Source organism: Silene latifolia, chromosome 7, assembly GCF_048544455.1.
Source record: "Silene latifolia isolate original U9 population chromosome 7, ASM4854445v1, whole genome shotgun sequence".
Taxonomy (NCBI): domain Eukaryota; kingdom Viridiplantae; phylum Streptophyta; class Magnoliopsida; order Caryophyllales; family Caryophyllaceae; genus Silene; species Silene latifolia.
This window is the reverse complement of record NC_133532.1, coordinates 48,172,433-48,244,521: the sequence shown is the minus strand read 5'-3', so window position 1 is coordinate 48,244,521 and position 72,089 is coordinate 48,172,433. Positions and strand designations below refer to the sequence as shown.

General features: G+C 39.4%; 2 non-coding genes across 2 annotated transcripts; both read left to right on the top strand.

Moving 5' to 3' along the window:
- Positions 1 to 21,751: 21,751 nt before the first annotated feature.
- On the top strand, positions 21,752 to 21,858 carry LOC141593578 (small nucleolar RNA R71). The gene has a single exon (XR_012521652.1). It is a non-coding gene; the product is annotated as a small nucleolar RNA R71 (small nucleolar RNA).
- Positions 21,859 to 31,050: 9,192 nt separating this feature from the next.
- Positions 31,051 to 31,157, top strand: LOC141593577 (small nucleolar RNA R71). Its single transcript, XR_012521651.1, has one exon. It is a non-coding gene; the product is annotated as a small nucleolar RNA R71 (small nucleolar RNA).
- The last annotated feature ends 40,932 nt before the right edge of the window (positions 31,158 to 72,089 follow it).

The window sequence follows — 72,089 nt, the reverse complement described above, 5'->3', positions numbered from 1 at the left end:
CAGCCCTCCAACAAATAGCTGAGTTGGAACGCTTGAAAGAAAAAGTAGCCCAAACCGAGGCTGAAATCCTTCAGTTAAGAGAATCTGAGTCAGCTCTGAAAGAAAAATTAGAGAAAACCCAGGGAGCAGGCTCCAGATTCCAGCCAGGAACACCATTTTCATCAATTATCAAAAACATTGATTTTTCCAGTTTTGGGAGCCCAAGTGGTTCTAAGTTCGTCAATGCTGATGACAATGGTGAGCCAAACAATGACAAAGAAAAACCTGATGAATCTGCAGCAGCCATCATGATGGCAGTGGTGCAGGAAATCAAGAAGCTAAATGAAAAATTCGAGAAGATACCTGGAGTACCTGCCAGTTTAGAAGAGGCTTCCCCTGACAGCTATGCTGATTCGCCTTTCATAGACGAAATAGCAAAAGTGGAATTGCCCAAAAAGTTTGTGGTCCCGTCTATGAAAATCTATGATAAAACTACGGATCCACAGAATCATGTGGCCCTCTACAAACAGAAAATGTTAGCTGCATCCATCCCCGGCGAGTTCAGGCAAGTTTGCATGTGTAAGGGATTTGGAACAACCCTGACCGGACCTGCTCTACAATGGTACATCAACCTACCAACTGGGAGCATCCACTCATTTGCCAACCTGATCAACAACTTCTGCCAGCAGTTTGCAAGCACTAGTGTTGAACCATATAGTTTATATGTTTGTGTTTTGATGATGTCAAGGTGTTTTATATTTTATATACTTATTGCGTGTAATCGTTTGTCTAAGTGCTTCAGAATCAACTTATTACAAGCGAGCAACAAAGAAGATTGTGATGATAGTATGAAATGTTCGAGCCTCTATTCAAGATCAAACGATATAAAGATTCATTCAAGATTTATATGAAGACGAAGTCCGTTTAAAGATTAATCAAGCTTGGATGATGAAGTAGCCTATACTCCAAGATCTCCTTGAATATTAGAATAGTATAGGTGATTATCTCGTAATGATAATCAAGAATGAGTTTCTTGAATTGGTAAAGTTATAGCTTTGCAGCAATAACATTACTAGTAAAAGAGCTCAATGTTATAACTCTCCTACTATAACATTGAGATGCTGAGTTTATTATACACGACTTATAATGTTTCAAAAATTGTTTTGAAAATTGTTTAAAGTTTATTTTAAATGTTTTGATAAAAGTATTTATTTAATTAAGCGCGGTTTAGTGCGGAGTTTGGTTTTATGTTGGACGTTGATTAGTAGTCGTGTTGGGTCAACTTATGAGTTGGACCATGCTACTAATTAGGGTTTCAACAAAGCTTCTCCTAAAACCTAAATTCTAACCCATATATTGAGCTAGGGTTTGCACGAGTCACGAGGCTTATGAGCCGTGACATCTCGTGTTACCTAGGGTATATTTGGTAAAGATTTTATTCTGTAATAATATCTTTACATATCTTATATATCTTACTTAATATATTTGTTTATGATAAAAGATATTCTTGTTTTAAGAAATCTTATCATATCTTAGAATTTATAGTAAAGATAATATTTGAATAGATTATATTCTATCTTTTGGAATCTTCTTTATTATCTTTTAAGGCTTTTAGGAAAGAGATAATAGAAGATATGATTTTTTAACATATCTCTTTTATTCGGCCAATTAGGGTTTCTATAAACCGAATTGCCTTGCTCTTTCTTTCCTATAAATACTTTGCTCTTTACAACATTTAAAGTAGAGACCTTAAGCATAAAAATTGATTTTAATTTTATAAAGCAAACCGTGTGTTTTCAAGCAGAAAAACGATTTGTTATTATTGAAAGGTCGTGTGTTTTAAACTCGTATACTCGTTCTTATTATTATCATTATAAGATAATAGTGCTTAGTTGATTTCTTACTTTTTCATTAACGTGAACCTTTGCAAGAATCATTAATGCTTTCTTATTAGCGTAAGTTAGTCACTTGAGTATTTAACGGTACTCATTGAGTTACAGCTAGAGTTAGTTGTACGAGTTGAGTTAGTAAATTTGTAATCCGTAGAAAGCTACTAAATTTATTAATCGAGAATAGTGGGCGTAGGTTTCGACTTGTGAAACTGAACCACTTCAAAAACCGTATGTCTCCTCTCTTTCATTCGTTCGTTTACTTTGTTTTAATCGTTCATTAGTTGATTAGTTAAAGTTTAATCAATAAACTTTAAATAATCAATTATATACACATGATCGAAAAAGCTTTCAAAAGTTTTAAATCCTCAATTCACCCCCCCTCTTGAGTATTTCGGATCAATAGACTCTTCAATTGGTATCAGAGCCTCGTGCTCTTGATTGCCTAACCGCAAAGAGGCTGATCTATCTTGTTTTTCATTTATCTTATCGTTTTATATTCCGCTGCCTATCACGTGATAAATGGATTCCAAATATCTCAAGTGTCCCATCTTTGATGAGAAATATTATGGATTGTGGAAAAACATGATGACTCATTATGTGAAGAGTCACGATTGGGAGTGCTGGTGGATTATCCAAAACGGACCGCACAAAATTCATGTGGCATCCGACGAAGGCACTACCTATGAAAAGAAAGAAGAGGACTATGTCGAGGCCGACTACAAGAAGGCCGAAAAGAACTTCAAAGCAATAAGTCTCCTGCAAAACGGAATGACTTCTACAGAGTTTGATCGGTTTTCTTCATGCTCTACGGCCAAGGAGATATGGGATGGGCTTGAACTAGCTTATGAAGGTACTTCCATTGTTAGGAAGCACCGAATAGATTTGCTTATGCAAAAATATGAGCTATTCATTATGGAGCCTAATGAGTCCTTAGATAGTATGTCCGCAAGGTTTTCAAGCATCATAAACGAACTGAAAAACCTAGGAAGGAAATTCAGTACTGAGGACATTGCTAGAAAGGTTCTTAGGAGCCTGACTACGAAGTGGCCTGCTAAAGTCACTGCAATGGAGGAATCACGAGATCTTGAAAATCAATCCTATCAAGAACTCATCGGTGCTCTTATGGCCCATGAAATTACTCTTAACAAGGATGACGCTGAACCAAGCCGTAATAAGAGTATGGCCTTAAAGAGCGAAGAAGTTGACTCTGAACTAGAGGATGAAACTGTTCTGTTTGCACGCCGTTTCAAAAATAAGATATTTCGAAACAAACAAACAAAATCATCCTACAACAACAACAACAAGTCATCCAAGAAAAAGGTTACTGAATCAAAGTCGTCCTTCGCAAATAGAGGTTGCTTCAAGTGTGGAAAATATGGTCATATGATCAAGGATTGCCCAACATGGGAGAAGATTAAGGACAAGACAAAACGTGAGAAGACAAAGAGAGAATTCAAACAAGTTATGATGGCTTCGTGTTGGGGAGACCTTGACTCAGAAGATGACGAGGAATCTGAAGACGACGAAGTTGCCAACCTCTGTCTCAGCAGCGTTAGTCTTGACCTAATCTCCGAAAGCGACGATGAAAGCACAAACTCTCAATCAAATTATTGCTTTCTCGGAGAATCAGACGAAGATGATGATGAAGAGGTAAGTTATCTTGAGCTTAAAAAATGTGTTAAGAAATTATCTAAAAGTGCTTTAATTGAATTCTTTGAACAATCTCTTGATAAGTGTCACGAACAGGACTTGGAGCTAAAAAATCTAAAGGAACAGATTCTTGAAATTGCAGAAGAGAATCATACTCTGAAGGCCAAAGCTAAGAAGTTAAAATCTAAGGTTATAGCTGAGAAAGCAACAACGTTAGATTCAACTATGGCTGAAAAGAAGGAATTAGAGTCCAAAGTTATAGCTAATGAAGCTATAACTTCAGACCTAAAGCTTAACATCAAGCACCTTCAAGCCAAAGTTATAGCTAATGAAGCTATAACTTTAGAACTTAGAAAAGCCAAAGAACATTTGGAAAGTAAGGTCACATCTGATGAAGCAGTGATCTTAGACCAAAAGAAAGAGATAGATTCCCTCTCAAAGCAATTAAAGGAATCTAAGGCCGACATGATCAATGTTAAGAAACAACATTTCGATGTTGTATTCCTTCTTAACAAACGATTCCCAGACTTTCGTGATAACTTTAAGAAAGATAATGATGTAGATCACACGAAATGTCAAGAGGAAATTAAAACCCTAAAAGACCTACTTCTTCATGCTATAAAGGTCCATGTTAAGTGGAAAGGTAGCACAAAAGTCCTAAACTTCCTAACCGAACAATCTGACAATAATATGAAGATGGGGTTAGGACATGAGTGCTACAGCCGTAGAGATCACTCTAAATGCAAATCAACACCTTCGGATTTTGATTTCAGAAAAAGGAAGTATGCTGATCTTCCTGAATACCTGATTTGCAATTACTGTGGTCATACGGGTCACATCCAAATCAATTGTGTCGAAAAGGCTCATGATATACGAAAAAATGCCGACCATGCTAAAACTGTTGACACAGTTGATGAGAATGATGAAACCCCCATTAAGGAACCTAACAAAGAAAGGAACAATAAATTTTGTTGGTTCTATGACATGGCCTTTGACTACAGCAAGAAACCTAGAACCTCACAAAACCCTTGTCGATCTCAACCTAGTAAACCTATTCACAAGGGAAATAGTCATGAAAGACCTAGAGAAATTCCTAGACCAAGAGAAAACCTGTTTTGTGTGGATTTTGCGCAAGGCGAAATCAGGTCAGGGTAGAGTTGTGTAAGGTTAACTAACTCTAGATGGTCTATTGGTCAAGTCGTCAGGGTCAAATATAAAGCTGTAAATATAATAATAATAACAATAACGAGACAAAGAGTTTTGTACGTGGAAAACCCTTGAATGGGAAAAAAGCCACGGGAACCAAGCCAGGAGAGGATTTCACTATGTAATTGGGAGAATTAAGTGTATGATAATGACAATGTCTAATATCTTTCTAACTATATGTGGACGTATGCTTTTTCTTGTGCAAGGATGAGATGATCCCAATGTCTTCAAAAGTGTTCCTTATATAAGCTCTAATCTTGAACGGCTGCCTGATACTGTATTGAATGCGGATTATTCTCCATTATTGCCTGTAATAATTGCTAATATTCCTCCCTTAATTACTGCATTTACTGCGAGATCTTCTCATTCAATGCTGCGTATATAGTCCTTTTATAATACGCGTTTATGGGCTAATATCGTCCTGATATTTTGACCGTTGTCCTGTCCATGGCCTGGCGCCTGTCTTCATGTGTACTGATAGCCTGACATCCCGACGGATACTGGCAGGTGTTTAGACGAGATATCGATCGGGAGGAGCATGGATTTCAGTGCCTAACAATTGCCCCTTATCTCCTTATTTTCAGTGTGCCAGGACGAAAAAATGAGGAGATAACTTTATTTTTAGGAAGATTACCCAACGGTTAAATTATGTCCAGTCAGTTTCCTATAACGGCTATTTTACTGCAGTTTACGACGCGTGTAAGATTTACTGCAACTTCCTTAATGATTATCCACTTCCTTTGCGGTTGAAACCCTAATCTTCTCCACTATAAATACCTGTGTGCTTCATTATGTTGAACTCCACCAAAATAATTCTTCTTATTTCTCTTTTATTAATCTTTCTCTCTAGTTCCCTTAATTACCAGTTTCTTCAATCTTCGATCAATTCTTCATAATTTTTCAACAATGGCTGCAAAAAGGAAGTCTACCAGGGCAGCAACTCCTTCAACCCCTCCTTCCCAGAATCCCGAAGGGACTTCTTCTGAGAATTTACCTTCTTCTTCTGCTGCTCAACCTTCCACGATCAGTAAGCCGAGTGATTCTCCATTGGAGATGATCTCAATATTCCATGGTGACTTTCAATTCAAGCCTACGAAGGCTTTAAATGAGGATTAGTGTCTTGCAAACCGGTTGAAGCCTGAGTTTGAGAAGGTGATGAAGGATAAGGGAATCATCCCTGCTGATACTGAAGTCTGGATCCCTGAGAGCTCTCCTATCAGGGCCGACTGGGCTTGTCCTGGTTGGTTCTGTATTCATGACTGGGCTTTCAGGGCAGGTTGTAAGCTTCCCTTTTCCCCTCTTATGGTTGAGGTTATCAAGGAGATTGGTGTTCCATCTTATCAGTTGATGCCTATGGTGTGGAAGGCTGTGTGTTCCATTGAGAATCTCTGTAAAAAGCACAATATTTCTTTTTCTCTTGATGATTTGAAGGCTTGTTATGCCGTTAAAACCAATAGTCTTGGCCGTATAAGTTTTAAGGTCAGGGCTTCTACTACTGCTCTTTTGAGCAACCTGGACGATGGCCATGACAAAAAGGTCTGCTGGGTACATGTTTGTCAGGACCAATTTTGTGAGTCCTGACCTGGCGTATTTAAATCATGAGGCTTGCGTTGCTGGTGAGTCTTTTAGTTTTTCTCTTTGCCCTGCATGTTTTACTTGTTAGTAAAAATAAAATGAAGTTTATTATAAGTCATACCTCTCACGTGTGTAGTTGATGATTGGGTTACTGAAACTGAGTATCCCACTGCCAATATTTCTGCTTTCCTTGCTATTCCTCCTTTGGAGAGGTCTTGGCCTCTCTGTTGTGGGGTTGGTCACCTTCCTCGCTGCTTGAAGGTCGACGGTCTTTGCGCTGGGCGGCTAAACCTTCTGGGGTTGTTAGTGCCACTACCTCAGGCAGTAAGTCTATCTTAGTCTATCTTTTCTTTTTACTTTGGCTTCCTGACAATGTTTGGTTTATATTGCTAATATAGTATTTCATGTTGTAGCCACCAGGTCATCTACCCGCCTTGCCAGGTTTGGCATGGCTGACCTTTTAGCCAGGCTGGCTGCGATCAAGGAGGAAGGTTCCCAGGGAAGTGGAGGTGCTAAACCTGTTATAGATTTGACTGAACAATCTGATGCTGCCAAGGTCACTGATGTACCTGCTGCCCCTGCTGAAACAAGTTCAGCAGCCCAAAAAAAGGAAAATTGAAGATGTTGACATTTCTGCCCCGGTCAGGGAAGTGAAAGTCAGGGTGGACAATATGGAGGCTGCTAGGGTGAAGATCTGGGATTATGCTGCTTCTAGATTGATAGAGTGATGTCGTCGGGTCACATCCAATCAAACACATTTATAATACTCAACATACAACTAGTTAGTGGTAAGTCGAGGTCGATCCATGGGACGGTGTGCTTTGGGTTCTAAGTCTATCTATCTCAATTTATGCTAGTGTCACAATTTGTTTGGGTTTGTAGTTGTGTCTAGGCTAATGCAAGCAATAAAGTAAAGTAAACAATGAAAGGAAGGATGTAAACAAATGATTAAAGGTGCTAGGATGTCATGGGGTCAAAGGGGATTCATGGTGTTGATCATACAAACATGTTCACAAAGTTGCAAGCAATTAATGTTGTGGAGAAACCGAGTTGGTTTATATCTTACGGTTCTTAGGAAGAGTTGGGTCCCGGAGCCGAATCGATTAGATTGTACAACACCTACAAGTCAACTTACTTTCCTCCTAATCAACTTCTATGCATGGTCTAACAAGACTCGAGTTGGTTTATATCTTACAAGTCAAGTTGATTAAATAATAGATGGTTGTAAATGCAAGGATTCATAGGCTTAGCATTTCATCAAACATAACATGTGCATAAAGTTGACATCACAACAAGCAAGCAATTTAATCATGTGAACATATTAGATTAAGCATGAATCAATCCCATGTTTATTTCCCTTAATTACCCACTAATCCTAGCTAAGTAAGTACTCACTCATTATCATGGGAAACATGTCAATAATGGTGTCAAACATCACAACAAGTATAAACATGATAATAGAATGAAGAAATGAACAATAAAGATTAAAGAGTAAATGAATTGTACCAAACTTGAGATGATCCAAATAATAAAGCAAAGAATAATAGAAGAAACTTGATTGATTGATGAAGGGTTGTCAATCCTCCAATAATAACCCAATAATCTTCAATTACCCAATAATAAACTTGAATAATAAACTTGAACAATAATTAAGGAGAGATTAATGTGAGATTTGTGGAAAGATTAAAGAGTAATCTATTCTAATCTACTCCTAATCTAATCCAAGAAAGCTTGATTTAATCTAAGGAAATTTTCTACTCTAAAAACTTGATGATTTGATTATTACAAATGGGGTATATATAGTAGGGATTCACTAGGTTAACTAAGGCTAAATTAGTAATTACACTTTTTAGATTTGAGCAGGGAAACGCCGATATTATTCGAAGGATGGGCATCTTTCATTGAGGCTTGAAGAAGACGAAATTGTGCTGCCTTGGAATCCGGGCGTCTTTAGCACGGGACGGGCGGATTCTGTGGTCTGGGCCCGGGCGTCTTCGAGAGAAGACGGGCGGATTCTGGAGATTCTGCCCGGGCGTCTTTGGGGGAAGACGGGCGTCTTCTGAGAAGACGGGCGGATTCCTGAGAAGACGGGCGGAATCTCTTCCAGTGAATTTTCTTGTTTTTCCCAGCCAAAAGACGGGCGTCTTGAGGGGAAGACGGGCGTCTTGGCGAACAACTTCTTTGTTTGAGCTCGGATTGTAAAACGGACGTCATTTTCTCATCCGGACTGCTATTGGAGTGATTCAAAAGCCTAGATCACTTGTTTTTTCGACGCCGTTCCATCTAGCATATTTTCAGAGCCAAAGGAGCAACCCTTGGTTCGGTTTTCGAGCAATTTCTTCTTGTAATGCCTTCCCTCTCGTCATTCTTACTTTTAACCCTTTGATCCTTCTATATACACTTTATTCCTACATCTTTGGTCATCATTCTTGCCTCCTCTTCATACTAGTCCATCTAATATCATCAATATGCTTCCAAATATGCACGAAAGACGGGAATTTCCGCCTTATTATCTCCTTTTCTACAAAACATATGAAATGCGATAGAAAAGCAAATAGAAAGGTTTTGACGGATAAAATGGCCATGAAATATTATAATAGTATGCAAAATAGGCTCAATTAGGGGACTAAATGTGCGCAAATAATGGTCACATCAAATATCTCCAAACCGAACCTTTACTCGTCCCGAGTAAAGAGGTGACTAAAACTAGACCTTTATTTAAACTATCCTACTAATATAACCGATATGAGACAATTAGCGGGGCTCACTCCGCCCCTTCAACTCACAACAAGACAACCATGAGGTAGGATGCTTTCTTGCAAGGCAAGGTGGGTCTTGCCAAAATGGCGACACATCCAAACATTAAGCACACAAAATCAAGTAATGGATGCATCTACAAAAGAATAGCCACTTTCCTCATCTAAGTGGCGGAAATTATCTACAAGGGAAGCAATTCAAGGGTACACACTCCTTCATAGATGCAATTTCTTCAAACTACTAAGCCTAGAAGGATACCAATAAATCACCTCCAAGTTGTGTCAAGCTAGGGTACCTTTGTCCTCAATCGTTAAATGCTTTTGTCAAGAACAGACTCCCTATGGTGTTAGAAACACTGGAGGATCGCGGAATTCCCCCTCTTGCCTAGACAAGAAGAAGGGTCGTCCCCTCTCTACCATGCACAAAAATGGATACGATGGATAAAGGGATCAATAGATATTTGAGTTTCACTTTGGGAGTTTGCCTTTGTTTTTTGTTTTTTCCCCCCAATTTCTTGTGGCATTTGACATTTGAGAACACTTTCTTGCCATTTCTTTTTTATTTTTGGCATTTCAACACTTGACAACTTTTCAACTTTTCTTTGCATTTCTTTTGAACATTTTCAAAGTCACCCCATATGTAGTGAGGGTGCCTTATATTTGAAGCTTTAGGAGTTTATTTTTGCTCCTCTTTTCATTTGATGCATTTTTGCAAACTTTCTTTCACTTTTCATTTCATTGAACTCAAATCAATTTCTTTTTGTGCCCATTCCCTTTGATGACAAAAATGTATGGTAGAACATGGATGAATGATGGTTGCATGGTTTCAAGGGTCACCTTGGAATAAACGGTAGCCAAGGAGTTATCACACCACAAGGTACTCTTGACTAGGCCTTAATCCATGGGTCAAAGGATACTAGCATGACACATCCTAGGGTGTTTTACAAGTATTCTAACAAGCAAAGTCTTAAGAAGAAAAAGCATCTACTAGGGCCTATATACATTTGTCAAGCTTCCCAAGTAGACGGTTTCGCAAAATTTTTCTAACATGCAAACTACATGCCATGATGCAACTAACATATAAACATCCTAATGCAAGTGATTCTACCAACTAATATGACATATAAACTAAATACAAGTCCTAAATTCACATTGTTTATACGCATCAATCAAAATAAAGCCACATAGTCATTAACATAAAGAGGAAAAAGGAGATTGGAAAGATCATACCATGCGGTCTTCAATATCCTCATGTCTCGGATGTGGCGTAGTCGATCAATGTGAACGAGGATGAACAAACACAATATATACAAAACAATATATACATGACTACACTACAAAGGAAATGAACATGTTTTTGGATTTTTCAATTTTTCAAATTTTTATGGGTTTTGTTTTTATGAAATTAAAAGACATATTTTTGTATTTTTGAAAAAATTTTCAATTTTTATGCATTTTGGAATATAAATTCCCATCTCCCACTTTATTTTGGACATTGTCCTCAATGTACATGTAGGAGTAGGAATGAAAAAGAAATACATGTTTTTGAATTTTTTTTTTTTGATTTTTTGAAATAAAGTACAAATACAATATGATATGAATGCATGCATGCTCTAACTAAATGCAATTCTATATGACATATATAACAAATGAATGCAATCTAAACTATATGATGCATGTTTTCTAGTAGACTATGGTCACCTATGATCAAACCTCCCCAAACCGATTTAAACACTATCTCTAGTGTAGAAAAGAATAGGATTGGTCATTAGTGACTATGCATGAATTCTAATCTATATGCAACTATCTACATGAATTATGTTAGATATATTACAATGCAACTATACTATGTGAACTAACTAATGTAAATGCAATATGAAATATAATACAAATGCAAGCTTAATGTATATGTAAATAACTAAATGCAAGTGGAAATGTAATGCAAAGTCAAAGGAAAGGATATCTTACAGATGGTGGTTTGAAGGAGGACTGCACCAAACTCATTCCTTGTTGAAATTCTTGTCCATAGAGCTCAAGGCTCTTAAAAGAAGATCAAAAGATTGTGAACAAGCTCCAAATAAGCACAAGTATGGTTTGCTTAACTTCAAGACGAAGCTTGGCCAAAAGAATTTGTCATTCATTGTTGTTTTCTTCCTCTTATTGGCACTTGGATATTCACGATGTTTCAAACCAATTAGCCCATGATTCCTTTCATCACTAGGTATGAAGTATGGTTTATTTTCGTCCGGAGACTTCCACTTACCACCTTCTCTTTCACTTTCGGTGATGATGATAGCATTTGAATTTATCAATCCTTCATGAGTAGAAGGAGAATCCTTATGACCTTGATGACCGAGTACCTTAGGAGTTGAGATTGTGGGTGCCAAACCTCCACAAGCACGTTCATTTGCAATTTTGTTCTTGAGCTTCTCCACCAAGTACCCTTTATATGATGTTTTGACCTTTTGGAGAAGGTCCACCCTATCATCTCCAACAATCATAGGTTCCATGGTGGGTGCGAAAAGGTCTTCATGGTCAATAGAAAAGAGGAATTCATCTTCTTCATGGAAGCATACCTCAAATTTCTCAAGGATGGGCTCCTCAAGTAAGGCAATCTCACAACTCCATTCCTCTTCTTCAATGCAAGACATATATTCGGCACAAGCTTCTTCCATAGGCTTGTCATCGTCGCTATCTCCATAAGAATCATAAATGGGGGCTTCACTCCTCTTCACCAACTCTTTCTCCAACACCTTAATGTTCACATGAAAAGTCACACCCTCATACTCACAAAGGCTAAGAGTATTTGGCTTACTCAACCTCATGTCTTCATCATCAAATACCACACTTTCATACTCACAAGAGCTCAAGGAAGTTGACTCTTTCCACTTCACATCTTCTTCATCAAAGGTCATTGCCTCAAATTCACATTCATGTTCAATGCTCAAGGATTGGTGGGGAGTGTTTATTATGGTTGCTTTCATTTGGGCAATTTTAATTGCCAACTCCTCACCATGGGTAACAATGCTTTGGAGAACATTGTTCCTATTTTGGCTCTCCTCTAGAATTTATGTGAAGAAATTTTGTTGGTCTCCCATCATTTGGAGAACCATATCTTGAATGTCAAAGTTGGGCTCATCTTTTTGTTGTGGGTGGGTGTGAAAGTGCTCATATTGTGACATTTGGAATTGGTTGCAAAGTGAGTTTTGGGTGGGTGGTTGTTGTTGATATTGGATGTGGTGATTTTGGTGGGAAAAGTTGGGGTAGTGGTTAGGATTTTCATTGTACAAATAGTAAGGTAGGTTTGTGTTGACTTGCTCCTCAAACTCCCCATACCCATAGTCATACTCAAAAGATCCAACATATACTCCATGTGTCAAGTCTTGAGCCATCATAGCTAAGACAAGGAAACAACTACAAGCATGGAAACTACACAAAAACGGTAAGAACAATCCTTGAGGAACAAGTTCCTCAAGGTGAAAGCAAAATCAAAATAGACAAACAAGTAAGAACTTAATCACATAGCACCATCCCCGGCAACGGCGCCATTTTGATAGAGTGATGTCGTCGGGTCACATCCAATCAAACACATTTATAATACTCAACATACAACTAGTTAGTGGTAAGTCGAGGTCGATCCATGGGACGGTGTGCTTTGGGTTCTAAGTCTATCTATCTCAATTTATGCTAGTGTCACAATTTGTTTGGGTTTGTAGTTGTGTCTAGGCTAATGCAAGCAATAAAGTAAAGTAAACAATGAAAGGAAGGATGTAAACAAATGATTAAAGGTGCTAGGATGTCATGGGGTCAAAGGGAATTCATGGTGTTGATCATACAAACATGTTCACAAAGTTGCAAGCAATTAATGTTGTGGAGAAACCGAGTTGGTTTATATCTTACGGTTCTTAGGAAGAGTTGGGTCCCGGAGCCGAATCGATTAGATTGTACAACACCTACAAGTCGACTTACTTTCCTCCTAATCAACTTCTATGCATGGTCTAACAAGACTCGAGTTGGTTTATATCTTACAAGTCAAGTTGATTAAATAATAGATGGTTGTAAATGCAAGGATTCATAGGCTTAGCATTTCATCAAACATAACATGTGCATAAAGTTGACATCACAACAAGCAAGCAATTCAATCATGTGAACATATTAGATTAAGCATGAATCAATCCCATGTTTATTTCCCTTAATTACCCACTAATCCTAGCTAAGTAACGACTGATCGAGGCCATTTCGTGTTCACAATTAAGTATATGTGGTCGTTGGTCAATGGTCGATACAAAACACAATTTATACTTCACAAACAACTCTACAATTAGTAAAGAGGCAAGTAAAGGTCGGATCCCAAGGGACGAGTATTGAAATGAGAATTCTATTGTAACTAGTGGTGTCTAGGGGTGTCACAAATTGGGTTGATGCAGAAGGTTACTAAACTAGAATAACAATGAAAATAAACTAGCAAGATGAATAAAATAAGGGGTGTAAACAATTGATTAAAAGCACTAGGGTGTCATGGGATCATAGGGGAATCATGGGATATGATCATACAAACATGTTCTCAAATTATAAGCAAGCAATTATTGTTGTGATGGATTGAGTTGGGTTATATCTTACAATCCTAGGAAATTTTGGGTCCCGGAGCCGAATCGATTAGATTGTACAACACCTACAAGTCGACTTAATCTTTCCTACTCAACACATTCATGGTCTAACAAGACTCGAGTTGGGTTATGTCTTACAAGTCTCATTGAAAAGATAGAAGATGATAGTAAATGCAAGGATTCATAGGCTTAGCATTTCATCAAATATAACATGTGCATGTATTAAGATCAAAACAAGCAAGCAAATAAGATATGAAAGCATATTGATTTAAGCATGAATCATTCCCCATGTTGGTTTCCCTAATCACCCATTAAACCCTAGCTAAGAGACTACTCACTCATTATCATGTTGATCATGCTAGCAAGGTTGTCAATCATACCAACAATATGAAACATGATGAATAAATGAAAGTAATTAACAATAATTAAAAAGGGATTAAGAGATTATACCTACTAATGATTCCAATAATAAAGCAAGAATAATAGAAGTACTTGAATCCTAGATTGAGAGGTTGTCAATCTCCCAATAATAACCCAAATAATCTTCAATTACCCAAAATAAAGGAAGAACAAGAGAGAGATTAAAGAACTAAAACTTGGATTAAAACTTGATTAATACTTGATTACAATATTGAAGAGAGATTTGATTGATATTAACTACACTAATTATTGATAAAAAGAACATGCTCCTCTAATTAGCCTAATGGGGTATTTATAGTGAAAATTAGGGAGGATGCATTAGGGTTAACTAAGGGCTAAACTAGTAATTACACTTTTTAAGTTGAGCAAGGAGGACCCGGTATTTTCTGAGAGAAGGGCTTCTCTTTTCGTAGCTTGAAGAATGAAATCCGTGCTGTGCAAGAATCCGTGCGGATTAGAGTCGGGACGGCCGGATTTGGGCTGTGCAATCCGAGCGGATTCAGGAGAGGGACGCTCGGATTGTTGAGGGGGAATCCGAGCGGATTCCAAGGAGGGACGCTCGGATTGTGCTGGCTGGATGGGCGGATTGTCTGCAATCCGTTCGGATTGTTGGTCAGCGTCAATTCTTCTTCTTTTCTTCCCTTTTCTTCATAAATTCTTTGTGGATTTCCTTGGGGACGCAAGGATCCTTTCTCAACATTGTTCTTCTACTATGATATGTACAAAGGCCTTCTAGTCTTGTCTCTTCTTGATGCTTGGTCATTGAATACGATCAATTTAGCCTCGTTTTGCCATGAAAATGCAAGATTCTTACTCCTTTCCTACCAAGGGATCAAAATCTCAAAGGATATGCAAAACAAAGAACTAAAGATAAGAAATGACCCAAATAGGCACTAAAAAGCATGGAAACAATGGTAATTCGGGGGCTAAATATGCGCCAATTATGGTCACATCAAATATCCCCAAACCGAACCTTTGCTCGTCCCGAGTAAAGAGGTGACAAAGACTAGGACCAAAACTAACCTATCCTAATAATAATAGCCGATATGAGACAATTAGCGGGTCTCACTCCGCCCCTTCAACTCACAACAAGACAACCATGAGGTAGGATGCCTTCTTGCAAGGCAAGGTGGGTCTTGCCAAAATGGCGACACATCCAAACATTAAGCACATAAAAAAATCACATAATGGATGCATCTACAAAAAGAATAGCCACTTTCCTCATCTAAGTGGCGGAAATTATCTACAAGGGAAGCAATTCAAGGGTACACAATCCTTCATAGATGCAATTTGTTCAAACTACTAAGCCTAGAAGGATACCAATAAATCACCTCCAAGTTGTGTCAAGCTAGGGTACCTTTGTCCTCAATCGTTAAATGCTTTCGTCAAGAATAGACTCCCTATGGCGTTAGAAACACTGGAGGATCGCGGAATTCCCCCTCTTGCCTAGACAAGAAGAAGGGTCGTCCCCTCTCTACCATGCACAAAAATGGATAAGATGGAAAAGGGATCGATAGTATTTGAGTTTCATTTTGGGAGTTTGCTTTCATTGTTGTTTTTCCCCCCAATTTCTTGTGGCATATAACATTTGAGAACACTTTCTTTTTGGCATTTCTTTTCATTTTTGGCTTTTCAATACTTGACAACTTTTTTGCATTTCTTTTTGAACATTTTCAAAGTCACCCCAATTAGTAACGAGGGTGCCTTGTATTTGAAGCTTTAGGAGTCTATTTTTGCTCCTCTTTTCATTTGATGCAATTTTGCAAACTTTCTTTCACTTTTCATTTCTTTGAACTCAAATTGATTTCTTTTTTTTTTTGTGCCCATTCCCTTTTGTTGACAAAAATATGGTAGAACATGGATGAATGATGGAGGTATGCATGGTTTCAAGGGTCACCTTGGAATAAACGGTAGCCAAGGAGTTATCACACCACAAGGTACTCTTGACTAGGCCTTAAACCATGGGTCAAAGGATACTAGCATGACACATCCTAGGGTGTTTTACAAGTATTCTAACAAGCAAAGTCTTAAGAATAAAAAGCATCTACTAGGGCCTATATACACTTGTCAAGCTTCCCAAATAGACGGTTTCGCAAAATTTTTCTAACATGCAACTACATGCCATGATGCAACTAACATATACACATCCTAATGCGAATGATTCTACCAACTAATATGCCATATAAACTAAATGCAACTCCTAAATTCACATTGTTATACCGCATCAATCAAAATAAAGCCACATAGTCATTAACATAAAGAGGAAAAAGGAGATTGGAAAGATCATACCATGCGGTCTTCAATATCCTCATGTCTCGGATGTGGCGTAGTCAATCAAAGTGAACAAGGATAAAACAAACACAATATATACAAGACAATATATACAAAGGAAATGAACTTGTTTTTGGGTTTTCAAATTTCAAATTTTTATGATTTTTAAAATTTTTCAATTTTTATGGGTTTTTGAATAAAAGTTAAGTGTTAGAATTCCCATCCCCACACTAATATGGGCATTGTCCTCAATGGCCAAAATGATGGAAATTATGCAAAGATGATGCATGATTTCTATACTAAATGCAATTCTACACTAAGTTATACTACATGATGCATGGTTTTTGTTATGACGGAGAGGATAATTTAGATTACCTCCCGTTGTGTATGCATCAACTTCCCCAAACCAAATAAGACACTATTGCTAATGTCAAAGCATTGGGGTAGTTCATGCACACACTATGCTATGCATGAGACTAGTTTTGTCATTTTGGATTTTACAAATGGGAACAATAAAGAACACCTCAATGGTACCGAGGTGTGAGTCCTTTGATGTTGCTAGGACTAAACCAACAATGATCAAAATGAAATAAAATACAAAGAGATATAGACAAACCATGGGAGTGTAGGAGTCTCCAAGGCTTGCTAGTCCTCCATCATGCTATCATCATCACCACTTCCCTCATGAGAAGTGGTCACATTGCCACTTTCCTTGGCACTTTATTCTTCACTTTCTTCCTCATCTTGTTCATCATCATCTTCACCATCTCTTTCTCCATCTCCACTTGCTTCTTCCTCAATATTATCATCAATTTCTTCATCATTTCCAACAACCTCATTGTCTTCCACCACGTCCCTAGATGCACCCGGAAACAAGGCTTCTTTATCCGCCCAACTAGGCAAAGGACAAGATGGATCAAGGAGTCCTTGCCTAGCTAAATGTAGGAGGGGAGGATATTGAGCCAAATATGCATTCTTCCGATCTTCATAAGCTTGCTTGTGCATGGCTTGCATAAGAAGAGTGACATAGTCTTTCCCAATTTCAACTCCTTCCGGTTTGAACTCTTCATACACAAAGGGGTAAGGCGGTATAACAATGGAAGAGGAGGGGGTTTCATGATCACCCTTTTGTTGTTGAATGATGTACTCGGCTTCTTCGGATAGGGGAAGTAGATAGTTGGTCCGGTGGACACTTAGACGACAAATCTTCGCGGGTAAAGTGAATGATCGAGCCTCACTAGTAAGCCATCCACACTTAGTGTCAAGGGGGTTTTGAGCAACCCACTTGAACTTGTTAATCATGATAGGCATATCAATAAGATGGCCACCTTCCTTTGCCTTGTACTTGCTATCCTTATTGAAATTAGGATCAAAGTGCTTGGCTAGGACCGTGACTAGGCCGCCATTAACAATAACGGTTGTACCCTTCTTCCCACTATCAACATGGAGCCATCTATCAACCAATAGCCTCAAAGAATTGAAAGGCTTGGTATGGATTCTTCCGACATTCAAAGCCGATTCAAGGAGAATAAAATCAAGTCTTGTGAAATGATTGGTGTCTTTCCTAGCAATTATGGTATTTCCCACAACTTTGTGCCATACTCTTATGCCCGGATGATGGACCAAAAGAGCACGACAAGCATGAAAATCATCAAATTTCTTCCCGGAGATTGCCTCCCAAAGAGGCTCGGGGTCATACTTTCCATAATGCTTAAGATATCTCGATTCATCGCTAAGACACAAAATTTCACCTAATTCCTTAAAGGTAATGCGTCTACTAATGTTAGCTAGACGAAACTCAAGATTTTCCCTATCCTCAACTTTTGTGACTTTTAAAGAACTTAAGAATTCCAAGACAAGGGAAGGGTATGTCAATTCCTTTGTTTCAAACAATTTCTTCAAACCCATGGCATTGAAAAAGGCTTTTGTTTGTTCAAGAACACCCAATTTCTCCAAAGCATCTTTACATATGAATTTGGTGGATTGAATTGATTTCATAGCAAACTTGGCAAATGTCTTTCTATGGGTATCGGAAATAAAAGTTACCTCCGGATAATGCAAGAGTTGATCGACACGGAGTAGAAGGTGATGCTCCCATAGAAGTTTGTTGTTGTTGTTGCACTTCCAAGTTTGGTGTTGATACCACCATTGCCAAAGCTTTCTTTGTTTGGAGAGCTTTTTGCCTTTGAGAGAGAGCCTTTGCCTTTGGTGCCTTTGTTGCACCCTTTGTCCTTGCCATTTGATGAACTAACCAAGAAAAGAATCAAAAATCTTCAATTTGTAGAATGCCCAAATCGATTTGAAGGTGAAAGGCTTTGCCTTTATGAAAACAAAAATCGACTCAAAGGTTGAATATTTTGTTCTTGGTTTTGATTTTTATTGAAGATGGAGTGATTGATTTGTTGTTTGAAGGATGGTTTGATTTGATTTTGGTGGATTTTGTTGAGGGTTTTTGTTTTTGTGATGGGGAGGATGAGGGTTTTGATGTTTAGGGTAGTGTTTATGAATGAATGAATGAAGGAATGAAGGTGGGAGGGTAATTAAAGAAGTCGAAATTTTCGAAAACGCAGGGGCAATCCGTGCGGATTAGGCCCAATCCGTGCGGATTCTCGCAGCCTTCAAAATTTTTTAAGCTCGCCTAAAGACGGGCGGATTTTGGGGAATCCGCTCGGATTCTTCTGTGATGGGACGGGCGGATTTGCTTCAGACGGACGGATTTTCCCCGCAGAAATTTCTTTGTTTTCTTCACCGCAAAGACGGGCGTCTTCTTCACAAGACGGACGGATTTCATGAGACAGGCGTCTTCCCAAATCCGCTCGGATTCTTCAACGATCAAGAAATTTTCAATTTCAGCCAGCCAGACGGGCGTCTTTTGGTCGACGCTCGGATTGTTGAAGACGGGCGGATTTTGTACAATCCGCTCGGATTCTGGTCCTTTGTACCCGGATTCATTCCATTCGTGCACAATGCATTTCTCTTTACCATTCTTCCATTCTTCTTCATTTCTTGTGTTCTTCATTGTGGGGGTACTACTAAGGCATGAATAGCCTAGGCAATTCCCATCCCCACACTAAGGTAAGGCACTACACATCAATTGAAATCGTTAGTCCCTCCCTCACTTCTCTCTTACATGACAATTATTTTGATCAAAGTAAATAAAAATCCAAAAATGACAAAAAATGCAATACAAGAATTGAAATGTAAGTTAGGGAGTTAGAAATATTTACAAGTGGTGGTTTAGGGAGGACTCCACCAAACTCTCATTCTTGATGAGATGTCAAGGGGGCATGTTCAAGGTGTTGTTGATGTTGCTCAACACCTTGAAGAAGTAATCAAAAGCTTGTTCATTATTGTGGTAGAGGTCCTCAATAGACCGTGGCTCTTGTTGTTGATCATGATCGATGGCATGCCCAATGTAGGGATTAAAAATCCCTTCAAACTCGTCGTCCCAAAGACCACAAACTTCATTGAGTTGATCATTGAAAATCTCTTGCTTAGATGGAGACAACTCTCCCAATTTCTTCTCTTGGCCAATGAGGCCATCCTCTTCTTCCTTGGTTGATTTTGATGAGCTTTGCAAGCTCTCCTTGTCACAATTCACTTGCTCTTTGAATGGAGCATCTTCAATTTTCTTCCTCCATTGGAGTTCCGATTTCTTCCTTTCATCTTTTCGGCTATAATGATCAATCATGAAACATGGCTCATGCAAACGAGGAACTCTCATGGTTTTGTCAAGATTAAAAGTTATGCTTTCATCTCCCACTTCTAGAGTGAGCTCTCCATGTTTCACATCAATCACCGCACCGACGGTGTGTAGGAAAGGTCTTCCTAAGATGATTGGAATGTTGGAATCTTCCTCCATATCAACAATGACAAAGTCCACCGGGATGAAAAACTTCCCAATTCGCACGGGGACATCTTCCCATATCCCTAATGGTGTCTTCGTCGATCTATCGGCCATTTGGAGTGTGATGTTGGTGCATTTAAGCTCTCCCATTCCCAACCTTTTACTCACCGAGTATGGCATGACACTCACACTAGCCCCTAGATCACATAAGGCTTTGTTGATCGTCGTGTCGCCAATGGTACACGGTATTGAGAAGCTTCCCGGATCCTTTAACTTTGGAGGTGAACTCCCTTGAAGTATTGCACTACTCACCTTAGTGAAGGCGATAGTCTCAAGTTTCCGGATCGACTTCTTCGTTGTGAGGATATCTTTCATGTATTTTGCATAGGCCGGTACGTGATTGATTAATTCCGTGAAAGGAATTGAGACTTCTAAGTTCTTCACAATTTCCATGAACTTTCCAAGTTGATCATCAAATTTGGGTTTGGCTTGACGACTTGGAAAAGGAAGTCTAATCACAATGGGCTCCTTCTCTTTGGCCTTGTCTTCATTTTTCTTTGAACTTTCTTCTTTTGATGATTCCCCTTCTTTGGGGCTTTGCACAATTTCTTCCTTTTCACTAGCTTCCACAACTTCATCCTCAACTTGCTTCTTTGGTGCTTCATATCTTGTACCACTTCTCAAGTGAATGGCACTAACCGTTTCATGTCTAGGGGGATTACTTTGAGGTGGTAATTGCCCCTTTTGTCTTTGTGAGCTTGAAGATGCTAGTTGAGTCAATTGTGTTTCCAACATCTTGGTGTGAGCTAGAATGTTGTTGATGGTGGTGTCTTTTGCTTGGCTATCTTTTTGCATTTGAGTGAAAAATTCTTGTTGATTCTTTTGCATTTGGAGGACGCTTTTTGGACATCAAAACCTTGGTCATTTTGGTGATTGTATGGATTTTGATTTTGGTAACCTTGGTTTTGATTGTAAAAGGGCCTTTGATTTTGGTTCCTCATGGGTGGTGGAGTGTATGTTGTTTGACGGTTTTGAACATTTTGGCTTTTGTATGAGAGATTTGGATGGAACTTGGTGTTTTCATTGTAAAAATTTGAATAAGGGGTACCACTTTTGTAAGCTTGGAAAGCATTAACTTGTTCGGTTGTTCCCCTACACTCACTTGGGTCATGACCCAAAGTTCCACAATTCTCACATATCCCACTTGGGATTGATGAGGATGCCGTCATGGCATTGACATGATGCTTTGATGATTTCGAGTTTTCCTCAAGTCTAGCCATAGCTTGTTCAAACTTCAAGTTGATTGTGTCAATGTGAGCACTAAGTTGAGCACCCAATTGAGTAACGGAGTCCACTTCATGCTTTCCTCCTCTAGTAGCCTTGCGAGGTCTACTATATTGTGAATTATGGACCGCCATTTCCTCAATCTTGTTCCATGTTTGATTGTCATCAACTTCGGTGAACATTCCATTTGATCCCATATTGAGAATGTTCCTTGAATCTTCATATAAACCGTTCCAAAATTGTTGCACTAAAAACCATTCGCTAAGTCCATGGTGAGGACATGAGCGACAAACACCTTTGAACCGCTCCCAAGCTTCATACAAAGATTCTTCATCCCTTTGCTTAAAACCCGTAATTTGAGCTCTTAGCATGTTAGTCTTTTCCGGTGGGTAGAATTTTTGTAGAAAGCTAGAGCCAACTTCTTCCAAGAATCTATTCCAAGGGTGGCCTTATCAAGGCCCTTCAACCATTGCTTTGCGGTGCCGATTAACTAAAAAGGAAATAAGACCCATCTAATTTGGTCTTGAGTCACGCCCGTTTGAGAGATAGCATCACAATAATCGCAAAAGGTTTCCATATGAGAATGAGGGTCCTCACTAGGCATTCCCCCGAATTGGCTCCTCTCAACTAGTTGGATGAAGGCGGACTTGGCAATAAAATTACCGGTGAGATGTTGCGGTGTAGGAGTACCATTTGGTAGATTCTCCTCGGTGGGTATAGAGTGTGACGAGAATTTAGGCATTGTAGGTGGATTTTGTGGGATATTGTGTAATGGGTTTTCTTCTCCTTCTATTGCGAAACGATTGACAAACTCACTAGTGGGTTGAACAACTTCACCAACACCTCTCAAATTCCTCCTAACAAGTCTCCTATTATTCGTCAAGGTTCTTTCGATTTCACGGTCAAAAGGTAACAAATCACTTTGTAACCTTATAGACATGCAAAATATCAAACAACTCAAAAACAATTAGAACAAACCTTGAGGAATTTTACTTCCCCAAGGTGAAAAAGACACAACTAATAACAATAAAAGAAATCTTAAATCAATTAAACACCGTCCCCGCAAGAAAGCGCCATTTTTGATCGAGGCCATTTCGTGTTCACAATTAAGTATATGTGGTCGTTGGTCAATGGTCGATACAAAACACAATTTATACTTCACAAACAACTCTACAATTAGTAAAGAGGCAAGTAAAGGTCGGATCCCAAGGGACGGGTATTGAAATGAGAATTCTATTGTAACTAGTGGTGTCTAGGGGTGTCACAAATTGGGTTGATGCAGAAGGTTACTAAACTAGAATAACAATGAAAATAAACTAGCAAGATGAATAAAATAAGGGGTGTAAACAATTGATTAAAAGCACTAGGGTGTCATGGGATCATAGGGGAATCATGGGATATGATCATACAAACATGTTCTCAAATTATAAGCAAGCAATTATTGTTGTGATGGATTGAGTTGGGTTATATCTTACAATCCTAGGAAATTTTGGGTCCCGGAGCCGAATCGATTAGATTGTACAACACCTACAAGTCGACTTAATCTTTCCTACTCAACACATTCATGGTCTAACAAGACTCGAGTTGGGTTATGTCTTACAAGTCTCATTGAAAAGATAGAAGATGATAGTAAATGCAAGGATTCATAGGCTTAGCATTTCATCAAATATAACATGTGCATGTATTAAGATCAAAACAAGCAAGCAAATAAGATATGAAAGCATATTGATTTAAGCATGAATCATTCCCCATGTTGGTTTCCCCTAATCACCCATTAAACCCTAGCTAAGAGACTACTCACTCATTATCATGTTGATCATGCTAGCAAGGTTGTCAATCATACCAACAATATGAAACATGATGAATAAATGAAAGTAATTAACAATAATTAAAAAGGGATTAAGAGATTATACCTACTAATGATTCCAATAATAAAGCAAGAATAATAGAAGTACTTGAATCCTAGATTGAGAGGTTGTCAATCTCCCAATAATAACCCAAATAATCTTCAATTACCCAAAATAAAGGAAGAACAAGAGAGAGATTAAAGAACTAAAACTTGGATTAAAACTTGATTAATACTTGATTACAATATTGAAGAGAGATTTGATTGATATTAACTACACTAATTATTGATAAAAAGAACATGCTCCTCTAATTAGCCTAATGGGGTATTTATAGTGAAAATTAGGGAGGATGCATTAGGGTTAACTAAGGGCTAAACTAGTAATTACACTTTTTAAGTTGAGCAAGGAGGACCCGGTATTTTCTGAGAGAAGGGCTTCTCTTTTCGTAGCTTGAAGAATGAAATCCGTCTTTGTGCGAGGAACGTGCGGATTAGAGTCGGGACGGCCGGATTTGGGTGTGCAATCCGAGCGGATTCAGGAGAGGGACGCTTCGGATTGTTGAGGGGAATCCGAGCGGATTCCAAGGAGGGACGCTCGGATTGTGCTGGATGGACGGGCGGATTGTCTGCAATCCGTTCGGATTGTTGGTCAGCGTCAATTCTTCTTCTTTTCTTCCCTTTTCTTCATAAATTCTTTGGGGATTTCCTTGGGACGCAAGGATCCTTTCTCAACATTGTTCTTCTACTATGATATGTACAAAGGCCTTCTAGTCTTGTCTCTTCTTGATGCTTGGTCATTGAATACGATCAATTTAGCCTCGTTTTGCCATGAAAATGCAAGATTCTTACTCCTTTCCTACCAAGGGATCAAAATCTCAAAGGATATGCAAAACAAAGAACTAAAGATAAGAAATGACCCAAATAGGCACTAAAAAGCATGGAAACAATGGTAATTCGGGGGCTAAATATGCGCCAATTATGGTCACATCAAATATCCCCAAACCGAACCTTTGCTCGTCCCGAGTAAAGAGGTGACAAAGACTAGGACCAAAACTAACCTATCCTAATAATAATAGCCGATATGAGACAATTAGCGGGTCTCACTCCGCCCCTTCAACTCACAACAAGACAACCATGAGGTAGGATGCCTTCTTGCAAGGCAAGGTGGGTCTTGCCAAAATGGCGACACATCCAAACATTAAGCACATAAAAAAATTACATAATGGATGCATCTACAAAAAGAATAGCCACTTTCCTCATCTAAGTGGCGGAAATTATCTACAAGGGAAGCAATTCAAGGGTACACAATCCTTCATAGATGCAATTTGTTCAAACTACTAAGCCTAGAAGGATACCAATAAATCACCTCCAAGTTGTGTCAAGCTAGGGTACCTTTGTCCTCAATCGTTAAATGCTTTCGTCAAGAATAGACTCCCTATGGCGTTAGAAACACTGGAGGATCGCGGAATTCCCCCTCTTGCCTAGACAAGAAGAAGGGTCGTCCCCTCTCTACCATGCACAAAAATGGATAAGATGGAAAAGGGATCGATAGTATTTGAGTTTCATTTTGGGAGTTTGCTTTCATTGTTGTTTTTCCCCCCAATTTCTTGTGGCATATAACATTTGAGAACACTTTCTTTTTGCCATTTCTTTTCATTTTTGGCTTTTCAATACTTGACAACTTTTTTGCATTTCTTTTTGAACATTTTCAAAGTCACCCCAATTAGTAACGAGGGTGCCTTGTATTTGAAGCTTTAGGAGTCTATTTTTGCTCCTCTTTTCATTTGATGCAATTTTGCAAACTTTCTTTCACTTTTCATTTCTTTGAATTCAAATTGATTTTTTTTTTTTTGTGCCCATTCCCTTTTGTTGACAAAAATATGGTAGAACATGGATGAATGATGGAGGTATGCATGGTTTCAAGGGTCACCTTGGAATAAACGGTAGCCAAGGAGTTATCACACCACAAGGTACTCTTGACTAGGCCTTAAACCATGGGTCAAAGGATACTAGCATGACACATCCTAGGGTGTTTTACAAGTATTCTAACAAGCAAAGTCTTAAGAATAAAAAGCATCTACTAGGGCCTATATACACTTGTCAAGCTTCCCAAATAGACGGTTTTGCAAAATTTTTCTAACATGCAACTACATGCCATGATGCAACTAACATATACACATCCTAATGCAAATGATTCTACCAACTAATATGCCATATAAACTAAATGCAACTCCTAAATTCACATTGTTATACCGCATCAATCAAAATAAAGCCACATAGTCATTAACATAAAGAGGAAAAAGGAGATTGGAAAGATCATACCATGCGGTCTTCAATATCCTCATGTCTCGGATGTGGCGTAGTCAATCAAAGTGAACAAGGATAAAACAAACACAATATATACAAGACAATATATACAAAGGAAATGAACTTGTTTTTGGGTTTTCAATTTTCAAATTTTTATGATTTTTGAAATTTTTCAATTTTTATGGGTTTTTGAATAAAAGTTAAGTGTTAGAATTCCCATCCCCACACTAATATGGGCATTGTCCTCAATGGCCAAAATGATGGAAATTATGCAAAGATGATGCATGATTTATATACTAAATGCAATTCTACACTAAGTTATACTACATGATGCATGGTTTTTGTTATGACGGAGAGGATAAATTAGATTACCTCCCGTTGTGTATGCATCAACTTCCCCAAACCAAATAAGACACTATTGCTAATGTCAAAGCATTGGGGTAGTTCATGCACACACTATGCTATGCATGAGACTAGTTTTGTCATTTTGGATTTTACAAATGGGAACAATAAAGAACACCTCAATGGTACCGAGGTGTGAGTCCTTTGATGTTGCTAGGACTAAACCAACAATGATCAAAATGAAATAAAATACAAAGAGATATAGATAAACCATGGGAGTGTAGGAGTCTCCAAGGCTTGCTAGTCCTCCATCATGCTATCATCATCACCACTTCCCTCATGAGAAGTGGTCACATTGCCACTTTCCTTGGCACTTTCTTCTTCACTTTCTTCCTCATCTTGTTCATCATCATCTTCACCATCTCTTTCTCCATCTCCACTTGCTTCTTCCTCAATATTATCATCAATTTCTTCATCATTTCCAACAACCTCATTGTCTTCCACCACGTCCCTAGATGCACCCGGAAACAAGGCTTCTTTATCCGCCCAACTAGGCAAAGGACAAGATGGATCAAGGAGTCCTTGCCTAGCTAAATGTAGGAGGGGAGGATATTGAGCCAAATATGCATTCTTCCGATCTTCATAAGCTTGCTTGTGCATGGCTTGCATAAGAAGAGTGACATAGTCTTTCCCAATTTCAACTCCTTCCGGTTTGAACTCTTCATACACAAAGGGGTAAGGCGGTATAACAATGGAAGAGGAGGGGTTTCATGATCACCCTTTTGTTGTTGAATGATGTACTCGGCTTCTTCGGATAGGGGAAGTAGATAGTTGGTCCGGTGGACACTTAGACGACAAATCTTCGCGGGTAAAGTGAATGATCGAGCCTCACTAGTAAGCCATCCACACTTAGTGTCAAGGGGGTTTTGAGCAACCCACTTGAACTTGTTAATCATGATAGGCATATCAATAAGATGGCCACCTTCCTTTGCCTTGTACTTGCTATCCTTATTGAAATTAGGATCAAAGTGCTTGGCTAGGACCGTGACTAGGCCGCCATTAACAATAACGGTTGTACCCTTCTTCCCACTATCAACATGGAGCCATCTATCAACCAATAGCCTCAAAGAATTGAAAGGCTTGGTATGGATTCTTCCAACATTCAAAGCCGATTCAAGGAGAATAAAATCAAGTCTTGTGAAATGATTGGTGTCTTTCCTAGCAATTATGGTATTTCCCACAACTTTGTGCCATACTCTTATGCCCGGATGATGGACCAAAAGAGCACGACAAGCATGAAAATCATCAAATTTCTTCCCGGAGATTGCCTCCCAAAGAGGCTCGGGGTCATACTTTCCATAATGCTTAAGATATCTCGATTCATCGCTAAGACACAAAATTTCACCTAATTCCTTAAAGGTAATGCGTCTACTAATGTTAGCTAGACGAAACTCAAGATTTTCCCTATCCTCAACTTTTGTGACTTTTAAAGAACTTAAGAATTCCAAGACAAGGGAAGGGTATGTCAATTCCTTTGTTTCAAACAATTTCTTCAAACCCATGGCATTGAAAAAGGCTTTTGTTTGTTCAAGAACACCCAATTTCTCCAAAGCATCTTTACATATGAATTTGGTGGATTGAATTGATTTCATAGCAAACTTGGCAAATGTCTTTCTATGGGTATCGGAAATAAAAGTTACCTCCGGATAATGCAAGAGTTGATCGACACGGAGTAGAAGGTGATGCTCCCATAGAAGTTTGTTGTTGTTGTTGCACTTCCAAGTTTGGTGTTGATACCACCATTGCCAAAGCTTTCTTTGTTTGGAGAGCTTTTTGCCTTTGAGAGAGAGCCTTTGCCTTTGGTGCCTTTGTTGCCTTTGTTGCACCCTTTGTCCTTGCCATTTGATGAACTAACCAAGAAAAGAATCAAAAATCTTCAATTTGTAGAATGCCCAAATCGATTTGAAGGTGAAAGGCTTTGCCTTTATGAAAACAAAAATCGACTCAAGGGTTGAAGATTTTGTTCTTGGTTTTGATTTTTATTGAAGATGGAGTGATTGATTTGTTGTTTGAAGGATGGTTTGATTTGATTTTGGTGGATTTTGTTGAGGGTTTTTGTTTTTGTGATGGGGAGGATGAGGGTTTTGACGTTTAGGGTAGTGTTTATGAATGAATGAATGAAGGAATGAAGGTGGGAGGGTATTTAAAGAAGTCGAAATTTTCGAAAACGCAGGGGCAATCCGTGCGGATTAGGCCCAATCCGTGCGGATTTCTGCAGCCTTCAAAATTTTCGAAGCTCGCCTAAAGACGGGCGGATTTTGGGGAATCCGCTCGGATTCTTCTGTGATGGGACGGGCGGATTTGCTTCGTGACGGACGGATTTTGAGTCGAGAGAAATTTCTTTGTTTTCTTCATTTGCAAAGACGGGCGTCTTCTTCACAAGACGGACGGATTTCATGAGACGGGCGTCTTCCCGTAAATCCGCTCGGATTCTTCAACAGATCAAGAAATTTTCAATTTATTTCAGCTCAGACGGGCGTCTTTTGGTCAGGACGCTCGGATTGTTGAAGACGGGCGGATTTTGTACAATCCGCTCGGATTCTGGTCCTTTGTACCCGGATTCATTCCATTCGTGCACAATGCATTTCTCTTTACCATTCTTCCATTCTTCTTCATTTCTTGTGTTCTTCATTGTGGGGGTACTACTAAGGCATGAATAGCCTAGGCAATTCCCATCCCCACACTAAGGTAAGGCACTACACATCAATTGAAATCGTTAGTCCCTCCCTCACTTCTCTCTTACATGACAATTATTTTGATCAAAGTAAATAAAAATCCAAAAATGACAAAAAATGCAATACAAGAATTGAAATGTAAGTTAGGGAGTTAGAAATATTTACAAGTGGTGGTTTAGGGAGGACTCCACCAAACTCTCATTCTTGATGAGATGTCAAGGGGCATGTTCAAGGTGTTGTTGATGTTGCTCAACACCTTGAAGAAGTAATCAAAAGCTTGTTCATTATTGTGGTAGAGGTCCTCAATAGACCGTGGCTCTTGTTGTTGATCATGATCGATGGCATGCCCAATGTAGGGATTAAAAATCCCTTCAAACCCGTCGTCCCAAAGACCACAAACTTCATTGAGTTGATCATTGAAAATCTCTTGCTTAGATGGAGACAACTCTCCCAATTTCTTCTCTTGGCCAATGAGGCCATCCTCTTCTTCCTTGGTTGATTTTGATGAGCTTTGCAAGCTCTCCTTGTCACAATTCACTTGCTCTTTGAATGGAGCATCTTCAATTTTCTTCCTCCATTGGAGTTCCGATTTCTTCCTTTCATCTTTTCGGCTATAATGATCAATCATGAAACATGGCTCATGCAAACGAGGAACTCTCATGGTTTTGTCAAGATTAAAAGTTATGCTTTCATCTCCCACTTCTAGAGTGAGCTCTCCATGTTTCACATCAATCACCGCACCCGCGGTGTGTAGGAAAGGTCTTCCTAAGATGATTGGAATGTTGGAATCTTCCTCCATATCAACAATGACAAAGTCCACCGGGATGAAAAACTTCCCAATTCGCACGGGGACATCTTCCCATATCCCTAATGGTGTCTTCGTCGATCTATCGGCCATTTGGAGTGTGATGTTGGTGCATTTAAGCTCTCCCATTCCCAACCTTTTACTCACCGAGTATGGCATGACACTCACACTAGCCCCTAGATCACATAAGGCTTTGTTGATCGTCGTGTCGCCAATGGTACACGGTATTGAGAAGCTTCCCGGATCCTTTAACTTTGGAGGTGAACTCCCTTGAAGTATTGCACTACTCACCTTAGTGAAGGCGATAGTCTCAAGTTTCCGGATCGACTTCTTCTTTGTGAGGATATCTTTCATGTATTTTGCATAGGCCGGTACGTGATTGATTAATTCCGTGAAAGGAATTGAGACTTCTAAGTTCTTCACAATTTCCATGAACTTTCCAAGTTGATCATCAAATTTGGGTTTGGCTTGACGACTTGGAAAAGGAAGTCTAATCACAATGGGCTCCTTCTCTTTGGCCTTGTCTTCATTTTTCTTTGAACTTTCTTCTTTTGATGATTCCCCTTCTTTGGGGCTTTGCACAATTTCTTCCTTTTCACTAGCTTCCACAACTTCATCCTCAACTTTCTTCTTTGGTGCTTCATATCTTGTACCACTTCTCAAGTGAATGGCACTAACCGTTTCATGTCTAGGGGGATTACTTTGAGGTGGTAATTGCCCCTTTTGTCTTTGTGAGCTTGAAGATGCTAGTTGAGTCAATTGTGTTTCCAACATCTTGGTGTGAGCTAGAATGTTGTTGATGGTGGTGTCTTTTGCTTGGCTATCTTTTTGCATTTGAGTGAAAAATTCTTGTTGATTCTTTTGCATTTGGAGGACCGCTTTTTGGACATCAAAACCTTGGTCATTTTGGTGATTGTATGGATTTTGATTTTGGTAACCTTGGTTTTGATTGTAAAAGGGCCTTTGATTTTGGTTCCTCATGGGTGGTGGAGTGTATGTTGTTTGAGGGTTTTGAACATTTTGGCTTTTGTATGAGAGATTTGGATGGAACTTGGTGTTTTCATTGTAAAAATTTGAATAAGGGGTACCACTTTTGTAAGCTTGGAAAGCATTAACTTGTTCGGTTGTTCCCCTACACTCACTTGGGTCATGACCCAAAGTTCCACAATTCTCACATATCCCACTTGGGATTGATGAGGATGCCGTCATGGCATTGACATGATGCTTTGATGATTTCGAGTTTTCCTCAAGTCTAGCCATAGCTTGTTCAAACTTCAAGTTGATTGTGTCAATGTGAGCACTAAGTTGAGCACCCAATTGAGTAACGGAGTCCACTTCATGCTTTCCTCCTCTAGTAGCCTTGCGAGGTCTACTATATTGTGAATTATGGACCGCCATTTCCTCAATCTTGTTCCATGTTTGATTGTCATCAACTTCGGTGAACATTCCATTTGATCCCATATTGAGAATGTTCCTTGAATCTTCATATAAACCGTTCCAAAATTGTTGCACTAAAAACCATTCGCTAAGTCCATGGTGAGGACATGAGCGACAAACACCTTTGAACCGCTCCCAAGCTTCATACAAAGATTCTTCATCCCTTTGCTTAAAACCCGTAATTTGAGCTCTTAGCATGTTAGTCTTTTCCGGTGGGTAGAATTTTTTGTAGAAAGCTAGAGCTAACTTCTTCCAAGAATCTATTCCAAGGGTGGCCTTATCAAGGCCCTTCAACCATTGCTTTGCGGTGCCGATTAACGAAAAAGGAAATAAGACCCATCTAATTTGGTCTTGAGTCACGCCCGTTTGAGAGATAGCATCACAATAATCGCAAAAGGTTTCCATATGAGAATGAGGGTCCTCACTAGGCATTCCCCCGAATTGGCTCCTCTCAACTAGTTGGATGAAGGCGGACTTGGCAATAAAATTACCGGTGAGATGTTGCGGTGTAGGAGTACCATTTGGAAGATTCTCCTCGGTGGGTATAGAGTGTGACGAGAATTTAGGCATTGTAGGTGGATTTTGTGGGATATTGTGTAATGGGTTTTCTTCTCCTTCTATTGCGAAAGGATTGACAAACTCACTAGTGGGTTGAACAACTTCACCAACACCTCTCAAATTCCTCCTAACAAGTCTCCTATTATTCGTCAAGGTTCTTTCGATTTCACGGTCAAAAGGTAACAAATCACTTTGTAACCTTCTAGACATGCAAAATATCAAACAACTCAAAAACAATTAGAACAAACCTTGAGGAATTTTACTTCCCCAAGGTGAAAAAGACACAACTAATAACAATAAAAGAAATCTTAAATCAATTAAACACCGTCCCCGGCAACGGCGCCATTTTTGATCGAGGCCATTTCGTGTTCACAATTAAGTATATGTGGTCGTTGGTCAATGGTCGATACAAAACACAATTTATACTTCACAAACAACTCTACAATTAGTAAAGAGGCAAGTAAAGGTCGGATCCCAAGGGACGGGTATTGAAATGAGAATTCTATTGTAACTAGTGGTGTCTAGGGGTGTCACAAATTGGGTTGATGCAGAAGGTTACTAAACTAGAATAACAATGAAAATAAACTAGCAAGATGAATAAAATAAGGGGTGTAAACAATTGATTAAAAGCACTAGGGTGTCATGGGATCATAGGGGAATCATGGGATATGATCATACAAACATGTTCTCAAATTATAAGCAAGCAATTATTGTTGTGATGGATTGAGTTGGGTTATATCTTACAATCCTAGGAAAGTTTGGGTCCCAGAGCCGAATCGATTAGATTGTACAACACCTACAAGTCGACTTAATCTTTCCTACTCAACACATGCATGGTCTAACAAGACTCGAGTTGGGTTATGTCTTACAAGTCTCATTGAAAAGATAGAAAATGATAGTAAATGCAAGGATTCATAGGCTTAGCATTTCATCAAATATAACATGTGCATGTATTAAGATCAAAACAAGCAAGCAAATAAGATATGAAAGCATATTGATTTAAGCATGAATCATTCCCCATGTTGGTTTCCCCTAATCACCCATTAAACCCTAGCTAAGAGACTACTCACTCATTATCATGTTGATCATGCTAGCAAGGTTGTCAATCATACCAACAATATGAAACATGATGAATAAATGAAAGTAATTAACAATAATTAAAAAGGGATTAAGAGATTATACCTACTAATGATTCCAATAATAAAGCAAGAATAATAGAAGTACTTAAATCCTAGATTGAGAGGTTGTCAATCTCCCAATAATAACCCAAATAATCTTCAATTACCCAAAATAAAGGAAGAACAAGAGAGAGATTAAAGAACTAAAACTTGGATTAAAACTTGATTAATACTTGATTACAATATTGAAGAGAGATTTGATTGATATTAACTACACTAATTATTGATAAAAAGAACATGCTCCTCTAATTAGCCTAATGGGGTATTTATAGTGAAAATTAGGGAGGATGCATTAGGGTTAACTAAGGGCTAAACTAGTAATTACACTTTTTAAGTTGAGCAAGGAGGACCCGGTATTTTTCGAGAGAAGGGCTTCTCTTTTCGTAGCTTGAAGAATGAAATCCGTCTTTGTCGCGGGAACGTGCGGATTAGAGTCGGGACGGCCGGATTTGGGTGTATGCAATCCGAGCGGATTCGGGAGAGGGACGCTCGGATTGTTGAGGGGGAATCCGAGCGGATTCTAAGGAGGGACGCTCGGATTGTCTTGCCGGGCCTGGACGGGCGGATTGTGCAATCCGTTCGGATTGTTGGTCAGCGTCAATTCTTCTTCTTTTCTTCCCTTTTCTTCATAAATTCTTTGGGGATTTCCTTGGGGACGCAAGGATCCTTTCTCAACATTGTTCTTCTACTATGATATGTACAAAGGCCTTCTAGTCTTGTCTCTTCTTGATGCTTGGTCATTGAATACGATCAATTTAGCTTCGTTTTGCCATGAAAATGCAAGATTCTTACTCCTTTCCTACCAAGGGATCAAAATCTCAAAGGATATGCAAAACAAAGAACTAAAGATAAGAAATGACCCAAATAGGCACTAAAAAGCATGGAAACAATGGTAATTCGGGGGCTAAATATGCGCCAATTATGGTCACATCAACGACTCACTCATTATCATGGGAAACATGTCATTAATGGTGTCAAACATCACAACAAGTATAAACATGATAATAGAATGAAGAAATGAACAATAAAGATTAAAGAGTAAAGGAATTGTACCAAACTTGAGATGATCCAAATAATAAAGCAAAGAATAATAGAAGAAACTTGATTGATTGATGAAAGGTTGTCAATCCTCCAATAATAACCCAATAATCTTCAATTACCCAATAATAAACTTGAATAATAAACTTGAACAATAATTAAGGAGAGATTAATGTGAGATTTGTGGAAAGATTAAAGAGTAATCTATTCTAATCTACTCCTAATCTAATCTAAGAAAGCTTGATTTAATCTAAGGAAACTTTCTACTCTAAAAACTTGATGATTTGATTATTACAAATGGGGTATATATAGTAGGGATTCACTAGGTTAACTAAGGCTAAATTAGTAATTACACTTTTTAGATTTGAGCAGGGAAACGCCGATATTTTTCGAAGGATGGGCATCTTTTATTGAGGCTTGAAGAAGACGAAATTGTTCTGCCTTGGAATCCGGGCGTCTTTAGCACGGGACGGGCGGATTCTGTGGTCTGGGCCCGGGCGTCTTTGAGAGAAGACAGCGGATTCAAGATTTCGCCCGGCGTCTTTGGGGAAGACGGGCGTCTTCTGAGAAGACGGGCGGATTCCTGAGAAGACGGGCGGATTCTCTTCCAGTGAATTTTCTTGTTTTTCCCAGCCAAAAGACGGGCGTCTTGTGGGGAAGACGGGCGTCTTGGCGAACAGCTTCTTTGTTTGAGCTCGGATTGTAAAACGGGCGTCATTTTCTCATCCGGACTCCTATTGGAGTGATTCAAAAGCATAGATCACTTGTTTTTTCAACGCCGTTCCATCTAGCATATTTTCAGAGCCAAAGGAGCAAACCTTGGTTCGGTTTTCGAGCGATTTCTTCTTGTAATGCCTTCCCTCTCGTCATTCTTACTTTTAACCCTTTGATCCTTCTATATACACTTTATTCCTACATCTTTGGTCATCATTCTTGCCTCCTCTTCATACTAGTCCATCTAATATCATCAATATGCTTCCAAATATGCACGAAAGACGGGAATTTCCGCCTTATTATCTCCTTTTCTACAAAACATATGAAATGCGATAGAAAAGCAAATAGGAAGATTTTGACGGATAAAATGGCCATGAAATATTATAATAGTATGCAAAATAGGCTCAATTAGGGGACTAAATGTGCGCAAATAATGGTCACATCATAGATCAGATGTCATGCTCACCCTTGACCCTGTTGAGACTGCTACTCAGGCAGTTGCTTTGGTGGATCATTCAGTTAGCCTCTTGGCTGGTGCCTTGGCTGCTGTAAGGGAGGTAGGCTGGAACAATTTTTATGTGTGTTTTGTTTGGGTAGTTTTTATTATTGGGGTATATTACTCATACTTTTCTTCCTGTTTTCGGTTAGGGTGCTGCGACCTGTCTCCATAACGCCTATCAGGCTACTTCTTTGGTAGCTAGGATTGATCTGATGAGATCAGATTATGATAGGCTTAAGTCTGAGCTGGATTTTGCACGAGCTTACCTGGCTGCTAAAGCTGCTGACTTGGTGAGGGTGCATGCTGAGAGAGATGCTGCTAAGGCTGAGGTAGATTCAAGCAAGCGGCTATTGCAGGAGGCTTTGGACAGAAATGAGGAGCTCACCCAGGAAAGGGCTGACCTGGAGTTCAAGTTAGATGATGCTTCCCTCTATTTCTATATTAAGGGAAGGGCTGCTGCTATGTCGGAACTGTCGAGGCGGGGGCAAAATGGAACCCTGGTCGAGATGGCTTTTTTGCTGCTTCAAAGTATCCTGACCTGCACAATATGGGAAACGAACAAGAGGTGGACTCTCCAGGTGAGCAGGATGTTGATGCTGGTCCGGCCAAGGGTGGAAATAGTGGTACTGTTTCTGAGGAGAAGCAGTAATTTGATTTTTCAGTTGGTATTTGACCCATCCGGGGGGATGTCCCTGGACAAACAATTTTATTTTCTTTTTCTGTCTTGGGTCAGGGAGACTATCCCTGGCTTTTATGAATATTTTGGCGCCTTTGCCCCAGGGGGTAAGGGTTTTTATTAATATAGGCATGGTGGCCTTTTTTTGGCTGGTTTTGCTTTTAACTTTGCTTGGATTTGTGAGTTTCATCCTGTTAGGCCTGTCAAACATTTTGTTTGAATAACCTGCACATCAATTTTGTTCTATCTTGTTATTCATGAGTAATTCAACCAAGTATAGTTTTTTGCTATAATGGTTGAAGGGGTGGGAAAACAGGCCTGTCAGGAGGGCTTATGTCCCCTGCCTAGCTGGAGGGCTTGGTATTCGGCTTGTCAGGAGGGCATTTAGACTAAGTGTTTGGGAGAGAACACCCTTGCACCTGTCTTGCTGCGTCCAGTAGGTTTGTAATCCGTGGCAGTAAACCTAGTCAGGTCAGGCAATTATTTCATGCCTGATTGGTCCTGACATTTACTGTATCTGGTGGTGGTTACCAACTCGTTAGGCACAATCAAGTGCAAAAGTTTGTTTCAGAAATATATGGTTTCAAAAATATATGGTAGAGTAGCCCTCAATCCAGAATATTTATGCATATAACTATTTATCATGTGTAATTGTTCAGGATTCAAGAAGTAAATAAGTAGGTTAGTTGAACAGATATAAATTGCAGACAAGGCATGTAAAACATGTAGTTCAACAAGTAGCACGTCAGGTTGAGTAGTGATTGAATTTATACCTGATTGTAGCCTGATCTGATCTTTACATATGGAGTAATTTTAAATGAGTTACATTCCAGGATCTCGGGATCATTTCCCCTTCTAGCGTTTGGAGCTTGTATGCTCCTTGTCCAACAATTGAATCAATTAAGTAAGGGCCTTCCCATGTGGGAGCCAGTTTGCCTGCTGATTTTTCTTTCTTATTTGGAAATACCTTGCGTAGGACAAGGTCTCATTCTTTAAAGACTCTGATCCTGACGTTTTTGTTGTAAGTCCTGGCAAATGCTTGTTGATATGACGCCATCCTGATTTTGGCAGTGTCTCTTAGCTCTTCTGTTAGAACTAAGTTATCTTGCATTAGGTCTCTATTCGCCTCAACATTGTTCAGGCTGTATCTGGATGTTGGTACTCGTACTTCCGCAGGAATGACACTTCACATGACCATACACCCGTAGAGTAAGGTGTTTGGCCTGTTGCAGTTTTTGGAGTTGTCCTGTCTGCCCATAGTACTAACGGAAGTTCTTCAGCCCATCTGCCTCGTCTTCTTTTTAGCTTCTTTTTTAGGCAGCTTATGACCACTATGTTGCTTGATTCAGCCTGGCCGTTGGCTTTTGGGTATCCAGGAGTTGATGTTACCAGGTTGATATTCCATTCTTGGCAAAACACTTGGGTCCTTTTCCCCACAAATTGAGATCCATTATCGCATACTATTTCTGATGGGACTCCATATCTGCAAATGATGTTTGTCCTGATGAAGGATATTACTTCTTTTTCAGTTACTTTGCTTGAAAGAGTCAGCCTAAATCCATTTGGAGAAGTAATCAGTCATAGCCAACATGAATACTTTTTGTCCTGGGGCTACGGCAGTTTTCCCACAATATCCATGCCCCACTTTATGAACGGCCAGGGTGCGGAAATTGAATGGAGGAGTTCAGATGGCTGATGTGTTGGAGCTAGTGTCCTCCACAGTTAGTGTGATAACATGTATAAATCTCTTATAGGTTCACAGGGTATACTTAGTATTTTATCAGTTGATTAACGTTTACTAATAACGGTTGGCTTGCTAGAAGTTTGATGTTATTATCATGCTGATGGCGGTGATCAACTGGTCCCTAAAAGTCACACCTAAAGGATGTGTTTGAGAGATGTGATTATATGAAAATATAATCACATTGATGCCTTATATGACTAAAAGGTTAGTTAATGTGATGATGAGTCGATTATTTAATACAATTAAATAATATCAGCTGAGACGAATTAATTGTTAATTCATAAATTGAATATAAACTGTTATATTTAATTAATGTATATAATGTTAGCTTAAACGAATTAAGATGTTAATTTGTAATTAAACGTAAACGATTATATTTAATTAGCAAATTATAAATATGCGATATTTATAATTAATATATATATTATACGAAATTGTCATAATAAATGATGACAGACCGGTATTAATAAATCGACTACAAACTGTTGTGTGTGGACTTATTAAATACGTGACGACATAAATGACAATTGATAAAATATACACATATTATACAATTTGACAACAACCTAAAATAAAAAGATTTTCTCCTTATTTTGGATGTTGGTTACTCGGTTTAAGGAAGAGAAAAAGAAGAAAAAAATCTTCCCCTTTTCTCTCTTTTGCACGGTTAAAAGGAGAAAGAGGAGGATCCTTTTCTCACTTGATTTTTAACCTAATACTCTCATCAAAACCCTAAAAAAACTACCCTAAAAATTATGACAAATTAGGGTTCTCTTTCTAGTAAGAAAAAGACATTTCTCGGAGCATTTTGGGTGCAACGATTAGGAGAATATCGATCTCGATATTTGTTCTTAGGCCAAATTGCTAGGACCGGAGGTTAATTCTAATCTCTATTCTTTTGTTTATGCAATTTCGTTTATGACTCGTAATTTCATATTTCATAATTTCGTTATAATCCGAATTTTTCTTGATGAAATATACCGATATTTCCCACAAGTGGTATCAGAGCATAGGACACAAAATTATTTTATATGATTTTCATAAATGGATTAAAACAAAAAAAAAATTAAATTAAAAAAAAAAAAATTCGGCCGCATCAAATTTTTTTGCCGAGATGTTTTTTGTTTTTTTTTTTTTGTTGCCTTGTTTCCATTTGATTTATTGATATTGTTGTTTTAATAGGTTAAGATGATAATATCATAAATTTGTAGATGTTTTGATTTAATAAAAACTAGTGTAGTTCCCGTGCTAAAGCACGGCATTTTTTAGATTTATTTTATAAAGAGACGCTCTCAATTAAAGTATTTGCATAAATGAATTATGATTTAATTAATTGTTATAGTCTATTAATATTAATATTAATAGAAGGTAAAAAAATGCTTATTACCATCAAAAAAATACTTTAAAAAAGTTACTATTTTATTACTATTAAAAATAATGGTATATCATTACATACAACTATTTTATGACATTAATAATATAATTAAGTTAGTTGTATAATCTAATTAAAATGCGTATTAATCTTAAAACAAAAATCGGTAAAAACAATGGCTAATTCAAAAACGTGGGCTATTAATAGTTTTTTACTTTGACATGTGGGATAGAAAAATGTGGGCTACTTATATGATCCACAATTTACAATCCGTCTAATGTTGTGGTGTCAATATCCAGAAAATAGGCCCAATTAAGTAGGAGTTGTTTAGGCGGGAAAACTAAGAGATTTTTTATTCTCTTATTAGTAGGGGGATTAAATTGAAATGTAAATGGAAATTGTTTTGATAGATGATGTTCAATTGTTTTTGCTATATAGTTTTGGCATACATGGTGTTAAATTGTTGTTTAAGAATCATGATTTATTAATTTAATAATGTTCAAATCAATTGTGATGAATCAAATATTCAGATAATCGATTTAATCATAATTTAGATATTCATTTTAAGAGGTTAAATTGAATCATCTAGTTTGGATCTATGTTTAAATTAAACGTTGATGATTATGCCAATATTGTTATAGTAGTAACATTAAACAAATTTGTTCACATAAAAGGGGTTATTTTCGAAAAGAAAAAAAAAACTGTTTTTCGGATTTTTGGGCTGAATGCCGAGAGCAGAAAAAAAAATTCGTTTTTTTTTTTTGTGTTGGCCGATTATTATTATACATCATATCTATAATGTATGATTGTTTGTTGTGAAAAAGTTCACAAATTTTAGATACCCAATTATTTTAAAGTGGTTTAAAATGATGATAGATTAATTCACATTACAAGTTAATGTGTATTAAGATTGGAATTATTGTGAGTAATTGAGGAATTATCACATAATTTTGATCATTTTAAAATAGGTGGTTTGGATAAATTACTCTACATAATTAAGGAATTATGTCTTGAATGATTAATTTATTGTTGATGCATTTTATTTAGTTGTATGAATTGTTGAATGGTTTATTTACGTATTTTTGCAATCGGTTGTAATTTGTATTACCTAGTGTGGCCTTAGTTGATTATGTTTTCGTAATGATGGAAACATAATCTTGATGTAATTTTGAGATCTCGTATCTCCTTTGGTTTTCTTTAGTATTATGATTTTGAAATTAGAATGTAAATAGGTTTATTTTGTAATTTATTTATTGTAATTTTGAGAAGACTAAAGATGGAGATTGGATTGCTCACTCCCGCTACATGGACCAAGATGGAACATCAAGACAAGCTTCTCGGGTCCTATGAAGGATTCCAAAGTTGTATTTATGTTCTTTTTGGTAGATAGGCCACACTAGGACTTTGTTTTTGTTTTACGTTTTTCCATTCTTGTTGCTTTTCTTCGCATAATATTTAGTGCATCATATTCCGCCTAAACTAAACCACCTACTTAAATGTATGAAAATTGACTCATATAGTTTGGATGTTAGTTATCATGGACATAAAGATGTCACACCTTTTAAGCCATCATCTTAGTTTATTCATTCTCGCATGCTAGATATTAGTTCACTTAAAATGTATTAAAATAAAGTTGATGGGATCTTCCTCTAAAACTAAAATTGAGACTAGTCTTTATAGGCCAAACAACTATGAATCCCTTCTTCGTCGGTAGGCATATAGGACCTTACTCTCCATATGACCCCTTCTACGTTGGGTAAGTAGTTTGTGTTGACTTATTTTACCTCAACATTATAATCCGAAGAGTTTCTCGAGATTATGATGAACTATAGATAGAATTTACAGAAATTTATCAACCAAGAATTCTAAAAGTAGAATTAGGCAAGAGGTTGGCTTATCAATTTACAGATAATTGAGTCTTGGGATCATTTATATAATTCTTGAGGGAGGTCAATTGTATAAATGCTTGAGTCTTCGCATTATAACAGTTTTGCATTAGACTTAAATCATAACGATGAGTATGCTTATTATATTTTTCTTCTTCTTTTCGCAGTGTAGAATTCGTTTTATATTGATAATACTGCTTACAACAAATGGCTGGAAATAATGATATCCCTATGCCAAGTGCCACACTTGCACGCGAGTCCTGGGTCAAAACTTTCATGTACCACATGAATCAGTCCACACGACTGAAGAATGACGGGTCCAACTTTGCGGACTGGGAGGCATCATTACGAAATGCTGCCATTGTTGACGGTAAGCTCAAGTACTTGACTGAGCCAATACCGCCAAACCCAGGCCCCAATGCAAGAGCTAACGAGTCACTTGCTTATAGTGACTTCATCATGGAAGCGGGTGCGATAAAGAACGTACTCATTTTTGCAATGGAAACCAATTTGCAAAGACGCTTCATTGCCCAAGGTGCAAACAAGATTTTCACCACACTCACTAATGAGTTCTCAAAAGCACCGAGAATCGTTACTTATGAGCATACCTGTCGCTTCTTTGAGGCGAAACTCCAGAAGGGCTAACCGGTTAGCCCACACATTCTTAACATGATTGAGAATGTCGAGAAACTGGAGGCACTTGATTGCAAAATCAGTGAGAGCATAGTCATTGACCATATGCTTCATTCACTTCATGATGGTTTTGCCCTTTTCAGGGCAAATTACTATATGAATGACATGAAGAAAAGTCCTCATGAGCTACACTCACTTCTCGTACAGACCGAGAAGGATATGAAATTGAGTGGGAGCATGAAGCAAGATGTTCTCATGATTTCCAACAAGAATAAGGGTAAGGGCAAAGCTCACGGCGACCTTACTGTAGGAAAGCCAAAGTTTAAGAAGTCAGGAAACGGTTAGAGTGGGCCTGGTGAGACTAGTGGCTTACAAGGCAAGGAAAAGAGCAAGGGCGGTAACGTTGAGTGCCACCATTGTCACAAGACTGGGCATTGGAGGAGGAACTGTCCCGTGTACCGTGAGGACATAAAAGCAGGCCGCGTCACTCATATTGTTATGTCATCTTATATTCATATGATTGAGATTAACCATGCAAGTTCCGGAACTTGGGTACTTGATACTGGTTGTGGTTCTCATCTCTGTAATCATTTGCAGGGCCTAAAAAACATCACACCCCTCGCAAAGGGTGATGTGGACCTACGAGTAGGGAATGGAGCAAGAGTTGCTGCAGTCTCAATGGGAACATACGTAATCCAGCTTCCGAGTGGTTTTGAGTTATATTTATATAACTGTTACTATGTACCCAGTTTATCTAAGAATATTATTTCTGTTTTCGTACTTGATAAAGATGGTTTTTCATTTTCAATAAAGGACAATAGCTGTATTTTCTCTTTTAATGAAATGGTTTATGGCAAAGCAGTTTCCATGAATGGAATTTATATCTTAGATCAAACCACAAATATATTACATGTGAATAATAAGAAATTAAAGGTTAGTGACAAAGATCAAACTTATCTATGGCATTGTCGAATGGGACACATAAATGAAAAACGTGTAAAGAAACTCATTGAGAATGGGACTATCCCCACATTTGATTTCTCATCATTTGGCACGTGTGAATCATGTCTTATCGGAAAAATGACTCGAATTTCCTTCAAAGGTGTTGGAATGCGCGCTAATGACCTATTAGGACTCATACATACTGATGTATGTGGGCCTATGTAAATCACCGCAAGAGACAGCTATAGATATTTTATCACTGTCACGGATGATTTGAGTAGATACAGATATGTCTACTTAATGAAACATAAAAGTGAGTCTTTTGCAAAATTCAAGGAATACCATAATAAGGTTGAGAACCAACTGGGAAGAAAGGTTAAAGCAATCCGTTCAGATCGTGGTGGCGAATATCTTTCAAATGAGTTTGATCAACACCTTAAAGACTGTGGAATAGTTTTACATTTAACTCCACCTGGAACACCTCAATTAAATGGTGTGTCCGAACGGAGAAATCGAACACTACATGATATGGTTCGATCCATGATAAATCGCACGGTAGTACCTGATTCATTATGGGGCTTTGCTCTTTTGTCAGCTGCTCTTTTACTTAACCGAAGTCCGTCTAAAGCTGTCAACAAGACTCCGTATGAAATATGGAAGGGAACGGTCCCTAACTTGTCCTTTATTCGGGTTTCGGGCTGCGAGGCTTATGTCAAGTGGAGACACAAGGATAAGCTCGGTCCGCGATCGGTCAAGACATACTTTATTGGTTATCCAAAAGGAATGTTTGGTCATTACTTCTATTCGCCTACCGAACATCGAGTTTTTGTTGCGGCTAGTGCAAAGTTCTTAGAGAAAGAATTTGTCGAGAACAAGTCAAGTAATAGAACCTTCGAGCTGTCGGAGATTCAAGAACCAACAACCGAGGAACAGATGGAGGAAGATGTTCCTTCAACTAATGATACGGTTAATATTCCTCAGGACCCTAGGAGGTCGGGTAGAGTCTCTAATCCTCCAGACAGATACATTGGTATAGTCGAGGAAAATGACGTTTTGCTCCTAGAGAGTAATGAACCCGCTACCTATAAAGGTGTCATGACCTGTTCCGACTCTAAGCTATGGCTTGAAGCCATGCGATCCGAGATGGACTCCATGTATGAGAATGACGTATGGGATCTTGTTGATTTACCTAACAAGGTACGACCTCTTTAGTGCAAATGGCTTTACAAAATAAAGCATTCGGTAGAAGGGCAACCAGATACCTATAAGGCACGACTAGTGGCAAAAGGTTTCACTCAAGTGCACGGATTGCATTATGATGAAATTTTTGCACCCGTAGTTATGTTGCGTTCCATTCGGATAATCTTAGCGATTGCCGCTTTTCATGACTATGAAATTTGGCAGATGGATGTGAAAACCGCCTTCTTAAACGGTTATTTGGAGGAGGAATTGTACATGGTACAACCCGAAGGTTTCATAGATCCTGAAAATCCTAAGAAAGTGTGCAAGCTTAAACGTTCCATTTATGGACTTAAGCAAGCTTCTCGGAGTTGGAATCATCGTTTTCGACCAGGTGATAAAAGAGTATGGTTTCACTCGATCGGTCGAGGAACCATGCTTATATGTCAAGTCGAGTGGGAGCAAGATTGTTTTCTTGATATTGTATGTCGATGACATACTCTTGATTGGGAATGACATTCCTCTCTTATCTTCGGTAAAAGGATGGTTGAAGAACCATTTCCAGATGAAAGATCTGGGTGAGGCACAACACATATTGGGAATCCGTATCTATCGAGATAGATCACGACGGATGTTATCACTGAGTCAGGAGTCTTATTTAGATAAGATTCTTGAAAGGTTCAGCATGACCAACTCCAAGAAGGGGAACCTTCCAATGACTTCTGGGACGCATTTGAGCAAGTCTCAGTCACCCAAGACACCGGAAGGGGTTGAACGCATGAGTCGTGTTCCTTATGCATCAGCCACAGGATCAATCATGTATGCCATGATATGCACACGTCCAGACGTGGCATATGCATTGAGTATGACGATTCGGTACCAAAACAATCCAGGTGAAACACACTGGATGGCTGTTAAAAACATCCTTAAGTACCTACGGAGAACAAAGGATTGGGCATTGACTTATGGAGGAGATACTAAGCTATGTGCAATCGGTTACGTAGATGCTAGCTTCCAAACGGATCGAGATGATTCGAAATCTCAGTCTGGATTTGTCTTTACTCTTAATGGTGCTGCGGTCAGCTGGAAAAGTTCCAAACAGGAAGTTGTAGCAGATTCTACTACTGAATCCAAGTATTATGCCGCTTCAGAAGCAGCAAAGGAAGCTATATGGATGCGTCAATTCTTACAAGGACTAACCATAGTTCCTAGTTGGAATGACCCAATCACCATCTATTATGACAATAGAGGTGCCATCTTCCAGGCCAAGGAGCCTAAGTCTAGCAACAAGTCTAGACATGTACATCGGAAGGCTCACCTGATCCGTGATTACGTGGAGCAAGAGGAGATAAGGATTGACAAGATTACTTCGGATGACAACATCGCGGATCCTCTCACTAAACCATTGAAATATGATAAGCATGAAGGGCACATTATTTCCGTGGGAATTAAACGTGTTCCTGAGTTGTACTAGTTGCTTATGGATTCGATACATTTTCCTTTTCATATGCTATTTATAACTTCATCGTTTTTCATATTTTGTTTTTCATGTGGATTGTACGACAACATTGAACGCCACAAAGTGAACTGAATTACATTATATTTGTTTTAGTCTGTAATCGCCTACATGAGCTGATAACTCTGGCTATTATATTGTGAAGTTGATTGATGGTGGGTTCAACGAGCCATAAGTCAAACGGTTGGCTGATCGATCACAGATGCGAGTTATAACGATACCTCGTAGGACATTATGACAACGTAATGGAGTCCTAAATGTTTAATAACATTCGGTGTCAGGTCGTGGATTGGACGTCCATTGTGTTCCTAGAGTCGATTCTTTTGACTATCGACTGTCTCTTGAGATTAAGGCAGTTTTTGGGTGACTTTGGTTTCTTTCTCATGGTCGACCGTAATGTAAGGCAAGGCTGATTTTTTCGGGTCATTTCATACTATGCTTGTATCTCGCAGGATTCGAGTTGAAGAAAATATCCATCCTTTATCGGGTTTAGTCATTTCTCAGGGCCACTCGAGGAGTTGAACCGAAAATGCATGGCCATGCTCGAATGATGATTCGTTTATCGTTAAGTTACTCTCTAGTCGGAAAACCACTCTTGATAATGATCACTTGTAAAATACGACCTTTGTGAATACGGATTTTGCAAATTGTTTTACATTGAGTGGGAGAAATTAAGGATATGAGAATCGGTTATCGCACATACACTTGTGAGGACAAGTGGGAGATTGTTGGAGCTAGTGTCCTCCACAGTTAGTGTGATAACGTGTATAAATCTCTTATAGGTTCACAGGGTATACTTAGTATTTTATCAGTTGATTAACGTTTACTAATAACGGTTGGCTTGCTAGAAGTTTGACGTTATTATCATACTGATGGCGGTGATCAACTGGTCCCTAAAAGTCACACCTAAAGGATGTGTTTGAGAGATGTGATTATATGAAAATATAATCACATTGATGCCTTATATGACTAAAAGGTTAGTCCATGTATTTGACTAAAAGGTTAGTTAATGTGATGATGAGTCGATTATTTAATACAATTAAATAATATCAATTTGAGATTTAATTAATTGTTAATTCATAAATTGAATATAAACTGTTATATTTAATTAATGTATATAATGTTAGCTTAAACGAATTAAGATGTTAATTCGTAATTAAACGTAAACGGTTATATTTAATTAGCAAATTATAAATATGCGATATTTATAGTTAATGTATATATTATACGAAATTGTCATAATAAATGATGACAGACCGGTATTAATAAATCGACTACAAACTGTTGTGTGTGGACTTATTAAATACGTGACGACATAAATGACAATTGATAAAATATACACATATTATACAATTTGACAACAACCTAAAATAAGAAGATTTTCTCCTTATTTTGGTTGTTGGTTACTCGGTTTAAGGAAGAGAAAAAGAAGAAAAAAATCTTCCCCTTTTCTCTCTTTTGCACGGTTAAAAGGAGAAAGAGCAGGATCCTTTTCTCACTTGATTTTTAACCTAATACTCTCATCAAAACCCTAAAAAACTACCCTAAAAATTATGACAAATTAGGGTTCTCTTTCTAGCAAGAAAAAGGCATTTCTCGGAGCATTTTGGGTGCAACGATTAGGAGAATATCGATCTCAATATTTGTTCTTAGGCCAAATTGCTAGGACCGGAGGTTAATTCTAATCTCTATTCTTTTGTTTATGCAATTTCGTTTATGACTCGTAATTTCATATTTCATAATTTCGTTATAATCCGAATTTTTCTTGATGAAATATACCGATATTCCCACATGATGTATTATTGGTGCATGAATTTGGCAGGCTTCGCATTTTGAAGAGTATTCCAGGCAATCAGCCCTTAGTGTAGGCCAGTAGTAGCCTGTCCTGAGAACTTTGCTTGCCAGGCTCTTTCCTCCTTTGTGGTTGCCACAGTGTCCATCGTGTATTTCTTGAAGTACTAGTTTGGCTTCGTCAGGCTCCAAGCATCTCAGGTAGGGTCCAGCCTGCGATCTCTTGAACAAAGTGTTATTGATGATAGCATAAGTTGAAGCTCTAATTTTAAACGCCCTTGCCTCATGTCTGCCCTGAGGCAGTATTCCTCGGAGAAACCAATCATAATAGGGTTTAGTCCAAGAGTTATTGTCCTAATTGACAGGATTGACTTGTTCAGGTCTGCTGATGGCTGGCTCTAATAAGTGCACAATTGGTATTTTGTCGAAAACAGTGGGGGTAAAATTCGAACCTAGGCTGGCCAGAGCATCACCTGGGTGTTCAGGTCTCTTGATATTTGATCTATGTCAAATAAAGCAAATTTAGCGGTAAGGTGTTTTGGATATTCTAAATACGAAATCATTTTTGCATCCTTAGCCGTATAAATTCCCTTTATTTGATTAGCAATTAAGAATGAATCAGTTTTTACCTTTAGGTTTTGAACACCGAGGTCTAGACATACCTTTAAGCCTGCTATCAGGGCTTCATATTCTGCTTCGTTGTTCGTAGATTTGAACTCACAGCTTACAGCCTGTGCTATTATATCTCCCTGTGGTGATTTGAGTACTAGTCCTAACCCTGTCCCCCTGGCATTGGATGCCCCATCTATGAATAGGGTCCATTCTTGGTCTGGGGTTTTATTTTCTAGTTGGTTGACCTCCTTTATCAGGTCTGGTTCCAGGTTAGGGCTAAAGTCAGCCACAAAGTCTGTTAGGGCCTGCGATTTAATCGTTGTCCTAGGTTCAAAGGAGATGTCGTATGTGCTAATATGTACTGACCATTTGGCCATTCTGCTTGATAGTTCAGGCTTACGTAGGATAGACTTTATGGGTAAATTGGTCCTGACTATAATGGGGTGACTTTCAAAATAAGGTCGCAGTTTAGTACATGACATAATTAAAGCTAAGACATACTTTTCAAGCAATCCATACCTCAACTCAGCATCTAGCAGGCTTTTACTTACATAGTAGGCTGGATGTTGCTGACCATCCTGTTCTTTTACTAGGACTGCGCTGACTGCTGTGTCGGTGACGGACAGGTATACTGACAAAGGTTCCACCTTCTCTGGTTTAGCCAGTAAGGTTGGAGATGATAAGTAGGATTTTAGATGCTGAAAAGCTGTCTCATGTTCATCCGTCCATTGGAACTGCTTATTCTTTCTGAGGAGGTTGTAGAATGTTTTGCACCTCTCAGAGGATCTTGATATGAAACGGTTCAGGGCAGCTACCCGGCCTGTCAATTTCTGGATATCCTTGACAGACTTGGGTGACTGCAATTCCAGGATAGCCTTTATCTGTTCAAGGTTGGCTTCTATACCCCTTTTTGTGACCATATATCCAAGGAATTTGCCTGCAGAGACTCCAAAGTGGCATTTTGCAGGGTTTAGCTTCATGTTGTATTTTTCCAATATCTCGAATGCTATTTCTAGATGTTTCACATGATCTTTTGCATTTTTGGATTTCGCCACCATGTCGTCTATGTATACTTCCATGATGTCACCTATTTGGTCTTTAAACATCATGTTGACCAGGCGCTGGTACGTTGCCCCTGCATTCTTCAGGCTGAAAGGCATGGCAGTGTAATAGTATATGCCTCGATGCCGTAATGAATGCAAGATACTCTCTGGTCGGCCAGGTGTATCTTTATTTGATTGAATCCACTGGAAGCATCCATGAATGTCAGCATCTCGTGGCCTGCTGTGGCGTCTACCATGGCATCAATATGAGGCAGGGGGAATGGATCTTTAGGACAGGCTTTGTTCAAGTCAGTGTAGTCTACACAGACTCTCCACTTCCCATTCTTTTTCTGCACAACAACTACGTTAGCCAGCCACTCAGGGTACATTACTTCCCTGATCATTCCCATATCCAAGAGTTTTTATACTTCCTCGTTAATAATTGTATTTCTTTCAGCTGTAAATTTCCGCCTTTTCTGCTGTACAGGCTTAAAAGATGGGTCAACATTGAGTTTATGTGTAATTATATCAGCGCTAATTCTAGTCATATCGAAAAGTGACCAAGCAAACCAAGATGATTTATTTTTAAGGAACTTTACCAGTTCAGGCCTGACACTATCTGGTGCGTCAGATCCTACTAAAACATACCTGTCAGGGTACTCAGGGTGTAGGATTACCTGATCTGTTTCCATTCTGGGAGGTGCCACATAAGTGCTCCTGACAGGGTACTATAATTGCTATGCAAGGGACTTACCTGCCTTGGAAGGCTTCAAGGCTACTGTGTAGCATTCCTGGGCTATCTTGTGATCCCCTTTGATTGTGGCTATGCCCCAGTCTGTTGGTATCTTGATACACTGGTGATAGGTTGACGGTACGGCCTTGACATTATGAATCCAGGGCCTGCCCAAGATCGCGTTGTAGGATGATAGGCAGTCAAGGACTCAAAATTTCTCATAAGATGAGACTCCTTCCACGTAGGTTGGGAGGTGGATTTCTCCTAGGGTGCTCCTGGTTTCGCCACTGAATCCCACTAGGACGCTGGACTTCTTGATGATTTGGTCCTCGTTGATCTTCATGGCTTTCAGTACGTCAAGCATGATCAAGTTCACTGAACTGCCTCTGTCTACCAGGATCCTTCTTACTGTGGCGGTTCCAATCTGCATAGAAATTACCAGGCCATCATGATGGACATCAGGGATGCCCACCAAGTCATAATCATTGAAAGTGATTGTTGGGATATGATCCGGTTTGCAGGGTGATACGGTCTTTGGTGTCCTGGCTATCTTCTTTGCCGCTGAACTTGTCAGGCCACAAATTTCTGATCCGCCGGATATGAATTTTACTTCATAGATTGGTGGGGGTGGAGGGAGACTACGATCCTGCTTATGCTCCTGATTCTCTTTATCCTGGTTTGCGTTCCTGCCTTTTCTCTTGATCAGGTCTTTCAAGTATCCAGATTTTAGCAGGGAGGCCACTTCCTTCCTCAGGGTGAAACAATCATCTGTGGTGTGTCCAATATCCATGTGAAATTCACACCATTTAGAATTGTCTCTCCTGGGATTTGGATTTTCTGACTTCCTGGGCCATCTGACAGCTAATCCCATGTTGTCAAGTCTCTGGATTAATCTTGCAATATCAACACTGAAGTTATGTTCGGAAAGAGGTGGATAAACTTTAACCTTACCATGATACTCATGAGCCACGTTAACCGATCGATCCGGCCTGGAATATGGAGTAGGCCTATAGTTGTTTCCTTTGTTGCTCTTCCCTTTGCTCCATTCATGATCCTTTGGTCTACCGGGTGATCCAAGTTTATATCTTTTATCTTCCTCTAGCCTGATGAAGGCAAGAGTCTTGGCCTGAACGTCCTCGAAGGTGTGGCGGGGATACTTAGTGAGCTCATTGTATAAGTCACTATATGGTAGTAACTCCTATCTGAATGCTCCTCCTTTCTTTGTTCCAACGTCACACACGGGTATGGATACTTTTTCCTTGTTGAATCTTGCAAGGAATGTCCTGAGAGTTTCATCAGGCTTCTGTGTAACTCGATAAAGGTCACTGGATCGTTTCTCCAACTCCCTGCTACTTGCGAACTGCTGGTTGAAACTATTGATCAGGTTGGCAAAGGAATGGATGCTCCCAGTTGGCAGGTTGATGTACTATTGCAGAGCAGGGCCAGTCAGGGTCGTTCCAAATCCCTTGCACATGCAAACTTGTCTAAATTCGCTGGGGATAGATGCAGCCAGAATTTTTTGTTTATAAAGAGCCACGTGATTTTGTGGATCCGTGGTTCCATCATAGACCCTCATGGATGGAACTACGAACTTCTTTGGTAGGTCTACTTTTGCTATTTCGTCTATGAAAGGCGAATCAGCATAACTGTCAGGAGCAGCTTCTTCAATGCTAGCAGGTACTCCAGGTATCTTATCAAATTTTTCATTGAGTTTCTTGATCTCCTGAACCACTGCCATCATGATGGCTGCTGCAGTTTCATCAGGCTTCTCCTTATCATTTTTTGGTTCATCGTCATAATCAACATTAATGGATTTAGAAACACTTGGGCTCCCAAAACTGGAAAAATCGATATTTTTAATGATTGATGCAAATGGGGTTCCTGGTTGGAATCTAGAGCCTGCCCCTTGAGTTTTTTCTAATTTTTGTTTCAGGGCTGACTCGATTCTCTTAATTGCAGGATTTCTACTTCAGTTTGGGCTACTTTTTCTTTCAGGCTTTCCAACTCAGAGATTTGTTGGAGAGCTGCATTCAATTGTTCTTCAACGGTAGGTTGGGCCATTTTTGTAGGATTTTTGAATTTTTGTAGGATAAGAAAAAAGGATTTAAAGAGCTAGATGCCCCACAGTGGGCGCCAATTATTTTGTGTGGATTTTGCGCAAGGCGAAATCAGGTCAGGGTAGAGTTGTGTAAGGTTAACTAGCTCTAGATGGTCTATTGGTCAAGTCGTCAAGGTCAAATATAAAGCTGTAAATATAATAACAATAACAATAACGAGACAAAGAGTTTTGTACGTGGAAAACCCTTGAATGGGAAAAAACAACGGGCACCAAGACAGGAGAGGATTTCACTATGTAATTGGGAGAATTGAGTGTATGATAATGACAATGTCTAATATCTTTCTAACTATATGTGGACGTATGATTTTTCTTGTGCAAGGATGAGATGATCCCAATGTCTTCAAAAGTGTTTCTTATATAAGCTCTAATCTTGAACGGCTGCCTGATACTGTATTGAATGCGGATTATTCTCCATTATTGCCTGTAATAATTGCTAATATTCCTCCCTTAATTACTGCATTTACTGCGAGATCTTCTCATTCAATGCTGCGTATATAATCCTTTTATAAGACGCGTTTATGGTCTAATATCGTCCTGATATTTTGACCGTTGTCCTCTCCATGGCCTGGCGCCTGTCTTCATGTGTCCTGATAGCCTGACATCCTGACAGCCTGGCAGTCAGGTTTAGACGAGATACTGATCAGGGAGGTCTGCGGATTTCCAAGCCTAACAAAACCCTAACCCTAAAACTCCTCCTAAGCCAAATAAACCAAGGGTTAGAAAAACGGTTATTAGACAAGTTTGGATTCGAAAGGATTTAGTATATAGAGTAACTAATCATAAGGGACCCAACTTAGCTTGGGTACCTAGAAACTGTATCTAATCCCCTCTGCAGGAAGTAGTGAAAGAAAACAATCAATGGTATCTTGATAGTGGATGTTCAAGACACATGACTGGAGATAAGAATCTGTTTCTTTCACTCAATCCCTTCAACGGAGGAAAAGTAACGTTCGGGGACAACAAAAAGGAAAAAGTAATTGGCGTTGGGAAAATCGGAATTTCTAAATCTCACGCAATCAGTGATGTTTATCTCGTGGACGGTCTAAAACATAACTTGTTAAGCATATCTCAACTATGCGACAAAGGTAACAAAGTAGTTTTTCATACTGATAGTTGTCGCATTATTATTGAAGGAACTAGCAATGTTATTCTAGAAGGCCACAGGAAAAGAAATGTTTATATGGTAGATTTAAATGTTGTGCCTACTAACTCTTTTTCATGCATGAAAGTTACTCTTGATGATCCTTGTTTATGGCATAAACGCTTTGGTCATATTAGCTCACTACCCTTGAACAACTTAAGAAGTGGGACTTGGTTGAGGGGTTACCTAAGATCAAGTTCGGCCTGTGGGATTTATCTGTATGCATCCCTTTAAATTCAAGGATTATAACGAATTTTATGAAGATGATCACTAGTCATAAAATTAAAATTACATAAACAAAAGTAAAGGATTAAGAAACAACCTTCGGTCCTTGCTAATTCGGCCTAAGAACAATATCGCAATGATATTCGCCTATTAGTTGCACCCAAGATGCTCCGAGAAATGCCCCTCAAATTGCTAGAATGAGATCCCCAATTTCTGTAAATATTAGGGTTTATTTTTGTGTGGTTTTCTGATGAGAGAAATGATGAGCAAAACTTAGGTTAAGAGAAAATGATCTCCCTTTCACCTCTTATGCAAACCGAAAATGGGAGTGAATTAGGGAGATTTTATCTTCCCTAATTCGGCCCACTATAACCGAAATAAGGAGTATAATCTACTTATTTGTGGTTATTCCAAAAATGTATAAAATGTGTTAAAATTGCCATCTAGTGAGGATCGAACCCATGACCTCTTGGTTTGTGTACCCTCACTATTACCACTATGACACATTCAACTTGTTGATATTAAATATAACCGATTACATTTAATTACGAATTAACAGATTAATTCGTCCAAGCTAACATTACATACATTTAATTAAATATAACTTATTATATTCAAATTACGAATTGACAGTTAATTCGTCTCAACTAATATTAATTAATCTTCATTAAATAATTGTCTCATCAACACATTGACTAACTGTTTAGTCATATTAGGCATCAATGTGATTATATTTCTATAACCACATCTCTCAAACACATCCTATAGGTGTGACCTTTAGGGACCAGTTGATCACCGCCATCTGTATGATAATAACGTCAAACTTTCTAGCAAGCCAACCGTTATTAGGTAAACGTTAATCAACTGATTAAATATACGAAGTATACCCTTGTGAACCTGTAAGAGATTTACAAATGTTATCACACTAATTTGTGGAGGACACAAGCTCCAACAAACTCCCACTTGTCCTCACAAGTGTATCTGCGATAACCGATTCTCATATCCTAAAATTTCTCCCACTCAATGTAAAACAATTTGCAAATCCGTATTCACAAAGGTCGTATTTTACAAGCGATCATTATCAAGAGTGGTTTCCCCGACTAGAGAGTAACTTAAGTGATAAACGAATCAACATTCGAGCATGGCCATGCATTTCGATTTACTACTCCTCGAGTGGCCCCGAGAAATAACTATACACGATAAGAGTTGGATATTTTCCTCAACTCGAATCCCGCAGATGTAAGCACAGTATGAAATGACCCAGAAAAAATCTACTTAGCCTCGATTCACGGAGACCGTGAGAAAGAAACCAAAGTCACCCAAAAACTGCCTTAATCTCAAGAGACAGTCGATAGTCAAAAGAATCGACTCTAGGAACACAATGGATGTCCTATCCACGACCTGGCACCGAATGTTATTAAACATTTAGGACTCCATTATGTTGTCACAAAAAGTTGTCCTACGAGGTATCGTTATAATCTCGCATCTGTGATCGATCAGTCAACCATTTGACTTATGGCTCGTTGAACCAACCATCAATCGACTGCACAATATAATAGGCGGAGTTATCAGCTCACATTGGCGATTACGGACCAAAACAAATATAATGTAATTCAGTTCACTTTGTGGCGTTCAATGTTGTCAGTACAATCCACATGAAAAATAAAATATTATAAAAACGATGAAGTTATAAATAGTATATGAAAAAGATAACGTATCGAATTCATATTCAACTACTATAACTCAGGTACACGTTTAATTCTCATGGAAATAACGTGCCCTCCATTCTTATTGATGCGTGCATTTTATATAGACTTTTACGGTCTCTTTTGGCACGCATTTCTATGTATTTGAGTGATATTATGTCACTTTATACCCCGAAAAGGCTACTTTGTGCGTCTGTTGCTATTTTGCAGATTTGTAGCGGAAACCAACCTTTAGTGGCCTCGAGATAGCATTTCTGGAAGATGGACGGAAAACAAGACGAAGGACTCGTGCATGGGAAAGCGTGAAGAAGAAAGTCAACCAAATTAAGCAAGTCAGAACTACTACGGAAGCTGAGAAGTGACTGAAGATCTCGATCGACCTTGTCTGGCTGTCGATCGAGAACATAGAGGAACACAAGCCTTCGATCGAGCTGCCCTGTGCTCGATCGAATTGTTAAGCCCTCGATCGAGCTGTCCTGTGCTCGATCGAGCTGCCCTGTACTCGATCGAGAGGTTCTCCTTTACGTGGGCTATTAAAGCCCGTAGGTTAATAAATCAACTCGTGAGTTTTGTTATATAAACTATTAGACGAGTTGCTAGGTCATCATCTTTTACCTATCATTCAACTTTCCACATACATTTTTACTGCTTTTTACTATTCATTGCTTGGAATTTTACGATCGGAGATTCGGTTGTTCTTTACGCCGGATTTGCTATTATAGTATAATTCTTTCCCTTAATCTCTTCTCTTGTTTATGTTTTATATTTGCTCTCTTAATTTCATTGTTAATTCTTACCTTAATCTCGTCATTTCTTTATACTGTTGTTACATCATGTCTTCCGTTAGCATTTCATCATTAGTTATGTTAGTTAACATAATTAGCATGCGTAGCTAATTTTTTTATATGCCGGGATGAGGGAAACCGTGTTAGAAGCATGTTAGGACGACTACTAGGGTAGTTATGCGGTAGGAATCAGGTCTAAGCAATTTATTTGTAGTTCGGTTGAATGAGTGCACGCAGGAGACCGTCTGTTTAGTTAACCCCCGACCTAGATCGAAAGATTGGAAGGGTATACTTGCTTAGTTCTGATAATTGACTCCTATGAGGGCGAAAGTCAAATAGGATGACCTTAGGGCGACTTTAGACCGAAAGGTGTAGTCGGGTTTGAGACCGAAAGGAGATAACCTAGCCCTTCCTACTAATAAACTTACCGACCTAGTTATTCCGATAGTGTGTGGAACACGGCAGACCGAAATCCTGGCGTATCTCTCTCTATCTGATAGTTTATTTACGTCTCTCCCTATTTTTCTCTTATACCCTTATTTTCTCTTTATCTTAAAACTTTAGTAGTTAGAATATCAAATTTAAAACCCCCAGTTTGTGACCGACAGATTAGACTACAGTTAATAGAAAAGCCTCTCTGTGGATTCGACCTGACTTCCCTAGCTATTTATAGTGTACGCTTGTTGGCATTTATTTTTGGTGTTGAACGACACGCATCAAATTTTGGCGCCGTTGCCGGGGAGGCAACTTTTATTATCTGTATTGTTTATTTCTGTTTTGTCTTAAGGAATTTTATTTCCTTAAGACTGTTCTTATTTACTTCCTTTTAGCTGTGTATGCGCAGGTCTCGTAGGGGTGAATTAGTTAAGGCTGATCCTGAACCCGAAAGATCCTTCTTACGCAGAAAGAGGGAATTAGAAAGAGTTCGTCGGGAGGAAGTTTTGAGTACTTCTGACAGTTCGGTTATCGAGGAAACTTCTATTCGTGAGACTATTATTCCAGTCAAAATGCCTAATATCGCAAGTCATTCGGAGCCCACTGCTGATTATATTCCGAAGGGATTCAAGTTGTCCACTGATGAGGACGGCAATACCTTTGACATTCGGCCTTCCTACATCAATTTGGTCGAACGGAATTTGTATCGGGGGGTCCCGGGTGAGGATCCTAGGAAGCATATGGAAAGATTTGCTGATTATTGTTCATCCATCCCCACATCCAAGGGAGTGACCCAAGATAAGATAAAGGAAGTTCTCTTTCCTTTTTCTCTGACCGATAACGCGAGGGAATGGTTGACGGACTTGGATAGAGAAGCAGCAGGTATCACGGATTGGACTACTCTAGCTCTGGCCTTCTATAAGAAGTACTTTCCTCCGCAGAGGACCAATGCATTGAGGGCCCAGATTACTAATTTCAAGCAAACGGGTTCTGAAAATCTGTTTGAAGTATGGTGCCGCTTTAAGAAAGCTGTGAGATCGGTACCCCATCATGGATTCCAACAGTGGTTTTTATGCAACCAATTTTATAATGGGTTGTATGATGATCATAGAGCTATTTTAGATCTGCGCAATGGGAGATTCAGTAGCGAGGTTGATGCTGATAAGGGCTGGAAGCTTATCGAGGAAATGGCTAATCATACCGCAGAATATGGGAATCCGTGGAGTGGTACACAGACGATAGCTAATATTGAATGTGAAGATATGGATGCTAAGTTCGATAAGATTAATGCTAGGTTTGACCGATTGGAGATGCAGTCTCCAGAAAGTCAACAAACGGTTCACATGCTGAAGAAAGACGATACGAATCTTTGTGAGAAATGCGGTGAGCCGGGGCACGTTGCTATTGACTGTTTTGCTGATAGGGAGCAAGTCTTTTCTTTCCAGCAGTACCGTCAAGGGTATAATTCAGGTTATATACATCCAAATCTGCGATGGTCGAGTCAAAATGTCCTTAATCCTACTCCTCCACCGCAGCAACAGGCTTATGTGCCACTGCATAAACAAGGTTATCAAAAGCCTCCGCAATATCCAATTCCGCAGCAAGGAAGTTCTTCATCTGGAGGAATTTCAGAAGTAGGAGAGTTGAAATCCATGATTCAAGCTCTCGCTACACAAGTGATTAGATCGGACCAAGCAACCAATGCTACTATCAAATTGCTTGAGTCCCAAATAGCTCAAGTCGCCGCAAATCAATCCACAAGGCAACCCGGACAGTTGCCTTCCCAAACTGAAAAGAGAAAGAAAACGCTGAACATGATAACATTGAGAAGCGGACTGACTTATTCTGATACTGATGTTGCTGGTACTGATGTTTCTGGCACGAATTCCAAAGTTGTTGCTGCTGACAGTCCGACAGCTCTCGATCGAGAGGCTTGTGTTCCTCGATCGAGAGGAAATGAAGAGATGGAGCTCGATCGAGAAGCTGCTATAGCTCGATCGAGCACTGATGCTGGTGAAGTCTCTCGATCGAGTGAGAACTGTGCTCGATCGAGAGACTCTGATGATGAAAGTGGTCGATCGAGACCATTGAGCAAGCGTATGATTAATAACGCTTTGATTCGTGACACGCATAACGGAGCTCCTATTGAAGATGCTCCATATCCAGGGTGCCTGAAGAGGGTCAAGAAGACGGAGCCTGAGTTCGCGCGTTTCGGTGAACTTGTGCGAGGATTGAACGTGAGTGTCCCGTTTATCGAGCTGCTGAAGAAGGTACCTTCATATTTAAAATTTATGCGCGAAGTATTAACGCGTAAAAGGACCATAGATGATGTTGAGACAGTAGCTCTGACAGAGGCGTGTTCTGCACACCTCCAAAATAGGACCCCACCTAAGCTTGCCGACCCTGGTAGCTTTTCGATACCGTGTCACATTGGTGTTCAATTAATTGATAATGCGTTGTGTGATTTAGGAGCAAGTGTTAGCGTGTTACCCTTGTCTTTGGCCAAACGGTTAGGATTCACTAAGTTCCATTGCACCAACATGACGGTCCAGATGGCTGATCGGACCTTGTCACGACCTTTAGGAGTACTGCAAGATATTCCTGTGCAAATAGGAAGATTTCTTATTCCTGTTGATTTTGTCATGTTAGACATACCTGAAGATAATCACACCCCAATTATTTTGGGAAGACCGTTCCTGCACACTGCGCAAGCGGTTATAGATGTCGAGATGCGCACTCTTACGTTTAATGTCGGTGGTGAGGAATTGGTTTTCGCTAAACCCGCTACCCATAGGGGTTCCATGCGTGTTTTGGAGTGTCATGCTATTCCTGCGGTTGGTGTTGATACACCACGCATGATTGAGTCACCTTCCATGCCCGTTGTTGATATTAAGTCCCCACGTGTTGCTACTCTACCTGTTACACTTACACCTCCGCCTCGGAATGAGAGCGATAAGGAGGATCGTGATATTGTTGTTACTTGTACAGGACCTGGATGGGGAGCTTTGGCGCTTGAACAAGGCAAAGTGAGCTCCAATGTTGGAATGGGAAAGGGCGACGATGGCAATATGACACGTATTCTAGCAGAAGAAATAAAGCTGGGACATTCGTCGGAAAGTGGTACCTATGTCTGGAGACGGAAATTAGAGGTTACCGCAGGTGAGGGTAACTCCGTTAGACAAAGACCTAGCAGAGGCCTGAAGGACTTAATTGAGCTATAGCCGGGTTTGCAACCCCGTGCAAATTGTAATAGACAATAGATTTTTGAATTCCTTTTATTGTTTTTAAACTTCTTTATTTACGTTAGACACTTAGACTATAGACATTTCTAGCGTAGAAGACAATTGTGGACTGCAGACAATTTGCTGGTGTTTTTGGGATATTTTTACTGTTAATTTTGCAGGTACAGAAAGCCGCACTCAAAAGATGAGACATTAATGTGCGTGCTAGCAGGAAAATACCTCGATCGAGGGAGTCACACCTCGATCGAGGGGATTTTTGAAGAACAAGAGCTCGATCGAGAGAATACAATCTCGATCGAGTAAGAAGAAGGTCAAGGGACAGCCACCTCTCCATCGAGAGGTATGAATTAACTCGATCGAGAGGATCTGAGAGCTAAAGCTCTCGATCGAGAGACCTGAATCTCGATCGAGAAGCTCCGCGGGTATATAAAGGGAGTTCCTTCTCGATCGTCCTCTTTATTTTACTCGACCCCAATTCTTCATTCCTGCGTTTTTCAATTGATCAATTACCTTGCAAATTTGATTTTTCTTGCCCAAAATCCTTCTACAATAATTTACCCATATAATTACCAACTCAAATTAATCAAAAGCCCTCTCCAAAACTCCATCTTTTTCGATTAATTCGATTTTTCGGGTTTTTAGGGTTTCTCAATTCGAATTTTTCGAATTTGTGTTCATTGTTTTGATTAATTAAGCTTTTGTGGGTATTCCAGCATCAAGTAAGTTCGTCCTTACTCTTCCCTTTCAATTAATTGCAATCCCCTTCCCTTTTCGAGATTTAGGGTTTATGTGATTGCTTAGGTCGAATTTTCGAATTGAAATCGTATTTTAATTATTAATCTTGATGCTATTGTAGTTATGGATTCCAGTAAAGAAATCCCCGTCACTGAGACCGTACCTGAGACCGCTGTTAGTGCTCGGGCTACGCTCCTCCTTCTGTTGGTATCGTTCTGCGGTTACCACCGGCTGCAGCCTTCTCTTTGTTTCAACTCCAGTGACGGAGAAACCCGCAGCCGCCACCGAGGTCACACAAACCAAGGCTGTGGGAGGGGTGACACCTGCTGCCTCTGCTCCTGCCAGGCCCTTTTCTATGCTAGGTCGAGGAGCCACGCCTCGATTCCCGATGCCTGGTATGCTGCCACCTAGGCCGAGTCAGCCGGCTAGCCAGCTAGCCATTAATTCCAGCCCTTCAGGGGCTATTGTTACACGAGAGGCCGCTCTTACTCCCTTACCGGAGTTGCCCACGGTACGTTTTGCTTCCGCGGATCACCGAACTCGGGTGTCCGCTTTACTTCGTTGCCCCCTCTCCTCCACCCGTTTCATTGCACGGACTGACCTAGAGACCCTAGGAATTTATGAGGAGGTATGTAGTCTGTTGAATGGGACGGGTATGTCAGGTCTGATTACCTTGCAGGAAGCTGCTATTCGTATCCCTACATACGAGTTTTTCAGCTCCTATTCCTTTGACACCGACTCTTACGCTTCTAACCATTCTAGTCCTTGCATTCACTCTCGACTCCGAAATGAGTCGCACCATTGGACTTTGGCCAGGTTTGGGGAGGTTCTAGGCCTCGTTAGTGACGGCCCCATCGAGCCACCTCGGGACATCCTTGACCACTTGGTGCGCTTTCTCACACTCCCTACCCCGCGCGCAGAGGAGCCTACGTACACTTACCTGCTCCCCGTTACTTCTTGCGACTTATGGGAGAGACCATTTTGGGCGACCGAGCCCAATAACGTGACCAACACCGAGCTAGCAATTCTCGCGGGTACCTCAACATTGACTACGGTACCCGTTTGTTCTAAACATTGCTTATTTGGTAGCTCAGCATTGGAACGGAATTGGGAAGAAGGTCAAGACCTCTGTTGTTTGTGGCGGGTTAGTGACTAGGATAGCCCGCCATCTTTACCCCACTGAGCCTGGACTTACTGCGCCTCATAAGAAGGCTTACCTTGACTTGGCTGCCATGGTTGACTTTGCCTGGTTCCTTAAGAAGAAGGGCATGAGGACGTGGAAGATTTGTGGTTCCGCGTCTGTTACCTTGCCGTGCCCTACCCTTCCTCCACTTTTACCGCTCCCGACTGCTGCTGAGGGAGCGAGGCCACCTCCACCCACCTACCACCTTACCTTCACTCCTACTCCCTCCTCTTCTAAGAAGAGGAAGCGGGAGGCCGGAGAGTCTTCTGGCCCTTAGGCTCAGGCTCAGGCTGGACCCATACCTACGCCTACGCCTACGCCTTCACTTACCCCTCCTCCTTCTGGTTCGGCCTTGCCGGCCAATTTTGTTTGCCCTCCTGCTTTGGTGGCGCCCGAGGTCTTGGACCAAGGGCGTCGTGATGCCTTGCTCCTGGATATGTGCAGGTACCTTTCAGACATGAGACGGGATCAGGCTCTTGCCTATTTCCCGATCTACGAGTTCCATATCCGAGCACGGCGATCGATTCCAGAGGGGTGGCCGCATCCCTCTTTCTACCGATACCCAGAGGGTGGGTACCCTCCACTCCCTTCTGCCTCAGAGGACGAGGTGGAGGAGACACCGGTAGCACGAGAGTTGCGGTTGCGGGCTGAGCAGGCACGGCGAGCCGAGAGAGAGGAGGAGCAGGACCCCCCATTTACACCTAGTGCGGAGGATGTGGCTGGAGATGACGATTAGAGGTTCCCCTAGTTCGTTGCTGGTTTGGGGAAGCCGTCTTGTGAGTACCGTCTTCCTTTCTTTTTCCATCTTTGCATTTATTTATTGTATTTTAGGAACATGTATTAGGTTTGCGTACCCCATCTCCCTTTCTGCTGCTGTTAGCTAGTTGTGAGGACAATGAGGACATTGTCTGTTTTGGTTTGGGGAGGGTATATGCATCCTTTTGCGTCTGCATTTGCATTTTTGTTTTGCATTCACGTTTACTGCTTTATGTCTTTGCTTTTCATCAAATAAAAAAAAAACAAAAAAAATAGAAAAATCAAAAACATCACGTTTACTTTTGCATATAGTTGAGTCGGATTGGAGTTCTTTAATTATGACATTGCGCTATTGATCAAATATGTCATTTCTGGCCTTTTCACAGCTTCTTAGCAAGAATAAAAAGTGATTTCTCAAATTTTGTTGTGGCATTTACTACGGATTATTAGACTTGACTCGTAATTTTGGCAAACTACTTATATATTCTGAGATATAGAGCCATAGCTGGTGACATTCATGACCAGTTTTCATTAGGAATTGAGAGTAGTTACTCCCCGCACTTCATTGTATTGCATGTATATGAGTTTTAATTTCTTTTTGCCTGCACGCATGGGTTGTGGTCGGTATCACGTGTTTTGAGAACTATTGCATCTCCCCTTTTCTCGTTTTGCCCCATTAACTCCACATTAAGCCATATCTGCCAGTTGCCTTCACTACATCCCATACTTAGCCTACCATTGTGCCGAGCTAGGTAGTAGTAGAGGAAATTGTTGTATTTGTACAGTTTATGGCTCGTTTAGTTTTGTTGGAGTGAGTATTAATGAGAAATGTTGGAGTACGCTGAAGTTAGTACTCGATCGAGAGCTCTTATAGTCGATCGAGCCATTGATGGCCCTAATAGTCCTCGATCGACATGCCCATGTGGTCGATCGATTGAATTGGAGTTGGAACCTCTCGATCGAGTGGCATCATTCCTCGATCGAGAGGGTTGTCCTGTGTCAGCCACCAAAAAGAAAAAAAAAAAGAAAAAGAAAAAAAAAAGAGAAAAATGGATGGAAAGAAAAAAAAAAGAAAAAAAATGTATTCTTTACCTCTCATGCTTATTCATACTTTACGAGGTATTTTTATTATGGATTTTTGTGTTCTATATGCCAAATTATAAGGCATTGAGTTATTTATATGATCGGGAGAGTGGGATGTATTTTATCATGGTCTTGGTTAGGATCTAGCTCGGCTATTTTACCTTCACATTTCCATATTTGTTTTGCCCTTCTTACAAATTGAGCCTCACATATCCATATTATGCAATTGTTCGGCACGTGATAGTCCTTGAAAGGTGGTTTTGCGTGTGTACGGTGATCGAATCATTACTCATGTTAGTTAGCATTACATGTTGTGTTGGTCGCAGTCTAGGTGAGAGTCTGTAATTTCTTCTTTCTCTGCACACATATTCTTACTTACCATTTGCTTTGCTGAGAGAAGAGTGAACCGGGAGAGTCCAAATTTATGAGCCTTGCAAGGTCAAACATCCAATGTAATTCCATGATATGCATAAATTTGTTCACTTACTTTGAGCTAGGCAGTAGTTGATTTTGTGCATTAAAGCGGTTTGGCATTGACTAGTAGTTAGCACTGAAAATTACTCCTTTCCTTTAGGTCCTTAGTTGCATTTGGTTTGCTTGAGGACAAGCAAAGGTTTGGTTTGGGGAAGTTTGATGCGTGCATTTTATATAGACTTTTACGGTCTCTTTTGGCACGCATTTCTATGTATTTGAGTGATATTATGTCACTTTATACCCCGAATAGGCTACTTTGTGCGTCTGTTGCTATTTTGCATATTTGTAGCGGAAACCAACCTTTAGTGGCCTCGAGATAGCATTTCTGGAAGATGGACGGAAAAGAAGACGAAGGACTCGTGCATGGGAAAGCGTGAAGACGAAAGTCAACCAAATTAAGCAAGTCAGAACTACTACGGAAGCTGAGAAGTGACTGAAGATCTCGATCGACCTTGTCTGGCTGTCGATCGAGAACATAGAGGAACACAAGCCTTCGATCGAGCTGCCCTGTGCTCGATCGAATTGTTAAGCCCTCGATCGAAGCCATCCGTGCTCGATCGAGCTGCCCTGCACTCGATCGAGCCTTAACCTCTCGATCGAGAGGTTCTCCTTTACGTGGGCTATTAAAGCCCGTAGGTTAATAAATCAACTCGTGAGTTTTGTTATATAAACTATTAGACGAGTTGCTAGGTCATCATCTTTTACCTATCATTCAACTTTCCACATACATTTTTACTGCTTTTTACTGTTCATTGCTTGGAATTTTACGATCGGAGATTCGGTTGTTCTTTACGCCGGATTTGCTATTATAGTATAATTCTTTCCCTTAATCTCTTCTCTTGTTTATGTTTTATATTTGCTCTCTTAATTTCATTGTTAATTCTTACCTTAATCTCGTCATTGCTTTATACTGTTGTTACATCATGTTTTCCGTTAGCATTTCATCATTAGTTATGTTAGTTAACATAATTAGCATGCGTAGCTAATTTCTTTATATGCCGGGATGAGGGAAACCGTGTTAGAAGCATGTTAGGACGACTACTAGGGTAGTTATGCGGTAGGAATCAGGTCTAAGCAATTTATTTGTAGTTCGGTTGAATGAGTGCACGCAGGAGACCGTCTGTTTAGTTAACCCCGACCGGATCGAAAGATGGAAGGGTAGACTTGCTTAGTTCTGATAATTGACTCCTATGAGGGCGAAAGTCAAATAGGATGACCTTAGGGCGACTTTAGACCGAAAGGTGTAGTCGGGTTTGAGACCGAAAGGAAATAACCTAGCCCTTCCTACTAATAAACTTACCGACCTAGTTATTCCGATAGTGTGTGGAACACGGCAGACCGAAATCCTGGCGTATCTCTCTCTATCTGATAGTTTATTTACGTCTCTCCCTATTTTTCTCTTATACCCTTATTTTCTCTTTATCTTAAAACTTTAGTAGTTAGAATATCAAATTTAAAACCCCCATTTTGTGACCGACAGATTAGACTACAGTTAATAGAAAAGCCTCTCTGTGGATTCGACCCGACTTCCCTAGCTATTTATAGTGTAGGCTTGTTGGCATTTATTTTTGGTGTTGAACGACACGCATCACTTATCATATTTCAATGGCTCAGTAGTAGAATCTGCTATAACTTCCCGTTTGGAACTATTCCAGCTGACCGCAGCACCATTAAGAGTAACAACGAATCTAGACTGAGATTTCTAATCATCTCGATCCGTTTGGAAGCTAGCATCTCACAGAATCGATTGCGCATAGCTTAGTATCTCCTCCATAAGTCAATACCCTATCCTTAGTCCTCCGTAGGTACTTGAGGATATTTTTAACAGCTATCCAATGTGTTTCACCGGGATTCTTTTGGTACCGACTCGTCATACTCAATGCATATGCCACGTCTGGACGTGTGCATATCATGGCATACATTATTGATCCTATTGCAGATGCATAAGGAACACGACTCATGCGCTCAATCCCTTGAGGCGTCGTGGGTGATCGAGACTTGCTCAATCGCATCCCGACGTCATTGGAAGGTTCCCCTTCTTGGAGTTGGTCATGCTGAACTTCTCAAGAATCTTATCCAAATAAGCCTCCTGACTAAGTGATAACGTCCGTCGTGATCTATCTCGGTAGATACGGATTCCCAAAATGCGTTGTGCCTCACCCAGATCTTTCATCTGGAAATGGTTCTTCAACCATTCTTTAACCGAAGATAGGAAAGGAATGTCATTCCCAATCAGGAGTATGTCATCGACATACAATATCAATAATACAATCTTGCTCCCACTCGACTTGATATATAAGCATGGTTCCTCGACCGATCGAGTGAAACCATACTCTTTTATCACTTGGTCGAAACGATGATTCCAACACCGAGAAGCTTGCTTAAGTCCATAAATGGAACGCTTAAGCTTGCATACTTTCTTAGGATGTTCAGGATCTATGAAACCTTCGGGTTACACCATGTACAACTCTTCCTCCAAATAACCGTTTAAGAAGGCGGTTTTCACATCCATTTGCCAAATTTCATCGTCATGAAAAGCGGCAATCGCTAAGATTATCCGAATGGAACGTAGCATGACTACAGGTGCAAAAATTTCATCATAATGCAATCCGTGCACTTGAGTGAAACCTTTTGCCACAAGTCGTGCCTTATAGGTATCGGTTGCGCGTGCCTACGTAACGCTTTATCTTGTAAAGCCATTTGATCAGAGGTTTTACCTAATTAGGTAAATTAACTAGATCCCACACGTCATTCTCATACATGGAGTCCATCTCGGATTGCATGGCTTCGAGCCATAGCTTTTAGTCGGAACAGGTCATAGCACCTTTATAGGTAACGGGTTCATTACTCTCTAGGAGTAAAACGTCATTCTCCTCGACTATACCAATGTATCTCGTCGGAGGAGGATGAGAGACTCTACCCGACCTCCTAGGTTCCTCAGAATATTAACAAGTATCATCGTTGGAGGAACAACTTCCTCCATCCGTTCCTCGGTTGTTGGTTCTGGAATCTCCGACAGCTCGAAGGTTCTATTACTCGTCTTGTTCTCGAGAAGTTCTTTCTCTAAGAACGTCGCACTAGCCGCAACAAAAACTCGATGTTCGGTTGGCGAAATAGAAGTAATGACCAAATGTTCCTTTTGGATAACCTATAAAGTATGTCTTGACCGATCTCGGGCCGAGCTTATCCTCGTGTCTGCACTTGACATAAGCCTCGCAGCCCCAAACCTGAATAAAGGACAAGTCAGGGACCGTTCCCTTCCACATTTCATATGGAGTCTTGTCGATGAGCCTTTAGTCGGACTTGTTAAGTATAAAGAGCGGTGACAAAGAGCATAACCCCATAATGAATCGGCACTCTTGTGTGACTCATCATGGATCGACCCATATCGAGTAAGGTTCGATTTCTCCGTTCGGACACACCATTCAATTGAGGTGTTCCGGTGGAGTTAATCGCAAAACGATTCCATGATCTTTCGGTGTTGATCAAACTCATTTGAAAGATATTTGCCACCCCGATCCGAACGGAGTGCTTTAACCTTTCTACCCAGTTGGTTCTCACTCGTTCGGTATTCCTTGAATTTCTCAAAGGACTCACTTTTATGCTTCATTAAGTAGACATATCCGTATCTACTCAAATCGTCCGTGAAAGTGATAAAATATCTATAGCCATCTCTAGCGGTAATTGACATAGGTCCACAAACATCAGTATGTATGAGTTCTAATAGGTCACTAGCGCATTCCAACACCTTTGAAGTAAATTCGAGTCATTTTGCCAATGAGACATGATTCACACGTGCCATATGTAGAAAAATCGAATGCGGGAATAGTCCCATTATCGTCGAGTTTCTTTACACGTTTCTCATTTATGTGTCCCATTCGACAATGCCATAGATAGGTTTGATCTTTGTCACCAACCTTTAATTTCTTATTATTCACGTGTAATACTTCCGTGGTTTGATCTAAGATGTAAATTCAATTCATGGAAACTGCTTTGCCATAAATCATTTCATAAAAAGAAAATACAACTATTATCCTTTATTGAAAATGCAAAACCGTCTATATCAAGTACGGAAATAGAAATACTATTCTTAGATAAACTGGGTACATAGTAACAGTTATAAAAATAACTCAAACCCACTAGGGATTTGGATTACGTATGTTCCCTTCGAGACTGCAGCAACTCGTGCTCCATTCCCGACTCGCAGGTCCACATCACCTTTGCGAGAGGTGTGATGTTCTTTAGGCCCTACAAATGATTACACATATGAGAACCACAACCAGTATCTAGTACCCAAGTTCCGAAACTTGCATGGTTAATCTCAATCATATGAATATAAGATGACATACCAACAGAACGACGCGCCTCGCTTTGATGTCCTCACGGTACACGGGACAGTTCCTCCTCCAATGTCCAGTCTTGTGACAATTGTGGCACTCAATGTCACCGCCCTTGCTCTTTGCCTTGCCCTGTGAGCCACTAGTCTCACCAGGTGCACTCTTACCATTTCCTGGCTTCTTAAACTTTGGCTTACCTACAGCTAGGTCGCCATGAGCCTTGCCCTTACCTTTACCCTTGTTGGAAATCGTGAGAACATCCTGCTTCATGCTCCCACTCAATTTCATATCCTTCTCGGTCTGTAGGAGAAGGGAGTGTAGCTCATGAGGACTCTTTTTCAAGTCATTCATGTAGTAGTTCGCCCTGAAAAGGGCAAAACCATCGTGAAGAGAATGAAGCATTCGGTCAATGACAATGCTCTCACTGATTTTACAATTCAGTGCCTCCAGCTTCTCGACATTCTCAATCATATGAAGAATGTGTGGGCTAACCGGTTGGCCCTTCTGGAGTTTCGCATCAAAGAAGCGACAGGTATGCTCATATGTAACGATTCTCGGTGCTTTTGAGAACTCGTTAGTTAGCGTGGTGAAAATCTTGTTTGCACCTTGGGCAATGAAGCGTCTCTGCAAATTGGTTTCCATTGCAAAGATGAGTACGTTCTTTATCGCACCCGCTTCCATAACGAAGTCACTATAAGCGAGTGACTCGTTGACTCTTGCATTGGGGCCTGGGTTGACAGATATTGGCTCAATTAAGTACTTGAGCTTACCGTCAGCAATGGCAGCATTCCGTAGTGCCGCCTCCCAGTCCGCAAAGTTGGACCCATCATTTTTCAGACGTGTGAACTGATTCATCTGGTCCATAAAAATTTTAAGCCAAGACGCGCGATCAAGTGTGGCACTAGGCATTGGGATTTCGTTATTTCCAGCCATTTGTTGTAACAGTAAAATTAATGTGTTCTACACTGCGAGAAGAAAATTGAATAATAAGCCTATGCATCGATTTGATTTTTAAGTCTAATGCAATACTGTTATAACGCGAAGACTCATGCATTTATACAATTGACCTCCCTCAAGAATTATATAAATGATCCCAAGACTCAATTCTTTGTAAATTGATAAGCTAACCTTTTAGCTAATTCTACCGTTAGAATTCTTGGTCGATAAATTTCTTTAAATTCTATCTTTAGTCCATCATAATCACGAGAAACTCTTCGGACTATGATGTTGAGGTAAACTAAGTCAACACAACTACTTACCCAACGTAGAAGGGGTCATATTATGCCTACCGACGAAGAAGGGATTCATAGTTGTTTGCCCTTATAAAGACTAATCTCAATTTCCGTTTTAGAGGAAGATCCCATCAACTTTATTTTAATTCATTTTAAGTGAACTAATATCTAGCATGCGAGAATGAATAAATTAAGGTGATGGCTTAATAAGTCTGTGACATCTGTATGTCCATGAAAACTAACATACAACCTATATGAGTCAATTTCATGCATTTTAGTAGTAGGTGGTTTGGTTTTAGGCGAAAGATGATGCATAAACTAACATGTGAATGAAAAACAATAGAATGAAAAACGAAAAAACAATAAAAGTCTTAGTGTGGCCTATCCTATCAAAATGAACAATAAATACAAGTTTGGAATCCTCCTTGGACCCGAGAAGCTTGTCTTGATGTTCCATCTTGATCCATGTAGCGGGAGTGAGCTCCAATCTCCATCTTTAGTCTTCTTTTGAAAATTACAATAAATAAAATTTACATAATAAACCTATTTATTACATTCTAATTTCAAAACCCAAAAACTAAAGAAAAATAAAGGAGATTCGAGATCTCATAATTACATAAAAATTATGTTTCCTTCATTACGAAAACATAATTTGACTAAGGTCACACTAAGTATTACAAATTACAACCGATTGCAAAAATACGTAAATTAAACCATTCAAACGATTCATTCAACTAAATAAAATGCATCAACTAAAAAAATTAAACAAGCAAGACATAATTCTTTAATTATGTAGATTAATTTTATCCAAACCACCCATTTAAATTATCAAATTAAGTGACAATTCCTCAATTAATCACATTAATTTCAATCTTAATTCATATTAAACTTGTAATATGAATTTAATCCGTCAAAATTTTAAACTGCTTTAAAATGATTAGGTATCCATGAATTATGAACCGCTTCACAATAATTAATTGGCCACAACAAACCTAAAAAAATTTTCTTTAAAATTTATCTCAGTAAAAACCGAAACAACCCAAAAAAAACTTTTCTCGATTTTACAAAACTAAAAAACCGAAAAAAAAACAAATTTTTTTAAAAAATCTGTCCAAGACATGAACAAGAATAAACCAAAAAAATTTTTTTTTTTTACTTTTCTCTCGACTGGATAGACAAAACAACAAAAACAGCCCGTTTTTATTTCTTTCTTCTTGCGGTTTTTCTGTAAAAACCATAACAAAACAAAAAAAAAAAATTTTTATTCTACCACTGTGAACAGTAACCACGTGAACAGTAACAGGAAAAAAAAATTCTTTTCTCGGATGCTTTTCAAATCGGCATAAACAAAAACAGCCGTAAAAAAACTTTTATCGGTTTTTCAGGAGAAACCGAAAGAAAAAAAAACAAAAATTTTTTTTTTTAAAGTACTGTTCGTCCGTGAACAGTAACGGAAACAAAAAAAAAAATTCCACGGCTCAAAAAAAAAAATCCAGCCGATTACCTTTTTTTTCGCAAACCCTAATTATTGTTTACAAACAATTTTATGAAAATCATCAAAATTAAAATTCGTGGCCTTGGCTCTGATACCACTTGTGGGATTTATCTGTATGAATCCCTTTAAATTCAAGGATTATAACGAATTTTATGAAGATGATCACTAGTCATAAAATTAAAATTACATAAACAAAAGTAAAGGATTAAGAAACAACCTTCGGTCCTTGCTAATTCGGCCTAAGAACAATATCGCAATGATATTCGCCTATTAGTTGCACCCAAGATGCTCCGAGAAATGCCCCTCAAATTGCTAGAATGAGATCCCCAATTTCTGTAAATATTAGGGTTTATTTTTGTGTGGTTTTCTGATGAGAGAAATGATGAGCAAAAATTAGGTTAAGAGAAAATGATCTCCCTTTCACCTCTTATGCAAACCGAAAATGAGAGTGAATTAGGGAGATTTTATCTTCCCTAATTCGGCCAACTATAACCGAAATAAGGAGTATAATCTCCTTATTTGTGGTTATTCCAAAAATGTATAAAATGTGTTAAAATTGCCATCTAGTGAGGATCGAACCCATGACCTCTTGGTTTGTGTATCCTCACTATTACCACTATGACACATTCAAATTGTTGATATTAAATATAACCGATTACATTTAATTACGAATTAACAGATTAATTCGTCCAAGCTAACATTACATACATTTAATTAAATATAACTTATTATATTCAAATTACGAATTGACAGTTAATTCGTCTCAACTAATATTATTTAATCTTCATTAAATAATTGTCTCATCAACACATTGACTAACTGTTTAGTCATATTAGGCATCAATGTGATTATATTTCTATAACCACATCTCTCAAACACATCCTATAGGTGTGACCTTTAGGGACCAGTTGATCACCGCCATCTGTATGATAATAACGTCAAACTTTTTAGCAAGCCAACCGTTATTAGGTAAACGTTAATCAACTGATTAAATATACGAAGTATACCCTTGTGAACCTGTAAGAGATTTACAAATGTTATCACACTAATTTGTGGAGGACACAAGCTCCAACACGGCCAAGAAAAGATGTGTGACACGTGTGCAAGGTGCAAACAAGTAAGATCATCATTTAAACCGAAAAGAGTAGTAAGAACAAATCAAGCCTTGGAATTAGTACACATGGATTTATGTAGACCAATGAAGGTAAGGAGTAGAGGAGGATCCAGGTACGTCTTTGTTCTTGTAGACGATTACTCAAGGTATGTGTGGCCTATCTTTCTTCATTCAAAAGACGAAACTTTTGATGAATTTGATTGTCTTATGAAACGTGTTCAAAACAAATATTTGACTAATCTTGTATCTATTCGTACGGATCATGGCACCGAGTTTGACAATCAAGCTTTCATAGAATATTGTAGAGTTAATGGTGTAGGGCATAACTTTTCTGCACCAAGAACTCCTCAACAAAACAGTGTCGTTGAACGTATGAATAGAACTTTGGAAGATATGGCTCGTACAATGCTTTTGTGTAGTGGTTTACCTCGTAACTTTTGGGCTGAAGCCATTAGTACTTCTTGCTACATCCATAATCGTGCTATGATCCGACCTATTCTTAAGAAAACCTCCTACGAACTCCTTAGAGGTCGAAAACCTAACATCTCCCATCTTCGTTGTTTTGGGAGTAAGTGCTTTGTTCATAATAACGGTAAGAACCGTTTAAGTAAGTTCGACCCTAGGAGTGATGAGGCGATTTTCATAGGATATTCAGATCATAGCAAGGCTTACAAAGTCTTCAATAAAAGAACACTTTATATTGAAGAAAGTGTCCACGTTATTTTTGATGAAGATAACGTGTTTGATAAGCCTTTACTGGATGAGGAAGAAGACTTGGATGAACCCGACTTTCGTCTTTCAAGGGACGATCCCCCGGAATTGGAATTGGAGGACAATGAGATTGAAGGAACAAGTGATGAACTTGATCGATCTTCAAAAGATAAAAAGGAGAAAACCAAAGTTATAGTTGATGATACTATAACATTGACTCAAAATAAGGACTCCCAAACTAAT